This window comes from Prosopis cineraria, unplaced genomic scaffold (genome assembly GCF_029017545.1).
Source record: "Prosopis cineraria cultivar Desert tree isolate PC_DT_omini unplaced genomic scaffold, ASM2901754v1 PC13, whole genome shotgun sequence".
Lineage (NCBI taxonomy): Eukaryota > Viridiplantae > Streptophyta > Magnoliopsida > Fabales > Fabaceae > Prosopis > Prosopis cineraria.
Genome location: NW_026555344.1, coordinates 30,936,155 through 31,008,243, shown reverse-complemented (window position 1 = coordinate 31,008,243; position 72,089 = coordinate 30,936,155). Strand labels below are relative to the sequence as shown.

The 72,089-nt window shown below is 30.0% G+C and overlaps 3 protein-coding genes, 1 long non-coding RNA gene and 2 pseudogenes across 5 annotated transcripts in view; all 6 read right to left on the bottom strand.

Moving 5' to 3' along the window:
* Nucleotides 1–37,388: 37,388 nt before the first annotated feature.
* On the bottom strand, nt 37,389–39,089 carry LOC129290009 (cytochrome P450 71A9-like; annotated as a pseudogene).
* Nucleotides 39,090–43,440: 4,351 nt separating this feature from the next.
* LOC129291766 (cytosolic sulfotransferase 12-like) lies at nt 43,441–45,283 on the bottom strand. Its single transcript, XM_054929294.1, has 2 exons — nt 44,104–45,283; nt 43,441–43,812 (listed from the first exon to the last, which is right to left on the bottom strand). Exon 1 carries the CDS (start codon nt 45,271–45,273, stop codon nt 44,134–44,136), a length of 1,140 nt encoding a protein of 379 aa, XP_054785269.1. The 5' UTR covers nt 45,274–45,283; the 3' UTR covers nt 43,441–43,812; nt 44,104–44,133.
* Nucleotides 45,284–51,278: 5,995 nt separating this feature from the next.
* Nucleotides 51,279–55,146, bottom strand: LOC129290438 (uncharacterized). The gene is made up of 3 exons (XM_054927206.1): nt 54,962–55,146; nt 54,682–54,849; nt 51,279–51,833 (listed from the first exon to the last, which is right to left on the bottom strand). The coding sequence occupies exons 2-3, from the start codon at nt 54,721–54,723 to the stop codon at nt 51,426–51,428; spliced, it is 450 nt and encodes a 149-aa protein (XP_054783181.1). The 5' UTR covers nt 54,724–54,849; nt 54,962–55,146; the 3' UTR covers nt 51,279–51,425.
* A 5,659-nt stretch (nt 55,147–60,805) lies between these two features.
* On the bottom strand, nt 60,806–61,297 carry LOC129290008 (cytosolic sulfotransferase 12-like). Its single transcript, XM_054926735.1, has one exon. It carries the CDS (start codon nt 61,295–61,297, stop codon nt 60,806–60,808), a length of 492 nt encoding a protein of 163 aa, XP_054782710.1.
* Nucleotides 61,298–63,703: 2,406 nt separating this feature from the next.
* LOC129290484 (cytosolic sulfotransferase 12-like) lies at nt 63,704–65,234 on the bottom strand (annotated as a pseudogene).
* Nucleotides 65,235–66,776: 1,542 nt separating this feature from the next.
* The window catches only part of LOC129291009 (uncharacterized), a 6,478-nt gene continuing 1,165 nt past the window's right edge, over nt 66,777–72,089 (bottom strand). Inside the window, exon 3 of one of the 2 annotated variants that reach the window (XR_008588607.1) lies at nt 66,777–71,408. This is a non-coding gene — a long non-coding RNA (uncharacterized LOC129291009). The remainder of the gene's footprint in view (nt 71,409–72,089) is intronic. The other variant, XR_008588608.1, reaches the window with a different exon arrangement.

The following is a 72,089-nucleotide window of genomic DNA, read 5'->3' as shown; positions in this document are numbered from 1 at the left end:
AAGTTCTTTGTTTTTTAAAATAAATACCAGTTCTAGAAGGTAGCTTAAGCACGGTTTTTTAGGGCCTAAATGTGCTAGGCTCTGAAACTCTTTTATACTAAAAAATCTTAATTTTTAAAGCCTGAGCTCAAAAAGAAAATTGGTTTAAACGGGTAGTCCAAATTTACGGCTCTCGGTGGAGTGATATGATTGATTAATTATTTTCTGATAATGCTATGTAAGAATCGTGTTCCTTATTGCTACATCCGCTCCATTTTATAAAATGTTTTTTTTTTTGGAGTGATTTGATATCTCATGATTTAAGATACTTTGGGAAAAATAATGATTCGCCAATGAAACTTATTCTAAAATTATCCTTCATTATTTTTCAATTCTTAAATATATTTCTTTTCCTATTTCTCATATTAAATGAAGGGTATTTTTAAAATTTTATAAAGAATTTAAGTTTACAAATTATATTTAATTTTTTTGTCCACAACAAACTGTAATTAATGACTTCATTGGAATTTGCAATTTTATCAAAAATAAATAAAATTGTTTTATAAAATGAGGCAAGGAGTATGATGGTGTTGTGAGGTCGTTGATCAAAGTTTGTGAATATTACTATCGAGAAATATAACGAGGGATGGTTGCCTTATGAAAATAATAGAAGCGTTAGTTGTGTCATTAATAAATTACAAAAGCGACCATCACCAGAGTTTTCATATTATATTTGGTCTATATTATAAGATACCTTTAACTATCTCACTAGAACTAATGAAATGTGGTTAAGTTATTAATTTTGTCTAAAAATGGGATAAACTTTCAATTTCACCCCTATTTAAATTGAAAAAATTTAAATTTGCATTACATTCTCTCTCATAGTTGATGAATTTAAATAGGGTTAATATTGAAAAAGACGTAATTCATAGCTTATCAAGTGCCTTATCTTAATGATCAAAGAATTTTTCTAGAAGGCATCTTACAGTAGAGACAGGATGGAGCATAGGCTAATAGGCACCTAACGCTCAGGGAAAATTTCAGTTAGTGCCCTTTAATCCAACATAATTTCAGTCAACCACTAAAACTCTAAAATTTCACTAAACATTTGGGCAACTGAAATGAAATTAAAGAGCTAACTCAAATGACCTTATTGTCTCTAGTGGAATTAGGCTTATGAACAATTTGTGCAGGGAAAATGAGTAATTTATGTATGAAAAATGAATAATTGACGTAGGTGGAATAAGAGTTGAAAATTTATAGTGTTGTCATGATGTTAATGAGAGTTCAAAATTTCACCTACGTCATTAGAAAATTCAAGAATTTCAAAATATTGAATATATAATTTCATTTTAGTATCACAAGAGGAGTTGGTGTAAATTTGAAAAATTTATGGTAAAATAATTAATTTTCTCGTTTTTTGACTTAAATTATAATAACCCGGAAGTTTTAGTAAAATTAAAATTCTTGAGATAGTATTTCGTTTTTATTTTCACTAATTTTAAGATAGATGCAACAAGCGAAAATGGTGGTCTAGACTGTGCTGGTAATTTATCCACTAGGTCCTCAGTTTGAATTTTCTTTTCACTTTAGTCTTTAGTGAAAATCTTCCATTTTCTTTCGGGATTGATTTATACTGCTGAGGCACAGAGGGATAGAGAGCCGAAACCCTTCCTCTTCTTCATTCCTTCTATTTGATCACATTTGTGATTGAGAGAGTGAAAGCCAATTGATTCCCTTTGTCGTCTGTTCTTCCTCCACTCCTTGTGCACGTCGCACCATCACCGATGGGGATCCAGGGAGCTTGTTCATTGATTTAGAGGATTTGAGTCGCTGATTATTCCCTTTTGCTTCATCGCCGACGCCTTCTTCTTCCTTATTCTTCAATAGATTCTTCATTCATTCTGGCATGATATTCCCATGCCATAATTGAAACAGTGATAGCTAATACATTGGCACTAGAAGAGGTGCTCACATTTACAGTGTCTGATCATGCTTCAAACAACATTACATCCAATAGGATGATACTTATAAGCAATAAGAAAAGCTATATCCTCATATTTTATCTTTTCTTCTTTCATTTGATTTTTTTTTTTGCACAATATAAAAAAGAGTCTATTATGCATCAAAATCTCGTCTTATCTTATAACTGAAAGATAAGAGAAAAATATATAAAAATTAGTTAAATAAGTATAAAATATTTATAAATATAATCAAATATAACCAAAGTCTATACCTATACTTATCTGTAAAATATGAAGTTATCAAATTCCTCCATACTTAGCTGGTTGCCCATGCTCAAGCATCTAATCTGAAATTATCATACTTATCTTTTCAGAATTCTACTTGTGATGCCACTTAAAGAATTGAAGAACACTTACAAAAAAATCAAACAGAAACCATTCAAAAAATAAAAAACTCTGAGTATACTAAAATAAATTAGTTTTTGTTTTTAATTTTTTATTTATACTTTTCAATTGTTAAAACATCCACGTGGATAGCATGGAGAATAGATCTAGTTATTATAAACATATGCATTCATTTCACAAAAGAAAAGAAAGAAAAGAAAATATACGCATTCAAACTGTTTGTCTGTTCACCATTTAAAGTGGCCACATTTGCCTTATCCAAAATGAGAAGGGTTAGTTCATTAATGAATTACGGGAGCAACCCAAACGAGATCTTTCATAGAAGAATGCCTACCATCGTCGCGCTCGACCAACTTTAGTAGCTAGGTCCCGTTTGTTTATTAGAAGAATGGAATGGAGTGATTTAAAAAAAATAAACATAAAAATAAGATGATAAAAAGTTATAGGCAAGCACATTTATAAGGAGAAGGGATAATTTAGTTCATGAGCTTGAGAATCATAATTCATGAGATTTTTAGAGAGTGTGATAATTCTCATATTTATAGTATATATTAATGAGTTTATCATGCTTATCATGGGAGGAAGGATAATTTAATTCATTTTTGTCTTGATTTTTTCAATTCATTTTATTTCATTCTTTTCTAATAACCAAACAAGACCTTAGTGAATTAGTTTTCTCCACAGCATTTTCACTCAACTACAAAACTAAATCATTCAGATTAAATTTTACCGATACACATTAATCTGTACTTTTAATAATTCTCAAATTTAAATCATCAAATTCAATTTTTTGGCCAGTCATGAAATTCAATTTAATGGTCTAGATGTACAGTGTTTTTCCACTGTAGTGGAGAAAATATAATCCAACTCTGTTAGTTAGGGGGCCAACTTTTAGAAAACTAATATGTATTTTTGTGGCCAAATATATATATATATATATATATATACATACATACATATCCTTACTTTTAATTTTTTAACATTTATCTTACTATTTTAAAAAAATGTATAATTTTATAATTTAGAAATATTATATAATAAATTATGTATAACTATATTCACCTTAATTTGTTTGAGAAAACATGCAAGTAAAATCACATATATGCATATATCTACTCCCTCCAGCCTCCACACTAAAAGGTACTTTCCGAAAAAAAAGGGGGGGGTCCAAATTACAAGATGCATATTCAAACTTTCAAATGATGCTTCATTTTTACCCTATAATTTTAATATTTTTCTTGTAATTTAAGCAAGCTTTCTCTTTAATTAATAGAGATATAAATAAGACATTAAAATATTTTTTTAAAAAAAGTAATTTAATACATTTTTTAATCTGTATGAAAAGTATCAGGGAGCATGTATGAGGGAGAATCTCATTAAAAGCCCTCAAAACCAAGATGGTCATCAAAAGGGCCCAATAGAATATGAAATTATTCTGTAGGTTCAAAGGTCTCAATTACAATTTAAATTCTTAGTGAAATGACACAAATGACCCTTAATATTTGTTTTTAAACAGGGTCACTATCATTGGTCATCGGAGCCACTGCATCGGTGCTTGAAGTTCTATCACAAGCAATGATATTACCACCGCTGGTGGTTGAACTGCCACTACCAGCCATCGGATCTTCGGTGGTTAAACCTTGTCAAATGTGCCAAGGGGCCAAGGGGAGACATGAATCCTTGACCTCTTAGTTGTTCAAAATGAATGTTACCACTAAAACCACTAATTAAATCTCTTTGAGAGAGAGAGAGAGAGAGAGAGAGAGAGAGAGAGAGAGAGAGAGAGAGAGAGAGAGAGAGAGAGAGTGTGTGTGTGTGTGTGTGTGTGTGTGTGTGTGAGTATTATAACTTATTTTCAAACATTTAAGCAACTTGTTGTTAATCATGGACACATTGATGTTTGATCGTATTCGAACAATCACTTGTAAATATTTAAATATGATTTGTTCATTTATAAAAAAATGTTATCAATTTTTAAAACCCAACTTGTTCAATTTCTTTTAATGACTTGTTCATTCAATATTGACAAGTTATTAATGTTAAGGTAAATAAAAAATATGTTACTTATTTATTTTTCAAGCATTTTTATGGGCTATGCTTAATCATGGATGCGTTGTTATTTATATATGAACAATCATTTATAAGTATCTGAATAAGGCTTGTTCATACATAAGAAAAGTTGCCAATTTTTAAAATCTAACTTATTTAATTTTTTGACAACTTTTTCCTTCAATATTGACAAATTATCAATATTATGCTAAATAAAAAAATATGTTCTAAATTTATTTTCAAGCATTTTCATGAGCTTTGCTTAATTATGGATGTGTTATTATTCATATCAAACAATAACTTATAAATATTCGAACATGATTTATTCATGTATAAAAAAATTTCAATTTTAAAATCCAATTTATTTAATTTTTTTAATAACTTGTTCCTTCAATATTGACATTTTATCATTATTATATTAAATAAAATATATATATCATAAATTTTTTAAGCATTTTCATGGGCTTTGCTTAATTATAGATGTGTAGTTGTTTATATATGAAAAATCACTTAATACCTGAATTTGACTGGTTCATACAAAAAAGAAAAAAAAGTTGTTAATATTTAAAACTCAACCTAGTGTATCGGAGAATTTGACAACTCAAAAATTATATTTGTAAAAAAAATCACATTCACTCTTAAATCACAGATACATTAATTAAGTTGTGACTTTTGGAGAAAATTGTAATATCAAAAGTTGACTTGTAAATTGTGGGTGAAGATTTGTGAACAATAATATTTAAATTATCATATATTAAATTATTAATATTTTAATAAGCTTTAGACCTATTATTTTTTCTTTTACATAGGAAAATAATAATTTTTGTCTCTTGGTACTTATTAGTAATTTCTTGGTATTTTCTATAATTTTTAGTGCTTTGCTATAATTTTCATAATTTTTTATGTAATTTTTGAAAATATTTTCTATAATTTTCTGATTAATGTTAATGTTAGTAATAATATTACACCGTTTTAAAATTTTGAATGGGAATATTGCGCGAAAAAAAATTTAAAATTTTAGATTTTTTTGAACGTAAATTTATCATTTAACCTTATAATAAATATTCTCCCATCGGTCCAAGACATAAGATACTTTTAACTACTTCTACAAGGATTAATAAAAGTAGTTTAAAATAATTTGTATCATTCGATATCATTACTTCCAAGACTATTTTCAAATTAAAATCAATCGTCTGTTTTCATAACATTTACTTTCTATTTTATAAAATCTCTCTTTACAATACAATTAATAAGAATATTTGTTGAAAACAAGAAATTAATACCATTGTCTTTTTACAAAGCGCCCTACATTTCAGACCAACAATTAGCTGGTAGAAAATGTCCAATATTTCAGATATGAAGGAATAAAAGAAACACAAAAATGTAGGAACTAACATTATAGACAAAAAATTGTGGAGACCTGAAACAAAAAAAAAAACAAAAAGGTATAGGAACTTAAACAAATAATTAAGAAAAATACAAAGATTAAAAGTAGTGTTTTTTTTCTCTAGAATTTACTTATATTTAAAAACAAAGGGGGTATATTGTTAAGTACAGCATTAAAGGTAGCTTGATATCATAAGCCAATGGCTAAGTGCCTGTTTGTTTTGCGTACAAAATCGATTTTTGGGTGTTTAATCATTTTTAAAACAAAATTAGCGAAACAGCATATAATTGCCATGATCGATTAAAAATGCTAAAATCGATTTTTTTTTGAAGCTATTCATACCTGCTTTTGGTTCTCATTCTGCCATATTAATTTGTCAATAATTTTTCAATAATTCATAATTGTGTTAAATAAAATTAAAAAATTTAATAATATTATATATAAATTTATCAATAATTTAATTTTGTATGATAATTAATTATTGGGTCAGAATCAAGTTTTGAAATAAGCTATGGGAGGTTGCTTATAGATTCAATTTTATTATTAAATAATATATTTTGCTTCTTAAATAAAGTTTAACAAATTTATTAATATTAAATACAATTTTATCAATAATTTAATTTTAAAAAGTAATGTCTTTTATGGTAATTTGTACAGTTAAAATCAATTTTAATATCCAAACAGATTGCGTTATAACATAATTAATTATGATTAAAATCTACTATTTAATCAATTATTTTCATTATCTATTATACCCAACTGAAATCCAAACGGGCACTAACAAAAATCCCAAACCTTGGTTAGCTAGCCCTAGCTATCAAAATCCCCCCCCAGGTTCTTTACTTAACACAAAATCTTCTTTTTCTTCTACTTCTTCTTTTTTTGAAAAAAAAAGTTTAAGTAACTTGGGTGTTAAGAAAATAATTTTTTTTTTTGAGTGTGTGTATATAATGTTCTAAAACATTTTTCTAAAAAAAAAAGAAAATTTATTAGCTATTGTCCATATATCTAACATTTTTACTCGATTTTATGGAAGTCTGGATAAAATATGAGGGGAGATATTCCAATAATTTTTAAAATTTCATCTACCCAATGTAATTATTACCACGTCATCATTTGGGAACTTGTCTCAGAATTGAATGATGGGGTTAACGATTTAAGAAGAAAAAGATCACACATTACGATTGTTTTTGGGCAAAACTATTACGATCTTGCTAAGCTTTATGTCACACGTCACCAAATTATTGAGAGATGCAATGAGGATCTATAAGATGCATTTAAGAAAAAAAGACATAGAAAAATGAGATATGAAGAATTATATACACACACACATTGTGAGAAAAATGAGTCCTTTAAATATAAAAATAAATAGCCATTTAATCAAAATTAACAGAAGGTGCTCTATGCCACGTTTTGTTAGTTCATAATTTATCTCACCTCATTTCATAATATAGGTTATGAGATGTTATTCAAAAAATAATTGGTGACTAAATTTGCACCTTTATCCTATTTAAATTTTCAATAAAACTCTTTCACATATCAAAACACTCTTTTTTAAATTTAGAGGCAAATTTAGAAACTGATTTATTTTTAAGATAATTTTTTATTCTAACTTAAACTCACCTTAGTTTTGATGAGTTAGTTAAAAATGACCTGTAAAAAGGAATGGAGAGAGTAATTGTTAGGATTAACTAATTTCTTTAAATGATGTGAGTTGATTGAAATTCTCTTATATTTGAGAGTGGAGAGATATTTTAAAGAAGGGAGAATCACATATAAGACAATATGATATAATATTGTAGAGTACTCCTTCCATTTTTATATATAAGAGAAAATAATTGTATCGTATAGTTTAAGAAAATCAACTAATTATAATAATTATATTTGAAAATAAAAAAATTAAACTAAAATACCTTTGTATTTAATCAAAATAAGACTACATTAATTGTTTCTCATAAATAAAAATTATTAGTTTATGAGGAATAATAATAAATGCTTATTAAAATAAGTGATGTTATTTATAATAAAACAAATAATAAGTGATAGTTGCTCTTGTACATAGAAAGGAAGGGAGCAATGATTAAATATGTAGAAATATTTTTAAAAATTTATAATTTTATTTTAAAAAAATATATTTGTAAAGTAACGTTATTAAAATTTATTAATATATTTAATTTTATATTAAATTATTTTATAATTTAAAATGAAGAGAGTGAATTTTAGAAGAGCTTTTATATATAGGTACCTAATAGTAGCTCTATAGCCATTATTGTAGCGCCAGGTTGAGTTGATAAGGGTGCTGTTAATTTTGGTTTTTCTTGTCTTCATTTCTGTTTCTTTTGTCCTTTTCCTGTATACATATTTACTCCCTCCTAGTCATACTCTTACCGTGATGCTCATCCTGAAAGGAGTCTTTAATTCTTAATAATATAAGATATCTTGTGTAGGATATTAATTATTTCCTCGATGCTTTTTATAATTGTTTTTACTAATTTTATCAATATTAATCTAAAAAATAAAAGGAATAAAAATGTTTAAAATTTTAAATATATCATTATATAACAAATTTAAAAAGTAATATCATCTTACTTTTTTTTTCAAAAAAGATAATTTTAAAAATATTTTTTAAATATTATTTAAAAGGTCACACCATGAATTATAAATGAGACCAAATAAACTTTTTAGAACATGCTTTATAAATGAAATAAGAGGGGGTATATTTTTTCAATGTTACCCCTATTCAGACTCCTTAATCATGAGAGACAATGTAATCCAACATTAAAATTTATTCATTTAAATAAGAGTAAAATTAAAAATTTATTCTTTTTTTAGACAAAATTAATAACTTACTATACCTCTTCTTAACTCTGGTGAAATAGTTAAATGTATCTTATAATAGAGAATGAAAAGAGTATTCTCTTCATCCCTATATAAAATATTTTTAACTCAATCTCACATATCAATTAAAAATTTAAATTTTAATTAATACGGCATCAAGTATTTTATACTATAGACTATCAATTATATACCCCCTCCACCTTCAAACTTACATATAGCACCGGACGCATGGCCACAATCGTTTCCGGTGCCGGAATAACTCAAATTGGGCCCCAATTGTCTAGCCCTCTCATGCTGGGCCGAATATTAATTTAAGCTCGAAATAATCATGATCATGGGTGAAACATAGTATTAATTTAAGATTACATAACTATACAACTCGCTTTTAAAGCTTATATTTGAAAAGTATATTATAAAGTACAACATTAAAAGCAGCTTGATATCACTGGTTAACCCTTCTTTAATTTTAACAGTCAATAATATTCCGGTAAAGGTAGAAATAATCCTCATCTCCACTAATTGAGATTACATAATTATACAACTAGCTTTTGAAGCTTAACAAATGGGCGCGGGTTCTTACCAACAAGGCAAAGATGATTTTTCTTGTGAGTAAACAAGTCCAGTTACTACCTGAAAGTCTATATCTTCCCTTTTAGATCCTTCTTGCATTTCCCAGTCATATGAATATAAACAAGATTAGCGAGTGCGAGCTCCAACGTGTGGCAACTCCCATAATTAAACCTGGGCATATTCTTTTACCTGTTCCAAATGGAATTAACTCCATATCTTGTCCCTTAAAATCTATGACATTGTCCAAGAATCTCTCAGGATAGAACACTTCTGTGCCATCCCAAGCCTCAGGATCTCTGTGAATAGCGCATGCATTCACGTACACTGTTGTCTTGGCTGGGATTTCAAACCCTTGTATAATGCAACTTTTAGCTGTTTCTCTTGGTGCAAGTAATTGTGCTTGTGGCTGGAATCTTAGTGTTTCTTTTACAATAGCTTTTAGATAAGTGAGTTTTTTAATGTCCCCTTCTATGAAATCTTTCTGACCGTACAGATTTCTAACCTCCTCTTGTACTTTTTGCATCACTCCTGGATTCTTCATTAGCTGCGTCATAGCCCAAAGTATTACTTCTGCTGCTGTTTTTGTTCCTGCTGCAAGCATGTCCTGCATATATACATACATGTGTCAATTTTAAACCCACTTTCGTTTGTTCAAAGAAAAATATCTTTACTTTAAACCCACTATCATTGTAGGGTTAATGCTTATTTTTGCCCTTGAAATTTTGTTTGTAGGTGTACCTAGTGTCTAAAATTTTTTTTCATAGCGATTTAAAGTAATTAAATCATAGCAATATTACCCCTAATGTTAAATGGTCAAACATTGACGATTAAGTTTACTAACTTAGACTTAATGTTAAGGGTAACATTGCTACAATTTAATTATTCCAAGGAAACATTGTTACAATTTAAATTACTTTAAGGGCAATATTACTATTATTTGAGTCAAACTTATTTTCAAGTCAGCAAAATTAATCATCAATGTTTGCCCATTTAATATTAGGGGCAACATTGCTACTAGTTAATTATTTCAAAGGTAACATTGCTACAATAAATAGTTTAAAATACTAGATACTCATACAAAAATAGTTCAAAGGTGAAAATAGACCTTCACTCTTCATTTTATTTTATAACAAAGTGGAATCAAAATGACTAACTTTAAATTCTTGCTTTATTGCCTACTCTCCAATTTTGGTTATATATAGAGCTCAATTAACTTCACCGAATTATATTGAGAGATGCAATGAGGATCTAAACGATTTTTTCAAAAGATTGCAATTTCGTTGTCAAAGTAGCCACATTTTGTGTGAGGGGCAAAGCTAGGATTTCATTGTGTGAGGGGTCGAGATTAAATAAGTATATGTATTATAGGATTTGTATAAATTTTGGGGCTGAAAATACATAGTACATTTATATAATACTAAGGAAAAAAATAGATTTTAATTTTCATGATATATAGAAACACATTCTAAAATAAAATAAATTATTTATATCTTTCATATGCATGCCATAAAAAATTTTAAAATAGAACAAGTTGTTATTTAAAAATAAATAAAATAAAAAATTCTAAGTAGATATATAAAATAATTTTTTATATTTATATTTCTAATTTATTTTTACTTTTTAAATACCACTAAATGAGCATGGCATGGAGTCTAGTTATTATAAGCACATGCATTCAAACTGTTTGTCTGATAATCATTTATATAAAGACAGATGGTGAGTTGCATCATTAATGAAATAGGGGAGCACATTAACAGAGCTTTCACTAGAGACACCTAACAGCCAGGGCAGAACCAGCCTCAATTGGGGCACATTTTTTTGAAAACAAATATGGAAAAATTACATATAAGTTCCTTGAAACTTGAATGTAATTTAAAATTAAAGTACATAGGCAATAATGCCCCAATTAAAAATATATGACATCAATCAAATAATTTACAACTATCATTTTAACTTTTTATAGCTATAACTTTAATTTTTTTACATCAAATATTCAAACATTTTAATTATTAGATATGTGAAGTTACAGTTGTAAAAAGCTGAAATAATAATTGTAAATTAGTGATGAAGTAATTGTAAATAATTAGTGTTAAACTTTGTTAGTAATGCATTGGTTTAACTATTAGATATGAAAAGTTATAGATAGTTGTAGATTATTAATAAAATAGTTGTAAACAATTAGTGCTAAACTTTTTAATAATGCATAATTAGTTTAACTATTAGATATGTGAAGTTACTGTTATAAAAAGTTAAAGTAATAGTTATAAATTACTGATGAAGTAGTTGTAAATTATTTAATGTATGTAATGTATTTTTAACAAGGGCATTATTTTCTTTCGACCCAAATTTTAAATTACACTTAGGTCCCAAGAGACCTCGCTGTGGTTTCTAAATTTTATGAAACTTATTTGTAAATAAGTTTGCTTCACGGGTCTTATATATAATTTTTTCAACAAATATACTCGTTAATTTAAATTTTTTAAAAAGTATCATACTATTTTTTGAAAAATAATTTTATAATTTGAAATTATTAGATAATAAATTATGCATAACTATATATACTTTAATTTTTTAAAAAAATATGCAAAGTAAATTTCATATAACATACATGTACTCCCTCTCACCCATTATACTATAAGGCACTTTCTAGAAATAAAATTGAATCCAAATTACAAGATGTATAGTCAAAATATCAAATGATGCTTCATTTTGATTCCTATAATTTTAATTGTTTCCTAGTAATTTAAGCATGGTTACCCTATAATTAACAAGAGTATAAGTAAAATATTGAATTAATTGTTTAAAAATAAAGTAATCAATTTAACAAAAAAATTTAATCTGCATAAAAATTGCAAGGAAGTACATATAATATAAGGGACTAGAAAGAGCATGGGCCCTGTACCGCATAATATTATTTTCATAAGTTACAATATTAAAAAAATTGCATTATTTTAGATATTGATTACTTTAAAAAATTTACACCAACATTATAAAAACTTACAAAATAGATTCCTTTTGAGTTATTGCAAACTCTATAAACTCATCTATGCCATTATGATGGATACAGACTGGAGTTAAGAGAAATGTGCCATAACAAATTGATCTTGCATGTAGATGCACATTATAAAACATAGAGTACTAAAATTATCAGCTTAGTATTTTAAAGCATCAATAAGGCCATCAACGAGTTAACAGACATCTTGGCTGAAACATTAATTTAATAATGAAAGCTGAAACCAAGAATGTTTAGTGCCTACAATTGAGAAAGCCTATATACAGTAGTAGTAAATCTGTACTACATTGAGATTTGAGATTTCATCTACTCATATAAACAGAAACTCATGGGAAACTCCAGTAAATAATGTAACGTGAATACTGTAACATGATCATCATGTGATGAGAAGAATTCATGAATGGGACCTTTTTCATCCAAATTCAGAGAATGCATTTGAATTAAAGATTTGTAGCCCCCAGGAAATCGACAAGGAATCAAACTCTCGAAAGTTCAGAAAAGAAAATGAATTAAAGCAGAAAAGCGACGGTCAGTTATTGCTCGATTGATTGGTTTGGTGCCTTCCCGTTGCGAAGAACAAAGCAGTTCATTGACACTTGGGAAGAATAGAACAAGCCACACAATTGTTTGAATCATTTAAAAACCTAGTGAAATAGAAGTTCTCCCTTTGACAGCTGAAACAATGATGGCAACCGGAACTCAAACACGACCAATACTACTGCAACTTGAAGATTTGGGAGATGAAGTTAATAATGAGGTTAGATTAAAGACAAAATCTGCTATATTAAGATAGTATGAAATAATAGTTTGGTAAAATAGGTACATTTTTAAAAAAGTAAATACAAAATTAGAACCCTTCTAATTATTATTATTTTGTAATTTTGCTATTAACTTTTTAGAGAGAAATAATCATTCCTCACCAATTCCTCACTAATTAGAAAGGATCATATTTCCTCACTAATTTCCTCGTAATTTAAACTTTTAAAGAGGGCTACAGTATTCCTCCCTAATTGTCCTCGCTAATTAGGCACATTAGAGAGAGAAACATGTTATTCATTGCTAACGTTCCTTGCTAAATAATTTCTTGGAGACAATTAAATTTTCTTGCAAAATTCCTCGCTAATACAACCATTTAGAGAGGAATACATAAGTCCTCAATAAATTTCTTGGCAAATCTAACTTTTTCTAGTAGTGAAAGGAGTATATTGTTAAGTATCACATTAATTCCTTTTTGTATGTTTGTGTCAACATTAATTATTTATTTGGATGAGGAGAAAAATAGAGCAAGGAAAATTAAGAGGGAAAAACTCCTAAAAATAATAATAAAATTTTTATTTTTGGAAACTTTTCCTTCTATTTTTCTCTCCATATCTTCTTCCCACTTTTCTGTTTATCCAAACCAAGCCTTAAAGTAGCTTGATATTATAGGTTAGCCCTTCTTTTAACATACAGTCAATATTCTAAGAGGTAGAAAAAAATCCTCACACTACTGCAAAAAAAATACTATATTGAACAATTGTTTTTGCCTATATTGAACTATCCAATATGCTTTCATCATATATTAAAAAAATAAATATTGAATGGTTGAAAGAACCATCCAATATTTGGAGCCCAATATTAGATAGCTTATAAAAAGCATTTAATATATGGTTTAGCATATCATGTCATGGGAGAGGAAGATATATTTAATCAAAATCGTCCAATATATATCATTATATTGGATGGTTATATCTATAACCATCCAACTTATGTGATGTAGTGGATGGTTATAGCTACAACTGTTCAATATAAATTCTGTATTGGATGGTTATAGTCTATAAATGTCCAATATGAAGTATTTTATTTTTATATAATAGGAGGTTACAACTGCAACAGTACAATTCAAATATACAAAAACTAGTTCAGTCCATTTCAATTTACAATTATACTAAACTAACAACAATTATAATAAACTAATAATTTTATTAAAACTATAAAAACCAAAAGTATTTGCTATTCAATTTCTTAAAACCATTCTAACTTTAAAACCTAAATGAGAAAAACTATATAAAAATTATAAATAAATTATGAGGGTTTAAGAGCTAGCTTGACTCGAAGCTCATTTTTGCAAGGTTTATAAGGGCAGTACTTAGAGGCCCTTTCATGCCAAAATCCTGTATTTTTTCAAGCTCAACTTCCTAAAAAGTACAAGGCTTAAAAGGATAATTTATTAGGGCCAACTCTTATTGATAGCTCTACTTAGTAATACAAAAATTTTACCTCTCTTAGTTTGGAAATCAAAGCTAGTAGGTTTAAAGTTGAAAAAGCTTTTCACCACGTCTAAGAGTTTTTCAGACTAGATTTGAGTTGAAGCTACTGGGTACTCCGGGGTCATTTGGCTTTTTTGGAACTCCTTTGAGGACGCTGCCCCAGATGGACTTGGATGAAGAAAATGGTTGCGAAGAATGGAGGTGGCTTCGCTACAGATCATAGAGGAGGACGGACTAGATTGAACTCAAAGATAAGAGGAAGGAGATGGAGGAAACGCAAATGATGATTAAACTCATCAAACAAACACTAGAAAAAGAGATGCACTGAAACTTTTTTTGAGGTGTCGAGGAGGGTTCATGAGGATATAGTTTCAGTGTTAAAATTGGAAAGTTAAAACTACTCTAACAATAATAATGACCTCGGACATTTTAATCGATTCTCTAAAGCAGTTGAGATTAACTTCCTTCACAATGAAGTTTTTTAGCCAAACACAATTAATGAAAAATCCAATTGTTAAGTCTAAATGTTGTGCATAGCAGGAGAGAAAAGTACAAGAAAGGGAAAAGTGAGGAGAAAAAGACATTTTCTTTTGTTTGACTAAAGAGAAAAAATGAGAAAGAGAGAAAAATAACATGTAAGATATGCATGTTTTTATCTCTAACTTTTGTTTTTAAATATGGAGAAATTTTACATATGAAACTTAATTTTTAAATTTATCCGTGAATCTTTTATTTCTTGCATGTTTTCTCTCTTCATTTTCATCCTAATTTTTCCTTTAATTTAGAATTTAGATTATCATATATTAATAATTTAAGAAATAAAAATTAAAATTGGACGACATTTTTTTTCTATCGAAAGAACTTACAATTATATTTGGTAAAACACTACATTTATTTCCTATATTTGTTTAAATTTTGTTATATGTCCCTGTATTTTTTTTAATAATCCAAGTCCTTATACTCTTTTCTTTTTATAACGTTGGTCATTATAGTTTCAAAGGGATGTTGATGTGGCATAAACAGAATTAAGATTGTTGATGTGTCAATGGACAAACTTAATGGTGTTAGTGGACACATCAACAAGCTTAACACATTTGTGCCACATTAACATCTCTCTAAAACTATAGGAACTAATGTTATAGACAAAAAAAATATAAGGACCTAAAGCAATAGAAAAAAGTTCAAGGACCTATAAAAAAACTCAAGCAAAGTATAAATATCAACTGTAATATTTTTCCTCTATATTTTTATTTAATCACAAATATATAATAAATATATATATAATATGTTAAAATATTAAATTTTATTATTTATAAATATTTTTTTACAAATAATAATGTTATTATTGTTCATATAAAATTAATAATTTTTTTCCTTTCATTTTCTCTCTCTCATTTAAATACAAGGAAAAAATTACATCTCTTCCCTTTTCTCCTCACCATTTTGTCTCCTCACATATTCTTTTTCTTCTTATTTTGCCTTGTGAGCCAAGCGCATGTGATTAAATGACATAGGAACACATTGATCATAATTACATTTCCTATTCTTATTATACCTATATTTATTATAAGATATCTTTAACTATCTTATCAAAATTAAGAAAATATAGTTAAATTATTAAATTTGTGTGAAAATAAAAAAACATTTAATTTTATCTCTATTTAAATAAAAAGTTTCAAATATACATTAGATTCTCTATTATAGTCAATGAATTTAAATAACCATAACATTAAAAAAATACACACTTTCTATTAAAAATGTAAGACATTTTAATCAAATCTCATTCAAATAAAATAATTAATTATCTTTAAATTAATATTATTTTTTATATTTACTTTTATTTAAGAAGGCTTTCACTTAAAAAAATATAAAATAATTTATTGATTATAAAAAATTTAAAAAATATAATAATTATATATTAAAATATTAAAAATATCTTACATTCTTAGTTATCAGTATCTTATCTATTTGCTTTATCCTAAAAATTAAAGAATTCTTCTAATGAACGTGGCAGCAGGAGAGGCAACATTCATCATTGACAACGATTGTTGTAATCTGACTCTTGTGACGCGGACTTTACCTTCATCCTCCTCCCACTTTTTCCTCTTAATTTATACCTTCCTCTCACTTCCTATTGAGTTTAAACCTAAACATTTCAAATTAAATATATTTATATATTTAAAAAAATATTAAAATTTTAATAAATATATTTTATTATTAATTTAGACAGTTCAAATTTAATATTACTATTAAAATCATAAAAAATTAATATTAAATTTAAACTATCTATATTAAATTTGTATAGTTTAGATTAGTAATTAGATTTAATAATTTTTTAATTTTTATAAGTTGATTATTTAAATATAATTTGATCTAATTTAGAATCACTCATATTAAATCTAAACTATTCATATTGCTTATCAGATTTAGTAAAAAAATTATATTTTTATTTTCATAAATATAAAAATAAAAATATTTAACTTAAATCATTTAATACAAACAATTCATATTTAATAAAAAATGGGAGAAGAGGGGGAAAAGGAAGCCAAGCCCGAGTGGTGGGATGAGAAGGCGTTGTGATTTGTCAAGTGACGTGTGATACGAAACGATGGTGACGTCATTTGTACGGATTACCACGGTCAAAAAAGTTGGACAAAAATTTAGCTTCCCAAATCACAGAAGTAACTGCTTTTTATTGGTTATTGAAAAAAGTAACTGGTGTATTGGCCGTTTTGCCCTCGTTGCCCGAGCACATTGTTGACTCGTTTTTTAGCTTTGAATCGTTTGAAGAATTGAACCGAGTTGAGCGGTTCAATTTTTTTTTTTAAATTACAAAACTATGATAAAATCGTATAAAGAAACTAAAATCTAATCATATTTAAAATTATAAAATTTTTATAATCATGTAGTAGTTCATCAAAAGCCATAATATTCAAGGTATCATGTAGAGGTTGGTGAGCTAAGAGATCAGCACATCTGTTAGCTTCTTTATGAACATGGTCAAATGTGACTATCCAATCTCTCATAATAAGATCTCTAATCTTTCTGATAGTTTCAAAATAAGGATAACTCTCAAAGTAGGTACAGTTAATGAGTGACAATGCCTCTATCGAATCAGAGTGAATATTGATTCTTGGTAGTTTTGCATTCCAGCAAAGTTTAAATCCCTCGAATATTCCCATGAGTTCTGCTGTTGCACTACGTTGATATCGAAAAAATTTGGAAAATCCTTTATCTAATTACCCTTATCATCTCTGATGATGCCTCCACAAGTTGTAGCATTGTTAGCGTTAACAGAAACGTCAGTGTTGAGTCTAAGCCATCCGAGTTTAGGTGGGCTTCATTTTTCTTCATCTGTAGAGTTGCTTTTGCCCAAGCAGTTGATCTTGGATAGAAGCTTCAAATCATTATTTATCTATTGAGTGTTGGAGAAGGCAATATCACTATTAGAGATGTCATCTATTGAGTATAATTTTTTGCATCTAGCTTTTCACATATTCCAGCAAGCTTGTGCAAAAAGTTTTTGCCATGGCGTTCTTCTTGTTTTTAAGCTGCCTGCTTCATTCTTCGCATTCTAGATTATCCAATCCTGCACATTCACTACTAGAAAAGTGCAAATTAGTGAGAAAATTTAGCGAGGGATCGTTTATTCCTCTCTAAAATATCACATTAGCAAGGAAATTAGTGAGGGATGTTGATTTTGTAGCTTGATTTAAAATTGGTGAGGAAATTAGTGAGGAACTGTCAATCCTTCTCTAAAATAAGAGAATTAGCGAGGAAAATAGCGAGAAACTATCAATCCCTCTTTAAAATAAGAGAATTAGCGAGGAAAATAACGAAGGATTGTCAATCCCTCTCTAAAATAAGAGAATTAGTGAGAAAAATAGTGAGGGATTGCCAATCCCTCTCTAAAATAAGACAATTAGCGAGGGATTCTATCTCTAGCTAATTACTACAAAAAAAATTAACTTTTGACAATGACTTTTAATTATACATTTAATTATTTTCATTTAAAAATAATAATTAAATTTAAAAATTAACTAAAATATTCATAATAAAATTATTTAATATTTTCTTTATTTTAAGTTGATTTTCATTAATAAAATAATATTTTATTAAAAATATAATATAAAGAATAATTTAAATAAAATATAATTATTTTTAACATATTAATAATTGAAAATAAAATTTAATATGTATATGTGTGTATTTTTATAATATATTATTTGACATATTTATGTAGTTGAATAATATATATACATATTTAATTTCTCATATAATGATTGCAAGTGCCTTTCAGTTCAACTGGCAAAGAAGGAAAGCATAAAGCTTGGAAGGTATGAGGTTAAGGGTTCAAACCTTGACTTTGACATAAACATAATGAATATATAATATGCTAAGAAGCAAGTAACATGGCATATGATGGACAATGACGTGTCATAAGTTGTCGCACATGTGGTGGGTGATAGGGCGCGAGATGGTAGATGACATGGTGGTTGAAAAAGCATGATGTTATTGATGACATGTCACAAGTTAACATCACACATGGTGGGTGATATGGCATAGTTATTTTTAAATATAAGCATATTTAGCGAGGAATTAGCGAGGGACTAATTCCTCGCTAAAATTATCAAATTTTAAATAGTATTAAAGAGGGATTAGCGAGAAATTTAGTCACTAGCTAATTTTAGCGAGAGATTAAATTTCTCACTAAATCCCTCGTTAATTAGCTAGGGAAATACAATTCTTTGCTAAATTTAGTGAGCTCTTTTTTAGCTACGAATTTAACGAGGGACAAAATTCCTTGCTAAAATGTAATTTAGTTACGAAAAATGACATTTAGCGAGGGATTCGTCCCTTGCTAAATTCCATTTTTCTAGTAGTGATTAAAGGAGAAGAAGCTGTTAAGTCTTGTAAGTTTAACTAATTTTTTCCAAACTTCTTTGGCTTCTTCACATCGTGTAAAACATGAATTGAAGAATTAGGAGAGTGACAACCAAATGGACAGAGACGTTGATGGGGAGCATGCCCAAATGTTTGCATGTGATTGGTCTGAAGATGATTTGAGGCAGCTTTTCATAGAAAGTATTTTATTTTTTATATGTTTGCATGTGATTGATCAGAGTGGTGCTGATCCTTCTAGAAATCCATGGCTTTGTAAGCAGATTTAATGGAAAGTTTTCATCAGAAGAGGGTCTCCAAATGAGAACATCTTCTTTGTCTCATTGGTTAGGAGGTTGCACAAGTAATATTTATTTAATTATATCGGAGTGGAGGTAATGGTTTAGAAGATCAATGTTCCATCCTCCTATAATACAGCAAAAAATCAAGCGGTTCAAAATTAAAACTGGCTTTGGAGCGAGAAATTAGATTTGAGTTGGAAACGGGAGCCAGTTGAAGGAAACCGAACAGCCAAAAAAGAAGAGGGAAAAGGGAGAAGAGAAGGAAAACCGGACACAAAGGAGTAAATGGAAAGGAGAGAAACATGTATATACTTTCTCTTTTTATTTATATGCCATTTCTAATATTTTTATTAAAATTTTAAAAAAATAAATCTTATTAACTTTGTTTAAAAATTCAATAAATTTTTAATTTCACCCCTATTAATTGCTAGTTTGAATTTCAATTGGATATAATTGATTATAAAAATAATTTATTAATATGATTGATTTTAATGATATTTGATTATGTTATAACACAATTTGTTTGAATACTGAAATTAATTTAGTTATATAAATTATTATAAAGGACATTGCTTTTTAAAATTAAATTATTGATAAAGTTGTATTTAATATTATTAAACTTGTTAAACTTTATTTAAGAAGTAAAATATATTATTTAACAATAAAATTAAATCTATAAGCAACCTTCCAGAGTTTGTTTCAAAACGTGATTTTAAGTCAATAATCAATTATAAAAAAATTGATTGTTTGGGTAATTTTTTCAAAAATCAATTATTTATCCCAAAAATTTATTATACTTTCAATCTAGATAGGCTGTAAATATACCTACTTTAAAATGAAATATTCTAATATTTAATTAGCTTCTCAATATTTAATAGGGATAAAATAATAAAGATAAATATAATAATTATTGATGTATTTTATAAATAAGACAAAAGAAATATTTTTTTTCTAGGGAAAATAGTAATCAAGGACCTCTATATAAAATTTATATCAGTCAAAGATCAGTTATTATCAAAATCTAAATGAAAAATAAATTTAAATAGAGTGTTGTTAATTTAGAATAAATTGTTGTTAAAATTCGAATGAATACTTGTTGATAAAAAATTAATTCGAATCAATAAGTATCCATTTAAATTGTGACAATAACTAATCTTTAACTAATATAAATTTTACATAAGAGTTCTTAATTTTTATTTTTTTTATTCTATAAATAAGATTAAAAGAGTATCTTTTGAAATTTTTTTTGGTCAAGAAAAGAGTATATTTTAATAAAGAAAAATAACTTACTATCAAGCTATGATGAGAATAGGGCGACGTTGAACGAAGAACGAAGCTAACTATTAAATACTCCACCCGTGTTTATATATAAAATATTTTTAATTAAATTACGTAATTAATAAAATTTAGTTATCTAATTAAAAACACAATAATATTTTAATTTTTTCTCTAATTATTATAAATAAAAAAAGAATCTCTTTTTTTTAAAGTGAATTAATGAGAATACTTATATTTTTCTCTTTCTAATTTAATAAGGGTATAATGATCCATTCATTAAAAAATGCTAACCACCCCTTATATTTAGAGATAAAAAACATATTCTAGAAGACTTCTCATATATAAGGATGGAGAGAGTATGTATGTAATATTATTTTATATTTAATAATTATGTTATCGTTTCGACCGTCGATCTAATCAGTTGAATCATAACAACTGTAATCCACTAACATTTTTTGTTCAATGTCCAGTCTGACTTTTAAAACATTAATAATGAGTATAGGATGTTTGGCATAATTAACAAATATACTCCCTCCATTAAAAAATATAAGACATTTTTGGAAGAGTTGGATGTTTAAAAATGTAAGGCATTTTTAGTCTTTTAAGGTGTAATCATTGTTTTTTTTTTTTCTAAAAGTGTCCCTATTGATAGTGACTTTATATTTATTGTAACGTATTTAATAGGGATAAATATGGAAAGATAAGGTTAGCTTGGTAACTACTTTATTAGGGGGTAAAATTCAGTTAAAAACCCTACATTTTTGAATGAAAGGAGTAACTTTTTTGATGTGAAAAATGAAAAATGTATGTCTAATTTATTTTAAAATTAAGAATTTGATATTTAAAAAATTTAGTAAGTAAATTAAAAACAAGGGAAAATGAAACCAAAGTTAATGGAGGGAGCTATTTTTATAAACAGAGAAAGAAATAAATTTAAATAAAGAATAAAATCTTCTTGAAACATCATAGTACTCCCTCCCATTTGAATATAAAAAAAAAAATTATATTGTCTAACATAAGGAAAAGTGATTGTTTTTTTTTAATATACTTCATTTGTTTCACCCTTTAATAAAGTAGTTATCTTCTTTTTAACTAACTTTATCTTTTCATATTTACCCTTATTAAACATCATACAATAAATATTAAGTCATTATTAATAGTAGCACTTTTGAAAAAATGACAATAATTACACTTCAAAAGACTAAAAATATTTTATATTTTTTAACATTTAACTCTTTAAAAAATATCTTACATTTTTTAACAGAAGGAGTATTATTAGTTTTTTTTACAAGTATCTCAAATTTAATGTTTTTATTCTTAAATTATATTTAAGTATTTTTAATTATTACTCTTAATCTAATGAAAGGAATCATTAAAATTATGTAATTTATATGCTAGATTTAAGCTTTATATATAATTTGGATTAAAATAAATGGAAGAATCACATTAAAAAACTTGTAAAAAATATTATTCGCAGATGATAATCAATAATTAATCATCATTAAAAAAAAAATTCATATTCTCATTTTTATAATAATTTATTTTATATTGATTTTTACATGTGAATAATATTTTTTACACGTCTCAGCATGTGATTTTTTTCAAAATATAAAATTTACAAGAATTTACTTTTATACAAAAAGTTAGAAATACTTCATGATTTGAATTCGGGGCAAGGCTGCTGCAATAAATTCTCCTGGCAATGACTACTAGTCTATTTGTGGGTGATGACAGATTACTTTCTTTACCTTTTTTTTTTAAATAAATAAAGCAAAGTAATTAATTAAAATTGGTGCCATCAATGAAGGTTTGGCTCGTTAGATTAATTTCTTTACCTTTTTTTTAATGAAGAAAAGTAATTAATAAAAGTTGGTCCAATCAATGAAGGTTTGGCTCGTTACTTATAGGATTATGTGATCAAATTTCACGAGTAAATAATATTCACTTAATTTTTTTTAAAAAAAGCAAAGCAGCTTTGAGCAACGAGGCAAATCTTTTTTTCCTTTGAATTTTTTTTTTTCTTTTCTTCGCCACCAAAGAAGCTTCAAACGAGAATCACCCGATGAGATCTGATCTAAATTTAAAATTTTTATTATATATTTATTAAAATAAAAATTATGAAAATTTTAATAAATTTGCTTTATTATTTACTATCCAAATTTAATTTAGATAGTTTAAATTTAATAACTTTTATAAATTGATTACTTAAATTTATTTTGAAGTGTTCAAATTTAAAAATTTTAACTTATACATTTTTTAAAAAATATTTTTTGGAAACTATTAGGAGATTTTTTTTATTTTAAATATTGTATTTACCTAAATAAAATTACTAAAAAATAATATCAAATACGAATTGTCCATGATATATCTGAATATTCAATTTTTAAAAATTATAAAATTTTTAATATTAAATTAAATCATTCAAATTAAATATACACTGTTTAAATTAATAATAAAACATAGTTATTTAAAAAATTTAATTTTAGTTAATATAAAATAAAAGATTTAAATTTGAAATCTAGACAGTCCAAATCTTATTACTCTAATAAGCGCCATCATTAGAGTGATGAGCAGAGAAGAAGAACAGTTTCAACTTTCAAACACGTTTAAGCTAATCACAAGCATAATGCAAATGTAATTATTTTCCTCGGTATTTTCTTATTTTCTTCATCAACAGAGAAGAACAATATAATTATACAGGTTATAAGATTATTAAATTTAATTAATCACCTGAACTCCCAAAAAAAAATCACTCTAATAAATTCCACCTTATCTCATAATCTAATTAAGAATCAACCTTGTCAATCTTAGAGAAGATGATCTGCTGCTTTCTTTCAGCTCTAGCTCTCGCAGGTAGAAATTTAAGGAAGATAAAAAAAATGATGAAAACATATTTTATTTATTTATTTGAATTAAATGAACAAATGCTTTGTCTCAAAAGTAAGGTGCAAACGCATATAGATCATGAAACCGTTCAATCGAATTTCAATGATTAAAATCACTATCAAATTAATTATAAATAAAACATTTCATTAAACGACTCGTTTTTAAATTCATCAAGTCAAAAAGTGACCCAAGGCAAATATACTGACTTCATATTTTTTCAAACATGAATCACAGATAACACCAGAAATAGATCTCATCATTTTCCCAGCAAACATATATAACCCACAGATCATCAACAAGAGAACAGAACTGACCAGGAAAAGATCAGAGCCGAGAGAGCCACAGATGAACTGAACCATTGCATATAACTTCATTCCACAAACAACATAAAAGCACAGATCAACAGTAAAAAACCTCAAAACCAGAAAAACACAAAACACCAAAAAGTTTCATAAATACAAAATGATATCGAACATTCTAGATCTTGATGATCCCCGAAACTGATTTTGGCGCTCAGCAGCTTGCTGAGCACCGTGGTGCTCATCGTCCAGCAAGATCTGGACCATTCAAATTTTAATTTGAATGGTCCAGATTTTTTTAATTTCAATTTCAATTTCAATTTTATATTTTATAAAAATAAAATTTATAATTTTTTATAAATATATACATCATCAATTTGAATAGTACTGATTTAATTTAAATGGTTCAATTTAATGTCATAATTTTTATAAATTAACTATCTAAATGTATTCTGGACAATCTAAATTCAATATTAAATTTTTATCTGTAAGGTCTAGATTTAAAGTTTTATTTTTATTTTTATTTTACATTTATTAAAATAAAAATTATTAAAAATTATTAAAAAATTTAATATTAAATCTGTCTTGTCCAGAGTACATTTAGATAATCAGTTTATGAAAATTATAATATTAAATTAAATTACTCTGAATTTAAAATTGAATCAATACTATTCAGATTGATGATTAATATATTTATTAAAAAAATTTATAAATTTTATTTTTATAAAATATAAAATTAAAATTAAATTAAAATTGAAAAAATTTGAATGGTCCAGATTTTGCTGGATGATGAGCATCACTCAGCACCGAAACCGGTTCCATGATCCCCGGCTATCGGCCACGCAAGGCCCGAAAGTAGCCTGCTGGGTTAGCTTCAAAGACGGGTCTTAGTATGAAGCGGCCCGCCTGACCCGGTGCCTTCATGAGCTTCCCAACCGGAGCACGAAAACATCTGAATATGAATTGAAGTGCCCGACCAATTGCTATGACAAGAGCACGAAAACATGCAAATATAAATCGTATCGTCACGGTAATTGCTGTGATAATTATAGGTCCGCAAAAACAAACACACATGATGAGGATAACAAGAACAAGAATTACTCCTACTCCAACAAGTATATCTCTAAATATCCCTTTGGCATTTAGTTCCTCAAACCATTTCTTGATGATCTCAAACCAGTTGTAATGGCGATGATGCTCTCGGACCAATTCACGTCTTTAGCACCCTCAAACCGATTCATTTTTCTGCTAGAGGCAACCCAATAATTGTTTTTAAACCTCAATTCCTTCATTCCCAATAATATATCCTTCCTCTTTTCCTTCACTCTCACCACTGGCCAACCTTTTCCTCCCTCACCACACTCTCTCTTTCATGTTGACTACCGTGAATGTCTTCTTCTTTTTTGTTCACCTCCCTTGGTACTCCGAAGGGCCCGCACACCTTTAACGTGAATCGGACATCGTTTATATCCTTGAAAAATTAATTGCACTGTCCTTGAAATGATAATATGTCAGTATCATGTATTTTTTTAGTAAAATATTTTTAACTTAATTTTATTCATAATTATAATAAAATAATTAATTATTTTTAAATTAATATAATTTTTTTATATTTATCCTTATTTAATAAAATATTTCGCTTTAAAATAAATATAAAATAATTTATTTATTACAAATACTTTAAAAAATATATTAATTATATATTAAAATATTAAAATTATATTATATTTTTAAATATTCAATTCTTAAAAAAAAATATGTTATATTTTTGAATCAAATATTTTTTTAGTGGATTTTTTTTGACACATTTTCCTAGCGGAAATGACATTCTTGCTTGCAAGCATTATGGCACTTTGGAAAGAAATCCCAATTCCCACGAATCAAGGGATAGCATTTTAGTTTAAAGTTACTTTAACTTTTACTTTGACTTGATAATTTTAATAATTGTCTTAAAGTTATCAAGCAAGGCCTTATCATGAACATTAATTATGTTTATTGTAAACAATTTCTTCTATTTTTTTAGTTTTTAAATAAAATATGAATAGTAAAATATACTAACCGTGAACACCGTATTTTATCCAGATATTTTTTTAAATAATAATAAATAATCAAAAAAATAAAAATACAAAAAATGAAATTTAATCCTTTTTTAGGATTATATTTTCAAAAAAAAAATAATCTAACAAAATTAACAAAAAAAATATAACCTTGCTTAAAATCTCTTTGAAATTATCCTAACCATTCAAGATATTAGGAACTAATTTTGAGAGTCAACTTTTGAATTTCTTCCTTTAAATTTTGTTATCTTCCAAAAAAAAAATAATATGTTTGCTTAATTCAAAATCAAATTTTTTTTGTCTTTTTTTTTAACTTCTAAATTAACAAACAGGATTTAAAAAAAAGAAAGAATTATAGTTTTTTTTAAAAAAATAATACACAAACCGATGGGTTAAATCTTACCCCATCAGTTCCAAACTTGGTCTTTCGGTCAGATGCCATACACACAGAGATAAAGAAGACTAGAAGCACACACACAGAGTCAGAAACAGCAAGACCAGAGACGTGCACGGCAGAAGAGAAAAGTGAAAGAACACGTACACACACTTTCGGCCAGCAGAAGAAAAGAGATAGAAACGAGACGCATGCATGCATGCAGCAGACGAAAACACGTGAAAAGCTTCACTTTGCAGAGAAGAGATGCACGTTATAGACTGCAGAAAAAGAAAAAACAGAGCAGAGGGAGCGAGTCTGAGAGAGCATAAAAGAGAATGAAAAAACAGACAAGAGAGGAGACAGGGAAGGGAAGAGAGAAAAACTGGAAGAAAAAAAAACAGAGGAAGAAGAGAGAGTCTAAGAGAGGATGGAGAATGAGAAGTAGATGGAGAGTAAGAGATGAGAAGGAAACAGAAAAATAGAACACGAAGAAAAACGCATAAGAGAGGACGAAAAACCAAGAGGAAGAGAGCCAGAGATGTAGGAAGGAGAAGAGGCTGAGAGGAAGAGTAAGAAAAGAAGAAAAAGAGAGAGCCAAAAGCAATAAACAGAGCGAGTTTGAGAGAGGAGGAAAAGGAAAGAGGACAAAAGAAAAAAACAAAGCACCAAGACGTGATCGCAGATGCAGAAAACCAGACGGAGAAAAAAAACTGGAGCACAGAGAGCACGAGAAACAGGAGGGAGACTGAAAAAAAGAGAGCTGGAGACGTACACATGAGATGATAGTAGAAAAGGAGAGAGGAGAAAAATTGAAGGAAAAACAGAGCATCGGAGGCGAGAATGAATGAGAATGAGGCGAAGGTAGAAAATAAAGAGAAAACACCAGCGAAGAAGAAGTAGAACAAAGAAAATGCAGAAAACTAGACGAAGGATCGAAACTGGAGGAGGAAGAGAGCACGAGGCACAGAAGGAAAACTGAAAAAAAAAATAGAGCATAAAAGAGACCGAGGAAGAGAAGAGAGGTACTGAGAAAGAGAGCCAAAAATGAGATCGAGAGAAAGAAGAGACTGAGATCAGAGGGAGAGAACTTTGAAAGAGTCTTCTGACGGACACCCATAAGAGCTGTTAGTTGATGGGTCCATGAGGAAAAGACGAGGGAAAATAATTTCAGATTGACTGGGAGATGTAGAAGGGAAGAGACCGAGAGAATGGGAAAGAGATTGAAGGGGCTGGATAATCCGAAGAGATTTAGGAGAGCTTAGAGAGAGAGAGATTGTGAAACATTTCTAGGATAGAACATGAGAGAACCAGAGAGGGCATCAAAGAATTTTGTGAAACTATTTCCCTGGGTCTGCCTCTCCTCTTCCTGATAAGCACCTGGTAACGTGTTTTCTATCTTTACTTATGATTCTAGAATTATTCGGTTTTATTTTATGCCTTGTCAAGCTACGTGAGTTATGATTAATGTTCACAAATTGCAAAATGAAAACATTAAAGTGTCTAGTTGCCTTATGTGTGATCCACCTTGCTTCCCTTTAAGTTTATGTGATTGTTGTTTTAAAGGAAGAATGTTGCTGCTTCATTTATTTATTTTTCTTCCTTTTGAATATCTTTGAAACATTAAGCCAAATATCTAAGATTATGTGGCCAAAATAAAAAAAAAAAGAGCCTGTGAAAATATTGATAATTTGTGAGGTTGATTGGGGTTTGGAGCCATATTTGTCGTGGTTATGATCTTGCTAAAAGTTTATGCCAAATCTAATTTTTTTTAGAATATATCCTCAAGTCGAAAGAATAATAAATTATCAAATTAATTTATTCTTTCCATTGCCTTTATTGCATAAATTGTTTAGCCAACTATAATATTATGCACCGATTGCAAATACAAATATTTTGGTTATCTATTTGTCGTGTGAGATTTTAAGAATCTCCGTAGGCATTAGAATAATTTTATATCATGTAAATCAATAAGATTTCGTAGGCATGAGGATCAATCTTATAATAAATATTTAAGTCTCATGTGAGATTTTAAGAATCTTTATAGAGACTTAAATTAATCACATTATTATGTGGGATAATATATTCCCGTAGATATCGTGATTCTCAATTTGTATATATTACATAAACAAATTTTTGTAAATAAAATAATAAATATTTTTTATGATTTTAATTAATTAAATTAATAAATTTGAATTATAATCACATTTTCTAATTAGATCTTTTGGTCATGTGAGGTTTTTAAAACTCTGTACACCTTTAAGATCATCGTATTATCGTATGAGTCAATAAGACTCTGCAGATATAACTATTAAGTTTTTAAAATATATATATATATATACACATATATATTATATAATTAATTAAATCAATTAATTAAATTTAATTTTTTTATTGTGTGAGATTTTGAAATTTTCGTAGATATTAGGGATAATCATATTACCGTACAAGCTAATAAGGCTTTGTAAGTATGATGATTAAAGTTTCTTTGAAACATGTATATACACAATTAAAATATATTTTTAACACTTAAAATATACATAAGAATATAAATAAATAAATTAAATTGCTAAATTTTTTTATTATGTGAGATTTCAGAATCTCTGCAGATACTTAGAATAATTGCATTACCGTATGAACCAATAAGGCTCTGCAGGTATAGCAGTTAAAATTCTCAATCATAAAATATAAAAGAAAAATAATTTTAAACTCTTTTCTTTCTTTATTCCAAAAATTTAAAAATTGAGAAAATAATTGAAATTAAATTACTTTTTACAATTTAAAACACACATATCAAAATTTTAGAGATTGTTTTATTTGCAAAATGGTGAGTTATTTTTAATTAATTTCTTCACCAACAAACTTTTAAGCCCGAACTACGTGGACTTTGATCCTTATCACAGGGTACGTAGGCCTCAGAGTCAGATTTTGAGTCAAGTCCGTCCTCCCTCGTAAATAAATAAATATTTCTCATCTAATTCTTATCATTTTTATCAAACATATGAATATAAAAGGAATAATTAAAATAATTATAAAACCATATTAATAAAGCACAGCAAACTTCAGGTAACCGTTCTAACAAACGGGTGTTGTGGGGTGCCTAACACCTTCCCCACACTCAATCGACTCCCGAACCTATTCTTTGATTACGCAGATCACCCTTATCCTCCATTAATCGGTTTCCCAAGATTTCCCTCAAAATCTTGGTGGCGACTCCTCATTCGATTCGATTCCTGCCGTGAAGGCGAGGACTTCCGCTCGCGCGCCGTCCGCGTCGCATTTTTTCGAGTGTGACACTAACTAACCACTCTTCTATTATATTTTAATTATACAAATTTTTTTCTATTTTAAAAATTCTTATAAACCTCCCTTAAAATTAAAACAAATGTTACATAAACTTATGTTTATATATTTGAGATTCAATTTCCATCAATCTAATGGTTTGGTGACTATTAAGTTTGGCTTTTTTTTGGGACAATATTAAGTTTGACTTTTAAACTTTTAATTTAACCAAAATATCCTTCTTTAATATAAGAATTATCTAAAATTCTATATTTACCAAATAATTTTTTTGTAAGACTAAAAATATAATAAAGACATTTTAAAATTTTATTTAATTATAAAATTTTATCATATTATAAAATTTTATAATTTTAATTTTTGTCAAATTTATTGAAAATTATTTATTTATATTTTTAAAATTGTTAAAAACATATTTCAAACATATTTTTTATTCATCACATAACATAAAATGATATAAGTTCAAGAGATTGTCTAAATAATTTAAATTTAAGACTTAAAATTAGTAAACATGTTTTTTACAATGAAATCATGCAACTATTAAAAAAATATAATTTAGGATTTATTAAGGTCAAGGGTAAATTCGTAAATAAAATTTGTTGTAATATAAATTTTAATTTAAAAATAAGTTTTAAAAATCTTTTTAGAATATTCTGAATGGAGTTAATGAATTAGACTAAATTGTATATTTTCAAAACAGAGGATAGATATGTGTAATTAAAGTAAAATAGAAGGATAGTGAGAGTATTTTACTCAGATATGAATGTATTGACAATCACAATATTGTAAGAATTAGACCAAACTAGACGATTAGATTGGTTGGATTGGACCAATTTTATAATTGAATCAGGTTGCCATTGAGTTACACTAGTATAGAATTTGTCTTTTACATAAGACTTTTTCTATCGGTTCAAAGGCACCCACTAATAAAAGTAGAGGCAGTTAAAAAAAAAAGGACAAGTCTAAGCATGATATACAAAATGGGCAAATTTTTTTAAAAAAATAATAAAAATTTAAAAATCAGGCCTTACTAAAAGTCATCTTCAATTTTGAACCTTTTACATGTATAGAACATGATTTTAGACCATTTTCCTAGAAAGATGTTGATAGCTATAAGTGTCACTACAGATAGTACTAATTAAACTTATTCATACCTAATTTAACAAAAATTCACCTATATTCAACAAGTTATAAAATTATAATTTATAATATTATTGATTTATGTTCATGTTGTGTTCTTTTATTAAGAATTAAATATATGGTGGGTTTAGTTATTTCTTCTATATATATATATATAAAACATGCACGTAATATAATTTTTTATTTAATTATTATATTATCACTTCAATTGGAAGTTTACCTGGTTAAATTATAAAAACTAAGACCCACTAACATTCCTAGTTTCACATCCGGTTTAATTTTTAAAACATTAGAAAATCCTCAAGAATTTGGGTGGGTCGTAGATATGATTGTGGCGAGGATGAGAAGTGGCTGGTGGATCTAGGTGGACTGACTTTAATAGAGTCTTTGCATATGGATAAGCTAGAATGCTAAGAATGAAGCAGGTAGTTGGATTATAAGAAGAATCCCCTGGTAGAGACTTTTTGCCCAAACATGTTGGAATATATGAAAAGCCAGATGCAGGAAGATCTACTCTGAAGATAAATTTCTAGAAAGTGACATTGCCTTTTCTAGCATGCAGCAGATTGTGAATGACCCAAAGTTACAATCCAAAATCAATCAATTAAGCAAGAATAATGACATATATGAAGCTAAATGAAATCCTCCTGAACCTGGTTGGGTCAGACTTGATGTTGATGGCTCTGTTACTATTAATAGTGCTGTTGCCTGTGAAGGCATTATTAGAGACAACAAAGGAAATTGAATTAAGGGTTTCTCTAAAAATCTTGATTGCTATCCAAACACAGTAGCTAAACTCCTAGAAATTTTAGAAGGACTCAATCTTTGTTGGAATGAGAATCTTGTCAAAATTAATGTCTACTTTGACTCTTTGGAAGCCTTATCGCTCATTAACAATAGCTGCTGTGATACATATCCATTTTATGTGATTATCAAGAACATTAGAGAGCTCACCATGAGAGACTGGGAAGTAAACCTTGACCATGTCTACAGCGAAGCAAACAAATGCGTTGATCTTCTTACCCACAAAACATCCTACAGTGATTTTAATATTTTCATCTTTGACAACTAGCCCCTTGATTGTATAAGCCTCTTGGCTTTAAACATGACTAGACTTTAGTCTTCCTTGCATGGTTCCTCCGTGGCCTTGTATTAAAAAAAAAAAAATAGAGTCTTTGCATGATAAGAGTAAAATAGGTTTTATTTATTCATGTTTTTCAATTCAATAGAACAATCCAAAATTTTTCGAAGTTAACTTTAGAATTCATTTCTTGGAATATTGTTATTTGAGTTTGGTTCAGACCTTACACTATGCTCTCTGCAAAGATAGGGAGTTTTATTCATTTTGATTCATTCCCTTATTTCACCCTTGTGTCTATATATGTGTGTGTGAGAGAGATTAATCTCCTTCATCACACATATATGTGAAAGTCTTTTGACCAGAGTTGAACTATACCTTTACAAGCATGGTCAATTGGTCAGTATCTTATACTCCGTTTTGGTACCTTCAAAATAGATTAGACGATTTGCATATAATTAGAATAAAACAATTTCTTACCAATCATCAAGATACTCCAAATTCTCAGTAGTTATAATTACCTTAAGTCTAAAATAATTTTTAATGATGTAGAATGTTACACTCGATCGATCTAACCCCAATCCACCCCCTGGTTCTTGCAGCAACAAGAGACAAAACCTCGCATATGGTTCATTCAATTTAAAGTTGCAAACAAGAAAAATACACAACCAAAATAATCATGATTATGGGTGAAACATAGTATTTATTTGAGATTACATAATTATACAACAAGCTTTTAAAGCTTAACAATTAGACGCATACTAATATCATTAAATTTGAAAAAAAAAAGGATTAATCACAAGTACTCCATTTTAGTTAGTTCACAATTTTCATCTTCGGACAAAATTATTAGGTTTAGCAAATTTTCTTAAATTGTGTGAGTTGATTAAAATTTAGGAAAAACACTGGTTTTAATCCTTGTACTTTGCTTATATTTTGATACAGATTCCTACATTTTTTTTTCAATATTCACAATCCGTGCACTTTTTTCCATTTGCAACATTAGCACTTACATTTTCAAAAAGATGTTGGCGTGACACAAACAGAATTAATAATGCTGATATATCAATTAACACCAATAATTTTGTGCTCACGTGTCAAATTAATGTTGATATGGATTTTTAAATAAGAAATAAAAAAGTCCACATCAGATGAAATATTTTTTTTTTTTCAAAAAACCTTTTGTTGATCATTTAAGAGTCTAGGTCAGACTTTTTTATTTAATCTAATGTAGGCTTTTTTTCTCATTAAAAAATCCATATTAACATCAATTTGACACTTAAGAACAAAATTAATAATGTTAATTGACATATCAACATTGTTAACATCGTTTGTACTATGTCAACGTCTATATAAAAATGTAGGAATTGACATTATAGACAGAATAAAGTGTGGGGACTTGAAACAAAAAAAAGTATAGAAAGCTAAACAAAAAATTAAGCAAAATACAAGAATTAAAAGTAATATTTTTCTTAAAATTTACTTATTTTTGATAACAGAGGGAGCACATTGTTAAGTACAGCATTAAAAGTAGCTTGATATCATAGGCCAATGGCCAACAAAAATCCCAACCTTGGTTAGCTGGCCCTAGCTATCAAAATTGCCTTTTTTATTTTTCCAACTGTTTGGTTCTTTACTTTGCACTAAACCTTCCTTCAAAAAACAGTGTTTTTTTAGTGAGCGTGTGTATGTATATAATGTTATAAAACATTTTTCTAAAAAAAAAAGAAAAATTATTAGCTATTGTCCATATGTCTAACATTTTTAGTCGATTTTATGGAAGTCTGGATAAAATATGAGGGGAGATATTCCAATAATTTTTAAAATTTCATCTACCCAATTAAATTATTACCACGTCATCATTCGGGAACATTTCTCAGAATTGAATAATGGGGTCAACGGCTTAATTAAGATGCAAAAGAACACACATTACGATTGTTTTTTGGGCAAAACTATTACGATTTTGCTAAGCTTTTCATCACATGTCGCCAAATTATTGAGACATTCAATGAGGAACTATAAGATGCATTTAAAAAAAAACAGAGAAACATGGGATATGAAGAATTATATATATATATATACACACACACACACACACACGCCATGAGAAAAATGGGTCCCTTAAATATAAAAATAAATTGTTGTTTGATCAAAATTAATTGGAGGCACTTTATGCTACATTTGGTTAGTTCATAATTTATTTTACATCATTTCATAGTATCTATTACTAGATGCTATTTAAAAAATAATTAATGATTAAATTTGCACATTTATCCTATTTAAATTCCTAAAAAAAAACTCTTTCCCATATCAAAAAACTCTTTCTTAAAATTTAGAGCCATATTTGAAAACTGATTTATTTTTAAGATAATTTTATTAGTCTAATTGAACTCACTTTAGTTTTGATGAGTTTGTTAAAAATGACTTTTACAAAGGACTGGAGGGAGTAATTGTTAGGATTAACTAATTTTCTTATAAAAAGAGTTGATTTGATTGAAATTTTTTTATATTTGAGAACGGAGAGATATTTTAAATAAGGGAGAATCACATGTAAGATAATATGATATGATATTGTAGAGTTCTCCTTTCATTTTTATATATAAGAGAAAATAATTATATCATAAAATTTAAAAAAAATCAGTTAACTATAATAATTATATTTGAAAATAAAAAAATTAAACTAAAATACTTTTTTATTTAATCAAAATAATTGTTTCTCATAAATGAAAATTATGAGTTCATGAGGGGTAGTTTAAAAGAATTGTAATAAATATTTATTGAGATATGTGATTTTGCTTATAAAAAAGTAACAAGTATTAGTTTTTCTTATACATAGAAAGGAAGGGAATAATGATTAAGTATGTAGAAATATTTTAAAAAAATGATAATAAAATTTCTTTGAATTATGTAGATGACATTTTGATCCCTCAAAATGCTATAATTCCCTTGAAGTCTTGAAAAACTTTTCTATTACTAAGAAATTAATATAAATAATCAAATTGCCTTTAATTCAAATATCAATTGCTATTTACAAGTTTTATTATAAAATTCACAACTTTTTTCTTCTTAAAATCATAAGAATACAACAACAATTTATAAGTTCGTATTTGAAATCCTGATATTTTTCAAATGTTGTAAATATTAATTACTATTTATAAGTTTTATTCTAAGACTCACAACTTTTTTTTTTTAAATTGTAAGAATTCAACAACGATTCATAAATTTAAATTAAAGGTAATTTGATCATTTATATTAATTTTTTAATGATAGAAAAGTTCATAAAGACTTCAGAAAAATTATAATATTTTGAGGAACTAAAATATCATTTATCTAAATTTTATTATCATTTTCTCAAATATTTTTGAAAGTTTTAGTTTTTTTTTGAAAAATAAGTTTGTAAAGTATTATTATTAAATTTTATTAGTATCTGTAATTTTATATCAAATTGTCTCATAGTTTGAGATGAAGAAAGCATCTTCTATATTTTAATGACTAATAAAAATTTACAATTTTTTTCTTATATATTATTTAATTATATGTAATTTGTTTTTTAATGATTATTAGAGTTATAAAATTATATAAAAAATTAATAAAAATAAAAAATGTAAGTAATTATTATAAACACATGTTGACCTAGGGATGGTTGCTTCATCGACATGGAGAAGGGTCAGTCGCGTCATTAATGAGTCTCTGGAGCCAACTCAGGAAGAGCTTTCACATAGGCTACTACTGTAGTAGCTCTATAGCCATTATTGTAGCGCCAGGTTGTGTTGATAAGGATGCTCTTAATTTTGGTTTTCCTTGTCTTGATTTCTGTTTCTTTTGTCCTTTTCATATATGCATATTTACTCCCTCCTAACCTTACCGCGAAGCTCAATCTGAAACGAGTCTTTAATTCTTAATAATATAAGATATCTCGTAGGATATTAATTACTTTTTCAATTCTCTTTATGAATATTTTTATTAATTTTATTGATATCAATATAAAAAAATAAAAAAATATAAAATTTTAAATATATCATTATGTAACAAATTTAAAAAGTGATGTCATGTTATTTTTCCTTTCTCATGAAGGATAATTTTAAAAATACATTTTAAATATTATCTAAAAAGTCACACCATGATTTATAAATAGAACCAAATAGACCTTTTAGAACGTGTATTATGAATGAAATTGGAGGGAGTATATTTTTTAAATATTAGCTCTATTTAGACTTCTTAATCATGAGAGACAATGTAATTCAATATTAAAATTTATTCATTTAAATAAGGGTGAAATTAGAAATTTATTCTCTTTTTAGACAAGGTTAACGACTTAGTACACTTCTTTATTAGAATATAAAAGAAGAGCCACATTTAAAGATTAGAAGATAGATTATAAATATATAAAATAAGAAAGTATCTAATCAAATGATTTAAGCTATTTTGATAAAATATACTATCTTTAAGTATAATTAATATAAGAAATCTAACACTTTTCTTGATTACGGTGAATTAATTAAATGTGGCTTATAGTAGAGAATGGAAAGAGTATTCCCTTCATCCTTATATAAGGTATTTTTAATTGAGATCATGTTTGCTTACTAAAATAAAATGAAATAGAATGAAATAAAAAAATAAAGGTAAAAATAAGATGATCAAAGTGGGGATGTGAGCATATTCATAAGGGAGATGGGTAATTTAGTTTATAGAATTGGAAATCGTGATTTATAAAATTTTTGAAAGGTGTGATGATTCTCATATTTATAATATATATTAATGAATTTTATCATGTTTAATATAGAAAAAAAATAATTTAATTTATTTTTGTCTTAACTTTTTTAATTCATTCTATTCCATTCCTTTTTACCAAGGGGACCTAATCTTACATACCAGTTAAAAATTTAAATTTTAATTAATACGGCATCAAGTAGTTTATATTATAGACTATCAATTACTATATCCTCCGCCTTCGAAAGTACATATGGCACCGGACGCATGGCCTCAATCGTTTCCGATGCCGGACACAACTCAAATTGGGCCCCAATTATCTACCCCTCTCATGCTGGCCCGAATATTCCCCCGCACAAAGTCACAATTCACGAATTTTGGTCCCATTTTTAGACCCATCCTAGCACAAAACACGTCAAGTCCACAATAGATTATAAGAGAGACTTTCTTAAGAGGGAGGATTGCACAAAAGCCCTCCAAAGTATTCCCATGTGTAGAACTATCAATTAAGGTCAAGCTCATCAGGCCAGCCTTTAAGCTTGAAGTAATCATGATCATGTGTGAAACGTAGTATTATTTTAAGATTACATAATTATACAACTAGCTTTTAAAGCTTATGTTTGAAAAGTATAGTGTTAAGTACAACATTAAAAGTTGCTTGATATCATTGGTTAACCCTTCTTTAATTTTAACAGTCAATAATATTCTGGTAAAGGTAGAAATAATCCTCATCTCCACTAATGGAGATTACATAATCATACGACTAGCTTTTGAAGCTTAACAAATGGGCGCGGGTTCTTGGCAACAAGGCAAAGATGATTTTTCTTGTGAGTAAGCAAGTCCATTTACTACCTCAAAGCCTATATCTTCCCCTTTAGATCCTTCTGGCATTTCCCAGTCATATGAACAAACAAGATTATTAGCGAGTTTTTTAGCCTGGGCATATTCTTCGACCTGCTCCAAATGGAATTAACTCCATATCTTGTCCCTTAAAATCTATGACATTGTCCAAGAATCTCTCAGGATAGAACACTTCTGTGTCGTCCCAAGCCTCAGGATCTTTGTGAATAGCCCATGCATTCACGTACACTGTTGTCTTGGCTGGGATTTCAAACCCTTATATGATGCAAATGCAACTTTTAGTTGTTTCTCTTGGTGCAAGTAATGGTGCTGGTGGGTGTAATCTTAGTGTTTCCTTTACAATAGCTTTTAGATAAGTGAGTTTTTTAACGTCCCCTTCTTCTATGAAATCTTTCTGACCGTACAGATTTCTAACCTTCTCTTGTACTTTTTGCATCACTCTTGGATTCTTCATTAGCTGGGTCATAGCCCAAAGTATTACTTCTGCTGCTGCATTCGTTCCTGCTGCAAGCATGTCCTGCATATATACATATATACATGTGTCAATTTTAAACCCACTTTCGTTTTGTCAAAGAAAAATATCTTTATTTTAAACCCACTATCATTTTAGGGTTATTGTTTATTTTTGCTTTTGAATTATGTTTGTAAGAGCAGCTAGTGTCTAGAATTTTTTTTTCACAGCATTTAAAGTAATTAAATCATAATAATATCGCCCCTGATATTAAATGGTCAAACATTAATAATTAACTATATTGACTCAAACTTAATATTAAGCGGTAACATTGCCACAATTTAATTATTTTAAGGAAAACATTGTTATGATTTAAATTACTTCAAGGGTAAGATTACTATTATTTGAGTCACACTTATTTTGAGTCAATAAAATTAATCATCAATATTTGGCCACTTAATATTAGGGGCAATATTGTTATGATAAATAGTTTAAGAAACTATATACTCATGTGAAAATAGTTTTAGGGGCAAAAATAAAACTTAACTCTTCATTTTATTTTATAACAAAGTGGAATCAAAATGACTAACATTAAATTCTTGCTTTATTGCCTACTCTCCAATTTTGGTTATATATAGAGCTCATTTAATTTCACCGAATTATATTGAGAGATGCAATGAGGATCTAAACGATTTTTCAAAAAAAAAAAACAGAGAAGAGAAGTTAAGAATTATATATATACCATAAGTAAAGACTTAAGGTGATCAAAAGTGAGGTGAATGGAAAACCATGGCTGATTCTTGAGGCGAAGGAAGACATCAACTATATCTTCTTCTTGTGGTTTAATTAGGCAATTGAGGACGAAGGTGTTCATCGATCACTTGTTGGTAAAATGCATCCATGTCCTTGAAAATCCTCTCAAGACGACCACTCAATCCTGTGAGTCTATCAATCCACCCTGTGAAATGAAAATAATCTGAATGAAGAGGCGCCCACAACGCCATCATCTCATTCACCATCCCACGAAATATACTCCACGAAATATACTCTCATTTTACAACTATAACTTCATATATCTAATAGTTAAACAATCATGTATTACTAACAAAGTTTAACATTAATTGTTTATAATTACTTCATTATTGCATATATGAAATTACAATTATAAAACGTTAAAGTTATAGATGTAAATTACTGATGAAATAGTTGTAAATTATTTAATTGATATATGTTTAATAGAGACATTATTGTCTTTTTCTTCAAATTTCAAATTATACTCAAATCTCAAGGGACATAGTTATGGTTTCTAAATTTCACAGGACTAGTTTGTGAATAAATTAATTCTACGAGACCTATATGAAATTTTTCCTTTTAATTACCTAAATTTTATGGGCCTTTTAGTAATCGCCCTGTCACGCCCCAAAAATAGAGGGTAATCGGCATGGGATGTGAATCACATAACACATCTCCGCAAGCCTCTAACCTTAAACTCATTTTATTTCTAAAATGTAATCAAATTTATATTGAAATTTTAACATTTTTTTATATTGGTCATTAAAATAAAGTTTTAAAAGAATTTTGTAAAAATATCGACAAAAACCTTACTTGTAAATAGGATCATCCAAAACTCTACAATACAAAAATATTCACAGGATACCATGTCAATTAGGAGCTTAGCTCTTCTAATGAACAAACAGCATATATACCAAAATAGAAGCCCTGGATGTAGCATATGTGGAGCACCTAACTAGATCCCTCTAAAATAAAATACATAAGCATTAATAGTTACATAAAAAGGAAAATTTTGATCAGTTCTTTACCCAACACATCTATGAGTTCTAATGGAGCAACGGGGGATCGGCATCAACTAGGGTATTTGAGACCAAAATAATTTTCTAATGAATAACGTCCCAACAATAAATCATTGAACATAAAAAAAAATAATTATGTAAGTAAAGAGACAATGATCTTTATAAAATTTAATAAACTTCAAAATAAAACGATTCTATAAAATTGTAAATAAAATCTCGAACCATTAAGATCTCATAATAAATAATATTATCATTTGATTGCAAGGAAGCAAATAACAAAATCAATAATTATAAATAATTTACTATTTAAAACCAATGGGATGTAAAGTTACCAAATAATTAAATTCATATAATAGGGACTTATCAGAACAATTAACAAATGTGGACACATAGTCCACGAGGGCAAATAACCAAATGCGGCTCTTGCCACGAAAACAAACGTGGAACATAGTCCATGAGGGTAAGTAACCAAATGCAGCCGAAGTTATGAAACAAATGTGGACACACACAGTCCACGAGGGTAATGCTAACCAAACGCGACTCAAAACCACGAAATCAAACGTGAGTACAATGCTCACAAATAACTATTCCTCCGTTCCACGTGCGTTGGCCATCGTACGGAGCTAGTACCTCCTATAAGCACCCTGCTAACGAGGTGTACCATGGCGCGCCAAGGGCTAACAGAACTACCGTTAGCAACCAGTGTTCTGTATAAAGTCCCCTTGAAATTCACTTTCAAACCAATTTCAAACATGCGAGAATATAATCACTATCAAATAAATTTTTCATTTCCAATGTCGAACTCGTATGAATCATTTTTTTGTAGCAATTCAATAATTTCTAGAATGAAAATCCAATAATTAAAATCCAAACTCGTATTTACTGATAAAATAAAATTATCAAATATGATAAAGATAACTTTAAAAAATAAAGTACTTTAATCAACAAAATATCTAATAATCATATTGTTGCTGTAAAAAGGATTTATATAAAATATAATATTTCAGTAAAAAATTTTATTAGACATCAGTTGGGACGGTATCCACTTACCTGTATAGTTCCCAAGTGTATAATTTACTTCCAAACTAGTCTCCTATGTGAAAATGCTTTGTCTTTAAATTCCTAATATTCAAATAATATCATTGTTATTTTCTCAAATATACTTTACCATTCAAAAATCTTTAATCCCAAACAACACAGAAAATAAAGAAACAAAACCTTTACTTTTATCTTTATCAACATTGCATCAAACATAATATATAAATAGCAATTTAATTCTTAAATCACCAACTCAAATGTCTCTCCCAAAAATCTCAAATTTCTATTTTAACTTTTATTGCAAAATACATAAGCCTTACAGGATTATTTAATCAATGATGACATACCTATCATTTTTTTTTTGCCACATAAAGACCAAAATTTTCTTTTTTAAACATTCGTCAAGCATTCTTTACAAAGGTTGTCCTATATACTAATCAACTCCCATTTTTCATTAAAGCAAATTATCTACTAATAACTATTTAATTAACAACAACATAATTATCACATGTATCTTGTCATCATATGACAAGTTCTCCTAATAGGCATTTCATCAACCTCAAAAACATTAATCCTAAATCTACGATTCCAACCTATTTTTCCTTCAATTTCATTCCAACAGCTCCCAATATATGTTTTGAAAAAAAAAATGTCATTTGAACCTATTTCCTCTTACAATAACCAAATACTTATACAAATCCTCAAGGTTTAGTTTGATTAAATTTCCCATACTCCCTCTTATTCTCCTAACAGCCTCAGCACAGGAAGATCAAGGCTTCATTTCTAGCCAACATCTTATAATACACGTGCAAAATGAAAAAGAGGAAGGGAGAAAAATTATAGCTCACCTAATCAGTTGAACAGTAAAGAACAGAGTTTAAAATTCCCTCAGTCCACATCGACGACTATCACCAAGAAGAAAGAGATGCTACTCAGATCAACAATGACTGAAGTTGGAAGGAGAGTTGACTATGCTTGCAAGGAAGAAGAAACTGAAGCTCACAGTTGAACAGGGGAGGAATGGACTCGCAATTTGCAACCCCCACGTAGTGGTTCTCGACGGACGCTACAGCAGCGGCGAGCAAAGTTCCTGCTCTCACCGACGGCAAGTTAAATGGCGGAGAACAGAGGTGACTGGATCGGGAGTTCAGAGCTTTTGATCACAAATTTCTCTTGCTCTCACATGGACCAAAGACTAACCAGAGCAGGAACGAGGAAGAACGCTACAGTCATCCAAATCGGTTTCACTGGAGGAGCAAGAAGACGGAGAGGGCAGATCGAAGAAGGAGTAGAGGCTACTATTAGATTCTCACTCTCCTATTCACTGAGAGGAGCCACTGTCGGTGGAGAAGAAAAAAAAAAAAGTCAAAAATGCTCTCTGTTTTTTCGCACAGTGGAAGATAAAAATCTAATTAAAGAAAATTTGGAAAATTACATGAAAGAGCACAAGGAAAAATTACCAGAAACGACACAAGGAAAATTATAAGAAAGGACACAAAATTTTCTTATAATTCAAGACAAAAATAAAACCGAACTTTTACTTAATAGGATTTGGACTTTGAACCTTCAAGAAAATTGCTAGAGAAATTCCAATAATTTACTTCTTCCCACTTGCTATAAAACTAATCTAAAATTTAGGATCATTATAATTTCTGTTTTTTTTTTCCCTTTGTTTTTGAATAATAGTCCTAGCAAGCCCAAAAATTTAAAGATTCAAAATACAAACACTAGCTCACCACAAAAGTGGTCGGGCGTTCATCTAGAAAAAACATTAAAACAAGGGAGAATGACAAGTAAAGATTTTGTAAAAACATTAATGTTAAATTAAGAATTTTAATATTGAAACATGGTAGAAGGAGTACTCAAAATTTGGGAAAGTCATGTTTTCTTAATTTGACATTATTGTTCTTATTAGGTCCTTACTTGTCATTCTCCCTTAAAACAATCCACTGACATAGTGGGGACAATCTGAATATCAAAACCTCCTCCACTCGCATTCCTAGCATGTTGGTTCACACACTTAATACCCTCACGATACATATGAGCAATGTATATTGGGTAAATCAATCCAAATTTGTCTCATCTCCTGTATAACAGCCTCCAACTGATGATAAGAGTATCCTTCATGAATCATCAGATTGAGTGCATTCAATGAATCAATAAAAATAGTCACTTTTTGGCAAATTCCTCTCTTGGATAATTTTCAATGCATTGTGCACCACAGCCAATTCAATAGCAGTTGGGTTTAATTCACCAAGATTTTGTTTGAAGCCAAGTAGCCAATCTTTATGCCAATTCCTTAACATCTCCACCGGCCAGATGTCCTGCTGGATTAACAAATCCATCCACGTCAAACCGGAGTTCATCTTCTTCTTGGGGAGTCCAGTGAGTGTCCTCCCTGCATTTGGCATTGAGAATGATTTTACAACCTCCCCTAGGAATGCTTTCCTCCATGAGTTGATGCAAAGTTGAATTAGAATTTAAGTTTAACAAATCTACTTCATGTTGTAACATCCATTGATAAGGATCAAAGGGAATAATATTCATTGTAATAATTTAACAAGTAAACAGAGACATGCATCTATCTCAACGTTCGAAGAAAAGCTTCACAATAGGATTCTCACACTTGGAACTTCACAACACTTCATCTTTCAAACATATAGCTCTTATACGTCACTATCAGAGAATAACCAATTATCAAATGCTATCGCTATGCTTCTTCTTCATGTTCAGTTTGGCACCTCGTGAAGAATATTCCTTCCTGAAGATATGCTTAATTAAGATATGAAGTCAGCTAAGACTTCAAAGTTCAGAAACATACATGCTCTGCAGGTATACTACAGTCATTTATTGCAGAAAACATTGATAATCGATAAGAAATTCAAGTATTCACCTGCATCATGAAATGAAAAAAATTAGGTCAAGAGAGACCGTGGATAAAAGAAAAGCTATACAACTTTGCATATACATGTATGTTTTTAAAATTATTGATCTGACTAACATATTTTAAATACTAGTTATAAAATGTGTATTTTAACAGCTTAACAGGAAGAATGAAATAAACTAGAATAGAGTTTTAAAAAAAAACTTATATAGATGAAAAAACTAAAAAATCTCTTACCCCAATACTTAGATGTAAAAAAGTGATAGAAACTGCACTTTTAAATTAAAGTTTTTCGCATACCTCATTATTTTTGGTCGAGTGGGTTCTCAATCAAGATTTGTGGATCTGAAAGTTCAACCCATGTTTCCCCAGCTTCTCTTGAGTAATAACATTTAGTTTTTCAATCATGTCAGAGGTGAGAAAATTCTCCCCTTCCCCAACATCTCCACGCCTAAAGTAGATGTTGTTCTCTTCCCCAGTCAACAATTTTCCAGTCTTATTCACTTCCAAGTTGCTCAAATTCTCAAAACTACAAAGCTTTAGTATATCATTAATAACATTACCACTCTCTTCCTCCTTAGTAAATCCATGCCCCATAAATTCAGCTAAGTCCTTCAAAACCCTTGTTGGCTCGCTCTTCAATTCCTCATACGTCAAAAACATTACTTTATATGGCCTCTCCAAACTCTGCTTGTAGTATCCCAAAATGTGATCCCAAAATGGGCCAGAAGGATTCCTTCCTTCGCAAAATCTCTCAAATGATTCCTCAACTGACCAGTTAGTGGGCTCTTGGGCTTGTGGCACTAACTTTCTGATGAAGTGCCACATCGATGTGAACATATCCTTAGGATTTCTACACAAGTACACGATTTTACACTTTGATAGCTTCACAGATTCTGGCAAAGAAATGTATGACATATGGCTTGCAAAGAGCCTTGGTGATGGGAACGATCTCAGATCAGGGATGTTTTCATGGATGTAGATATTGATCTCTAAAAAGGGTACAAGATCATGAGGGTTAGCAGTGACGAGAGGGTGAGGGTAAGATTGGTTCTTATCAAGATTTGGATTTGGGTAATGAATCATGCGATTGATCATCGCATAGGTTAGGGCTTTGAGCCAAGTGGTGCCAGATTTTGGTAAGGTGACAAGAAGAATGTCAGAGTCATGAGCGTTGAAGTGTTTTTGGCTATTGAGGATTCCTTGCAACTGTTTTGTGGTGTGCCAGAAACCGTCATATTGATGGATGGTAATTGGTCTCCAAAATGTATCGCTAGGTAAGTTGGCAATGAGGTCCTTGTTTTCTTGGGTTAATTCAACTTTCTGAAGGTACTTGGGAGTATCGGAGGGTTCAGAATTTTTTGCCGCCATATGTGTGTTTGTATGGTGGCTGGGAAAGTTTAGTGTGAGAACACTTGTGCAATGATGAAGAGGTTTATATGCGATCCCCTCTACAAGGGCAAAATCCATGGTAAAGGAGAGCCGGAGAGATGGTATTTTAAATTAAGTAGTATCGTGTAAGACAAGTTACAATGCACTCCAATTATAATTAAGCTTTAATTTACACCAATAATGATGAAAGCAACAACAAAGATCATGGTGCACCGCATGGGAATCTCAATTGACACCGACAATGATGACTTTATTAATATATTAATTAGGTTGTCTAACTTTATTTCAAGTTAATTATTACTCTCTTCTATTTTTTTATAAAAAATATTTTACTCCATCTGTCCTTTTTCATAAAACAATTTTTAATAAAATTATACATGCCAATAAAGTTCAGTAAATATATTTTATAATCTTTTTTTAAACACAAAATATAATAATATAAATTTTTAAAAATATCCTTCATTCAATACTCCCTCAATCCCAATTTATAATTATAAAAAATTTATTGTATCAAAATATGAGACACTTTGATAAAAATAAAATTTTATATTTAATTATACTTGTCTAATATTACCTTTCGCTCCTTCTTATATTTATTGAGGTGGCTTTAGTTAGTGGAGTAATCAATTGATGAGATTCTATGAGATTAATCGCTGCGATTAATTATTATTATTTTAATACAGAAAGATCTTCTAGTGATTCACATGGCCTCCTTCACATATAAATAATTTTCTAAACTTTAGATATGTCCTTACCTATCACCTTCCTAAATTTTTAAAATATAAAATTAACTTCCTCACTTTTCAATTTTTTAGTATAAAGTATAAACCCCTTGCGGGCAGGATTATTGTTAATAACCTGTTGACAAAGTTTTCCCACGTCACACAAATTATAGTATTTGGTATTTGATGTGTATTAAGGATATTTTATTGATTTCATCCTATTAGAAAACAATGTGATTTTGATGAGGGCTAAATTAGTCATTTTTCTTCTTCATAGGGTTCCATCTTCTTGAAAAATGAGGGCGTTAGATTTGTTAATTAACTTTGAGTTGGTTGATGCACACACTGAATCGCTACGATAGAAATAGTTCAAATCACATATCTTGAAATTAAAGATGATATAACTCTTGAACGAATAACTGAACACAGGTTAAAGGGTAAACTTGCCATAAAATTTTTCACCCAGTGCAATTGATATCCTTAATTTTTGATAGATTGATACAATGCTATTCTAGAAGTTTTAGAAAAGGTGCAATATTTCCCTATTGTAATGTTTGATTAACGTTAATCATTAATTAGTTGAATAATTTTGAGGATTAAAGAGTAATTATGTCCTAAAAGATTGTTTGATGGAGCAAATGGTATTCCAAACTTTCAGTTAGAGAAATTTTTTCCTTTGTAGTTGATGAGTGGTAAGGGATGCCTTAAGGAAATTCCCATAGAATGGCAAGTAAAATCTTTTGATGATGGTAAAGGGGCCTTCCTACTATACAATCCACAAATATTTAGTTCAAGTGGATCACTTGGATTCATCCCTCTCACTTTGGGCCAGTCTATGTTGCCTATGGATAGGACTAATCAAGTTTGTATTTTCTCATGGTTAAGCTTGCGCAAGCTCAAACCTGCTCATGAACACATATCCAAACTTGTTCATGTATAAGATAACCACAAGGCCATGGAGTGCTTGAGTAGAGTTGATTTTGCAGTTAGTCAATCTCAAAGCAAATGACTTTTTGACATTGACAAGGGGTTATTACATTCCTTTTATAATTTCAACATTGCAGTTATAGAAGGTTTAGGATAGTAATTGCTTGTTCAAAAAATCTTTCAAGGCAAAATTGCCCTTCAACCTTTGCTAGAATTGTTCAACTAACAATCAACATTGATCAAATATTAATATATATAGGATAACATTGTATCATTTTTAAACTTCTGGGATAACATTGCAATAATTAAAATTAAAAATACTAGTTGCACCTAGCAGAAAACTTCCAAAATTAAAATTTAAGTTCTTTGCAATAAGTAAAATTTGCCCATTAGCCAAAATTTAGTCAGAACTTAATTTAGAATTTGTAGGGAGATCAGATGATGCAAAAAAACTAACATAGGTGGATCTGTTCGATATTGGCATTATTCAAATAAGAAAAAGGATAATGGGAATTTTTCTATAAGGTGACACATCTTGAGGCTTTATGATTTCAGCTATTTCAATGGTAGCTAGTTATTTTGTATTAGTAGTATCATTGGATCCTAAAGTTTTCTTAAATCATAAATAAAATATCCTAAATACACGTCAGATGCCCAGTACTATAATTTGTCTAACATGGCAAACTTTGTCAACATGTCAACATGATAATTTTAAATTAAAAAAAAAAGGTATAGGAAGGTGATGTGCAACAACATATCTAAAGTTTAGAAAAATTAGCCGCCCCATTCCACAAACCTTACCTCATTTATTGGGAAGAAAATTGCTAATTTGTCCCTAATCAATGTCAGGTTTTTCTCAATATAATGAGATTAATAAAAAGAAAAAATCCTTCATACATGACTGATGTCAATTATTATAATTTGTCTGGAATGGCAAATTTTGTTCATAAATTGAAAGTGATTTTAACGGCAAAGGGTTCATATTCAAAATTTGAAAACCAGGAGTTTGTTTTAAACTAGATTTGGGGTGCCTACTGTCCTCTCCACCGCCTTTAATGCCTTAAATTTTTGCCTTTCATTTCAGCCAATGGTAAGATAAATTTAATCCAATTCTCCAAAATTAAGGGGGTTAGTTTTAAATAGGATTTGATGCATCTACTACTCTTTCTACTACCCCCTCTAATGCCTAAAATCTCAACCCTTTATTTCAGTTAATGGTTAGAAAATTTTTATTTAATTCCTCAAATATATGCAAAGCTGAGGGGCCTTTAAAAAAATTATTTTTGGTAGCGACATGCCTAAAGTTTGATCAGCGGAGTTATTTATATTTAGTCTAATATATGTATATTAACTTATCTATAATTATTATTATGATTTAATATTCAACCCGTAATTATGGTTTTACTATAATGAAGATTATTCTTAATATTATATGAGAGTGATATTAATTTCGTATCAACACTCAACACAGAAGCAAGTTTTATTTTATTTTATAATATCATTATAACATAAATATATATACATGGTCTAAAGAAAAATTCAAAAAATTGAGCGCCATGAGGACATTAGGGTCTATCAGTCCAAATTGCTGCTAAACAGCCCCCCCCCCCCCCAACGGGGGGAACTTGTTAGACATCGTATTGAATGATGGAAACATTGTTATGACCATGACAAATTTGGACATGAACAATTCACTATCCACTATTCATACACCACAATTTTTTTAAGTTACAGATTTCAAAGATTTAAAAAATGCACAGTAAAATGATAGTATGTTTGGATCCAGTGTTTATGTTAATATATTGATGATTTTTCTTGTTACCATATACGCAAGTTTATTGTGAATCAGGAAAAAAAAAAGATGCAAGTTTATATCTATTCACTGTTCAAATACCTCTCGTCTCAAGCATTATATAAACCCATGAAAATATCCTTACCTTCACTTCATGAATCTAATTTTTCTCTCTACACTTCCCTCCTTAATAGTTGTCCAATGGGGTGAAAAATAAGAGGTGGAGAAGTCGGAGATTCAAAGAATTTTCTCACGCCTGACATGATCAAACAACTTGATGATATTACTGAAGAGAAGTTGGGAAGACATGGCTTGAAGTTTTAAATCCATTTAGAGATTCTTTGGAGTATTTGTTCTACTATAAGAATGATAAGGTTTGAATAAAAACTTCTGACTTTTTTAATTCAAACCTTATCATTCCTATAAAAATTTGTATGTATTTATTATCACGTTGTATATAAATATTTAATATTTTTAGATCAAATTAGCAACAAATAAAATTGTAAGGAACGCACCTTAATTGATACTTCCTTTCTTAACATATGTCTTTTAAAATCAGGTTTATGTGAATTTTCTTCTTCGTTGATCAATTATGAATGAGAAGTCAAAAAAAGTTTCTTTAATTGAAGTATTAGCTGAATTCATGTTATTAATCTTTTGGATTTAATGGCAAATAACCCCTAAATTATAGGTCTAAAAGCATTTGGGATTCTAAACTTGTTTTTAGTAGAAATGTTTCTATTCAACATTTCAAAACGATGCATCATAGTCTTCATTAATAAATATTAACTTTGATCATTAGTTAACCAAAAAATGATAAAAAATAACAAAAAGTTACAGAAAAAGATCAAGAAAATTTTATTAGTCCTCTTTTGTAATTGGTCAGTCCTTTATGTTATTTTTTAGGTACTTTTATATTATTTTCTAGTCAACTAATGATTATCAAAGTTAACTAATTTGTTAATTATAGGGATGACATTGCACCATTTTCAAAATTTGGAAGGGAACATTGCACTAATAATAAGTTTAGGGTTCCAAATACTGTTGAATCTGTAGTTAAAGTGTCAATTTTCCATTTAATCCTAATTTTTCCTTCACCAGGTATTAGAACTGAAGATGAAGAAGCAGCGGCAAACTTAAAATCTCCTTATGATAGAGTGTCTCATGATGGAAATTTTTTTTAGTGTTGATAAAAAAATTAAAAGATATGTGAAACTCTTCAAAAGTTGGGTTGTGGGTGAATCATTTTAACTAGGGAAAACATAATCTTTAGTTTGATTTAGGGTGATATGTAAAAATATAATCTACAGAAAAATCATATCAATAAATTTTATATTGCATACTGATATTGTTCCACATTAAATACTTGGATCATTGCAAGAAGTTGATTGTGGGGGAGGGGAGGGAAGAGGGATGGGGGAAACATCTATATTTGGAGAAAACAATGTGATGAACCAAGATTTAAATCTCAGTACAAAGAGATGCCCAACATCATTTAGTGTGAAATTGTGCCTTAAATAAGGGTATTAGAGGTTACATATAAGTTATAAAAAAGAGGAGCAAAATTAGGTTTAACCAAGAGAAATCCATTCACAACATGGTAAGGGCATAAGACAGATACCTTACAATTTTTTTTAATTTCTTCTTTTTTTGTATGTGTACATATGTCTCAACTACCCACATTTTATATGTATTAATTGTTCTAAGCAATTGATAACATTAGCTGCCACAAACTTTTTAAATTTCTCTCTCCATATGTATATAATATTTCAACTGCTCCCATTTTATATATATATATATATTAGTTGCGTCATTTAGTTGATGATATTAGTTTATTTTTATAATTTTAATGACCCACTTGGAAAACATTACATATCTTTATTTTTATAATTTTGTCATTTTGTGATTCAAAGATTCTTGTGATTTGCTTCTAACATTCATTTCATTCAAAGGCCAGGATGTGGAATGTGGGCCACGTGCTTTTTGTTTTCTTTCATTATTTTATTTTATTTATTTGTCTTACTATAATAATTTATTTAGATTTTGATTAAATGAAATTTGGTTCTTTAGGCTATATCTACAATGAAAGAAAATTCTAAAAAAAGAAAAAAAGGCATTTCAACTACAATCTTTATCTTAATCTACAATCTTATTAATCTCGTGAAGTTTTAATATAGATTCTTATAATAAAAAATGAAGGGAGAGAATCCATTCTAATAATTTCGCAGGAAATACACAGACGTCTATCTCAACATTCGAAGAAAAGGTTCACAAGAGGATTCTCACACTCAGAACTTCACCAGAGGATTCTTATAATAACTAAGCGTAAGGGCATATAACTATCGCAATTCGCAATGCTTCTTCTCAATATTCACACTTTGACACCTCGTGAAGGATCCGCCATGAGGATATAAGTTTAACATATGAAGTCAGTTAAGACTTCACAAACATACATATACGGCACTGCAGACAATTGCCGTTTATTGAAGAATGTGATAATCGATAAGAAATTCAAGTATACATATGGGAAAAATTATAATTTGGTCAAAAGAGAGACCCTAGATAAAAGAAAAGCTATACAAGTTTTTTTTCTCCAAAAAAGAGTCAATTTTATTAATAACCAAAAAAATTATTAACACACACTAATAGCCGAAGCCAAAAGAAAAAAACACTCAAAAAAACCTACAAGTATAAGTTAACACACAAACTCACCATAAAAAAAAAAAAAAAAGAAAAAGAAAAAATTGGAACAGAGGCTTAAACATTCAACAATTAGTCAAAAGCAACAATCAACCAATACCCTTCCTACAGAAAAACACGCCAGGCACACCAAGAGCTTGAGCCAAATCCCTTTTCAAAACCCGTGCAAGAGAGGTTGGGGGCCTTTCAACCCAATCCACAGGACACAACCTCTTTGAGCTATTTACTGCTAACCAATTAGCAGACTCATTCATTGACCTTGAAATCAATGAAACCACAACATTTGATAGGGATTTTAGAGCCACAAGCACGTCCTCAATAACCACTTGACACCTCCAATCACAACTACCTGTAGAACCACTAACCAAGCAATTATACAACATTGCACAATCAGTTTCAATTATACACTTACCAATCTGAAGATTCCTTATCAGATCCAGAGCTTTCCTAAAAGCCATAGCCTCTGACATAAAAAGCTGAAGATGAGCTGATCTGACCTGCAAAACCACCAATCACAACCCCACTATCATCCCTACAAACCACCCCAATACCTACACTACCAGTTTTATACTGATACGAGCCATCAACATTAACCTTGACAGTGTTTACCAATGGAAGTTCCCAACCCTTTTGCACTTTACATTTCTGTTTAACAAACCCCTCCCCCATCCATCCATTAGCCCTCCAATAATCATCAACCAAATCAACCGCATCATTCAAAACTCTAGTAGGATCAATATTCTGATCTTGAAATACTGCATTACACCTCATTTTCCAAATCATCCAGCAAACAGAAGCCAAAATAGCCTTTTGGTAATCAGTTACCCAACCATTCTTCCCAATCATATTCCAAACCCACTGGTCAAATCTAGAAAGATTATCTTCTGATACATGAACATTAATAGGAGATCCATACCAGACCCTATGCACCCACTCTGTCACAACCTGATACTAAGGGTATGATCGGCATGAAATATGAAGAGAATTCATATTCCATAAGCCTTAATAACCAAAAATTTTGCTAAAATATTGACATACGTAAGTTATATATAATAATGAAGTTCGTAAAGTCTTAAGTGTTTTGTAGAATTTTCAACAGAGTTTCCTCTATAACTCAGACCTCCCAAAATTTTCACAACAAGAACAAAACCTGTCAACTAGACCAACAAGAAACTAGCTCTATTCCAGCAATTTACATAATAACAAAATAAGAATAGGACCTAACTATGGCATATGTGGAGCACTAAGTTATGATTACAAAATACAATACATCATTTTACCAAAACAAGAATCGCAATATGCCTCTCTTTTCCAAAAAGGCAAAAAGCCTCTCAATGAGCTGCTAAAAATGTAGAGTTAGCTACACTATTTGAGACCAAAGAAATTTTCGGTGAGTAGCGTTCCAATTATATATATGTATATAAATACATGAAGACCTTAATGAATAAATTTAATTTAAAAATTTTGAAATAATGAACCATGAACTTAAATTAATAACAATAAACAACAAGTTTTTTTTTTCAATGATGCAATCGTGAATTTGAAAAATGTTAATAGAACAAAACAATTTATCAAAATTTATGATGTTCATAGAATATAAAATTTTCAAGAAATGATATGACTAGGTAGAATGCTTTTAAAGAAATAATATAAAAATAATAAAATTTAAGTTTAAATCTAGGAGGGCTTTATCAGAATGAATAGCAAGCATGAACACACAGTCCATGAAGGTAACTAACTAAGCGTGGATACACAGTTCATGAGGGTAAGTAACCAATAAAGCGTGGCTGAAAGCCACGAAACAAGCACGGCTAGAGCCATGAGTCAAGCACAGGTATGAGGCCTATGAACAAGCGTGAGTACAATGCTCACGAATAATCATCCCTCCGTTCCACGTGTGTTGGCTTGTGCACGGGGCTAGCACCTCCTATAAATACCATACTAGCTAGGTGTACCATGATGCACCAAGTGCTAACAGAACTGCCGTTAGCATCCAGCGTTCTAAACTCAGTTCCCCTTATTAAAATCAAGTGTATATGGAGAAAGAAAAATAGTTTCAAAATTCTCACTTTCAAATGTTATTCAACTATCATTTTCCATTGCCTAAAATCTTCATCATTTCCTCCATACACAAATCATTGCAATACAAATTTTATATCAACGTAGAATTAAATAATTAAACTGCTTATGAGAAATAATACCATTAACATAGAAATAAGATTAACAAGAATATGTAAACAATTTATAAAGCAATAATAATAATATTTAAATGAAGAAATCTTTATAAACACTTTTCTAAAAAAATATTCGGAACGCCACCCACTTACCTGAAAGTTTTCAAAAATTCTACAGCTCGCTTCTCTTAACTTTTCACTTAATTCTAATGAGGCCCTTAATTTCTTGACAAAAATAACAATCCTAAAGTCATTTATCAAGTAATTTTCCAACACTTGATAAACATTTAAATCTGATTCCCAAACAACACCACAACTTAAAGTATACTATCAATAATTTCATTATCAATTAACTAACTTATTAATAACCCAAGTAATATAAGAAAAAGTATTTTCACCTCTTTTTGTATCTTCTAAATGCTTAATGAAATACCCCAACCACCATTTACTGTAACATAATTTATCTTAAGTACTTTAGGATTTCAATTTAATGATTCAATTCACTACTTATGCATGTTCCTTCAAAACTACTACTATGGAAATTGAATAACCTCCATTCTATCAAGTTCTTCTCTTATACATCTCAAGCTTAACACCACATTACCTATAGACGCAAATAATCACACATATACTTCACTAACCTCTATATAGAAATTAACCATTTTAATTCAACAAAATTACTCTTTTAAGCTTTTTAACAATCCGAATATACTTGAGTTCAACAAGCTATTCAAGACATCTAAAATCAATAAATTCATTATCAATTATTCTTATGGTTTCTTTAACCTCAATAAAGTATTATACAAACAATCTATATAATCCTTACTCCTGATTTTAGTATTTTCAAAGTCCGACCATTAGCTCAAGCCACTACTCACATAAATTCCTTCAAGTTACATTATACCAATTTAGTAACATTCTTTTAGGCATTTTCACAAACACTTTATATGCATCCGAATTCTATTCACAATGATCATTCAACAATTTAATCAACTTTCAACATTAATCTATCATCAGTACTCAGCTCATTACCAATTCAAAATAATACACAGCATTAACCAAAATATAGTTTAATTTCCTCAAAATTATGACAGAAACTTTGAAGAGCATGGACGCATTCTTTGGCCAGGGAAGAAGAGAATAATTCGTATTGCTATAACCAGTGATTTACCTTAAACAATAATGCAATAGCTTCAGACACACCCCAGCTCATGAATGACACCAAAGGAGAGGACGATGCCTTCGACCCAGCTATTCGAACAAGAAGAAAACAGAGAACAAACCACCAGCCAGAAAAAGGAAAGACTTGTGCTTCCCACACACTCTCGACGTTCCAAAGCTAAGGAGGAAAGGAGAATGAAAGTTACTTACTCAGCTGCACAGCACGTTGATGGCAGAACGAAGAAGAATCAGAAAATAGAGACAGAGGAAGAAATCAAACGACTGCGCACTTAGCAACAGAGATGCGACAGTGAAGACAATATTCAGGTTGACGGCAAACGGAAAAACTAGTGACGGGAGCTCGAGGGAGCTGGGACGACGGTGAAGAATCAGAGGGTCTAAAGTCGGTGGAGAATGGATGTTATCTCACCGCCTTTCATTGCTCTGTTTTCTAATTCGAATGATCGGGAAGAAGAATATAAAATCTGAACATTAAGAAAATTGGGAAATTACAAGAGATGGCACAAAATTTTTCTGTTATTACATGGAAGACAAAGGCGCTTTAATAACTTCTTTTCATAATTTAAAACAAATAAAACCAAACATTTTTTCAGTAGAATTCAAACTTTGAACCTTTAGGTAAGCTACTAACATAGATTTTACTAAACCACTACTCCCAATTTGTTTTAAACCTAAAATAAATAAATTAAATACCACTTTGGACAAAATTTATTTAATTTAAAATTTTAGAGTCATTACACACTCACATAGCAATAAGCAATGTTCCACTGTTTCTTCATTTCTTCTACAAATACTACAAATAGGGTCAGTACCATACTTTCTATGCACAAGCGCCTCTTTTGTAGCCAAACTACTAGTCACAGCATGCCATATAAAATGTCTCACTTTAGGAACCACTTTAAGCCCCTAAATTACTTGTCACAAACCATTAGGGACTCTATAAGAAGAATCAACTTTCAATTTCACAGCTTGAGGCTGTTTACTTCTAATGATGGCATACCCAATCTTAACCTCATACAAACCATGGCTACTTCTAACCCACCTTATCACATCCTCACTTCCCGAAACAGAAATAAGAATTTGATAGATTTTCTTCAAAACTTCATCATCTACCACCCCCTCCAAACCATTCAGCATTCACTGACCATCTCTAATAAGATCAGACACCTTCACCTCCAAATTTAAACCCTTACCCTCTACAAATCTCCCCAAATCAACATCTGGAATCCATCTATCCCTCCAAATATTCACCTGACTACCATTTCCAATTCTCCATAGTAAATCAGGTTTTAAAAAATCTTTGCCATCTAATATGCTTGACCACCCCTATGATGACCTACCACCTTTCTTAGCACTTAAAAAATCACCCTTAGGAAAATATAAACCCTTCAAGATCCTTACCCACAGGGCATTAGGATTTTGCAAAACCCTCCAAGCTGTCTTGGCCAACAAAGCCAAATTAAAATCCTCAAAATCCTTAAACCCCATACCACCATTAGATTTCAACTCAGTCATCTCCCTCCAGGCCTTCCAATGGATCCCATCCCCTTTCAGCCCCTTTCCGCACCAAAACTTTGAAATCAATCTATCAAAATCCTTGCATGTCTTCTTAGGAAATTTAAAACAAGCCATAAGATAAACAGGCATAGCATTTGCAAGAGCCTTAATTAAAATTTCCTTACCTACTTGAGTAAGATAACGCTGTCTCCAATTTTGAATCTTCCTCAGCAATTTTTCACTAACAAAAGCCAACAATTCAGCCTTTGACTTACCCCATAAAATAGGTAAACCTAGAACTTTTTAGGCTCTTTGGTCTCCTTAATATCCAACCACTGACATATCTCATCCCTCCTTACATCATCAGTATTTTTAGAGAAATACAAACCAGATTTCTCTAAATTAGCCTGCTGTCCCGATGCCTCACTAGAAATGGTAAAAATCTTTTTCAACATTTGACAATTTGACTTAGTTGCTTTCATGAAAAATAGAGCATCATCCGCAAAAAAATAATGAGACAGCACAGGGCAATCTCTAGTCATCTTAATACCAACCAAGTCACCATTTGAAACATGTTTTCTAATCATACTAGATAATACATTAGCCACAATTATAAAAAGATAAGGCAAAAGAGGATCTCCTTGCCTCACCCCCTACTAGGAACCACATCTACCACTCTCTTTCCAGAAAGCATAATAGAATACTTCACTGACCTCACAATCCCATTACGCATGCTACCTATTTCTAGTGAAAGCCTAGCTTCAACAAGACAGCCTCAAGAAAGTCCCATTCCACTCTATCATAAGCTTTACTCATGTCCATTTTAAGTGCAAATTCCTTCTTTCTCACCCCCTTCTGCCTCTTCAACTAATGATACCCCTCGTGTGCCAAAATAATATTGTCATGTATCATTCTACCTTCAATAAAGGCACATTTATTTTCAGACACAATCCTTGGCATCAAACTCTTCATTCTATTTGTAATAACTTTAGCAATTACCTTATAACAGAAATTGCATAGACTGATTGGTCTATATTGAGTGACCAATTCAGGTTTCTCTACCTTCGATATCATCACTAAATCAATAGCATTAATTGGACTTATCATTTCCCCATCATCAAAATACCTTCTCACAACTTCATACATTTCCATGCCTACCTCAACCCATGCAGCATGATATAATCTACCAGTAAATCCATCCGGCCCTGGAGCTTTCTACCCTTCCATTTGAAAACACGCTTTCTTCACCTCCTCCATAGAAACTTTACTCAAGAGCCATTTATTATCATCATCAGTGACTAGCTTGTCAACATAACTCAAAGTTGCTGACATATCACACCCCTACAACTCAGAAATAGACTCTTGTAATAACTAGAAAATTCATTAGCAATCACTTTTTCATCTTCAATCTAGACCTCATTCCCCACTTTCAACCTTAATATTTTATTTCTTGCCCTTCTCTGAATTGTTGTAAGGTGAAAAAACTTAGTATTACAATCACCAGCCCTTAACTACTAAACCCTTGATTTTTGTTGCCAATTTTGCTCTTCCCATTTCCACACCTCCTCCATCTCCTTAAAGATTCTTTCCTTTTCCAGTTTCTTTTCTTCATTCAGAACACCAACACTAGAATTATGCAATTGATTCATAAACACCTCAATTCTCTTCCTATTATTAGGAAACACCAATGTACTCCATTTACAAAGAGAAGATCTACAAGAGTTCAATCTTCTAACAATCTCCTTAGATTTAACCTCTTCCTTCCTTATATCCATATGCCAACTATCCTTTACCACCCCTATAAAATCTTTATGCTCTGTCCAAAAACCTTGAAAATGAAAAGGTTTTAGACTTCTTTCTTATTGAAAATAGAGATCCACAGCAAGGAGATGATGATCTGAACCAACTGGTTTCCAATGGAACACTAAAGCCTTTGGAAAAGCTTCTCGTAATTCAACATTACTAAAGACCCTATCAATTCTCTCCTTAATATGAGCCCTATTCCATCTACCATTATCCCAAGTATACCTTGACCCCTTAAATTCCAAGTCTATAAAACCACAGTTATCCAGCATTTTTTAAATCTCAATTTTCCTGCTAGCTCTCAGATTACCGCCAGACTTCTCACTTTGGCTTAAAATATCATTAAAATCCCCTACACATAACCAGAACCCATTAACAGATGCAACAGTACGAGCCAATCTACCCTATACCTAACTTCTCTTATCCTCCTTTAGAGGTCCATAAACTAAAGTAAGAAAGTTGGGAACATCATCTATATTACAATCAATTCGAGCATGTATAATATTCCTACTCATAATAATAGGATTCAAACTCAATTCATCCTTTCGCCAGATTGCCAGTCCCCCACTTCTACCTCTGGGATCAACATACAAACCATTATTAAAACCAAACTGCTTATGCTTTCTCTCCAATCTCCTTTGGTGCTGTTTAGTTTCCATAAGAAACACTAAAGATGGCTTATGTATCTTGCAAGCCTCCTTTAGGTTCTTTACTGTCAGAGGCACACCAAACCCTTGACAGTTCCAAGAAATAAACCTCATTACTTTTCGATGGCTGTTAAGGGCCAACCATTTAAGCCACTATCACACTCAGCCTTCACATCACCTTTCTTTACTCTAAAGACGAACCTAGAGCCTTTGCCTCTCATCAAATCACATAAAGGCAAATCTTCATCCACAATACCCTCTTCCTCTTCAATCTTTTCTACCTTCACTTTTCTTTTTTCTCCAGAATTTCTTTTTTTTTCTTCTTATTTATCTTGTTTTTCAACTTCTGGTTAGAACCAGCATCCTTTATATTATCACTACTAGCCTCGTCATTACACTTAAACTTCTTTTTCTGTTCAAAACTAATCTGTTCTTTAGCTCCCCTCTTCAATTTTATACGTCTCACTCCCTCTAAAACTTCAGAAATCTATGGATTTTGAACCACCACCAAGGATAATTCCTTTTTTTCCTCATCATCATCATTTAAAGGAACCTCCACAATATATGGAGCTTTTGCCACCTGTATCTTTGCGTGAACATCCTCTTCCTCCAACTCCAACACCTGCACACCATCTCCACTAGCTGCCTTTCTCTCATCCTTGCCCAGTAAATCCTGATCATTTTGCTGTAATTTCGAAGACAAACTCTCTAGGTCAATCTTCACCCTTCTATCATCCGGCCTCTCAATCCGTATATCTTCCTCCATGAGGCCTAAACCAATTTCATCATCATTTAATCGAGAGCCCATGTTTGTCGATTCAGCCCAATTCTCTTTAGAAAAACCATGTGCCTCATGCTGATTGTCACGTGATCTGGCCTAAAAACTATCATCATACACTACATCAGGTTTACGCCTTCCTCGACCTTCATAGCCTTCGCACCAAATATTCTTATTTTTAAAAGAGCTTCTCAAACTACTGCCAACAACATCTTCTGGCCAATCACTTTTACAAACCACCATTGCCTCCTCCCAACTTTTAACCGAAGAAACACATAAGTTTGGACCATAGCACGGAATAGACGGATCATTGACTGCCATTAATCTATTTAATCTGCACGATCTAGAATCATGACCAATGATTCCACAATTATAACAGAAACCGTGAAGCCGCTCATACTTCACCTCAACCCAAACAGGATCTCTCTCTGGTCTTGGCAACCAAAAACTAGATTTCAAAGTCGTCTCAAGTCTACCACCACTCTACCTCTAGCAAAACTCCTCAAAATCATCTCATCAACAATCAGAATCTTGATCAGAGCTACCTTACCAACAGCCTCTGCCATGCTTCTAATAATATCCTCTGTCATCGCTTCCAATGGAATATTATGAAATTGTACCTAAAATAAACATGAATTAAAATCAATTTCCGATATCACAGAAAATTGACTCCATTCTTGAATATTCAACAAATATCCATTAATTGACCACGGACGATTGCGTAAGATTCTTTTCTTCTCTGATTCCTCCTTGAAATTAAATATGAAAGTATTAGATTTAATCTCTTGGATCTCAACATCTTCATCCAGGTTCCATCCTTTCTTCACCTTTGGACTAACATTATTCCGATTCATAGGATGCTCAGTCATTATTTTGCCAACTAAAATCTTCTTTCCAATCCTCCGATCACCATCCCGACACCAATTCGAAGCCACCGTATCACCATCATAATGATGTCGATCACTATCATCCATCTCAACCTCCATCTCCATTACACTGTACTACTACAAAACTAGCCCCTCGATACACTCGAGGAAAAAAACTCAAAGAGAGAAAGAGAAATGGACACTTCTCACTCAGAGAAAACCTATACAAGTTTGACGGCTTGTTTTTTAGGCAAACAGTTTGATATGAAAGATGAAATATAATAAAATAAAAATTAGAATAAAGTAAAAAAATAACTTCTGTAGATGAAAAAACTAAAAATTTTCTTATCCCCTTGCTTCAAAAATTATTAAAAAGCGATAGAAACTGCCCATGTTGAAAATTAAGGTCTTACCCAAACCTCATCATTTTTTATCATAAGGTTTCCAATCAAGATTTGTGGATCTGAAAGTTCACGCCATGTTTTCCTAGCTTCTCTTGAATAACAACATTAAGCTTTTCAATCATGTCAGAGGTAAGAAATTCTCCCCATCCCCAACATCTCCACGTCTAAAGAAAACATTATTATCTACCCCACTCAACAATTTGCCAGTCTTGTTCACTTGCATGCTGCTCAAATTCTCAAAACTGCAAAGCTTCATAATATCATTGATAACATTACCATTCTCTTCCTCCTCAGTAAATCCACGTCCCATAAATTCAGCTAAGTCCTTCAAAACCCTTGCTGGCTCACCCTTCAACTCCTCATACGTAAAAAACATTACCTTATTTGGCATTTGCTGACTCTGCTTGTAATATCCAAAAATGTGATCCCAAAATGGGCCATAAGGATTCCTTCCTTCGCAAAAGCTCTCCAATGATTCCTTAAATGACCTAGGCTCTTCGACTTGTGGTGCAAACTTTTTGATGAAGTACCACAATGATGTGAACATGTCCTTAGGGTTTCTACACAAGTACACAATCATACACTTTGATAGCTTCACTGATTCTGACATTCGAATGTATGGCACATGGCTTGGTAAAAGTGTTTTTTATAAAAAATAATTAAAAAATGAAAAATAATTTTTGTAATTACTTTTAGTGGCACAATTTTTATAAAAATAATTAAAAATTTTAAAATAATTTATATAATTACTCTTAGTGGCGACACTTCATTGCCACCAAAAGTATTTTTATAAAAAATAATTTAAAAAATAAAAAATTATTTATGTAATTACTTTTACGGGTAACATTTTGTGGTTGCCAAAAGTATTTTTACAAAAAATAATTTATATAATTACTTTTTGGGGCAACATTTGTTGCCACTAAAGGTTTTTTCTTGAAAAAATTAAATATAATTTAAATTATATCAAATAATTTATAAAATTATAATGAAGATAAATTATACCTAAATACTTACATATATTTACATAAATGACATCAGAATGTTAAAGTTGTATAAATATTGTAAGATATAAATGTCATTACAAACTACTTAATACATTGCACACTTGATGCTTGGATTAGCATACACATTGTGTCCACTCCATCTACTGAGCTCTAATGATTCTTTAACAAAGATGTCTTGTGATTTTGTCTAGTGTTTAGGTTTCTATTGTAGTGAAAAAAGAAGTCACCAATACAATTTGTATAACAGATTATTACTAAGAAGAATGTGAAAAATCATTCAAAGATGCTTTACTGTTATGAGGTAGAGAATAATTAGAAGTTAGCTAAATCAATCACACATGAGATCCTTGTAATTATTTTGTATTGTAAAAGTTATTAATATTTATTAAAAATTCAAAATTGTTAAAAATGACTATTCAAAATTTTACATGGTTAAAAGAGATTTATTTGTTAACATATTTTTTAAGATAATTGAAAAATTGTAGATAAAATTTATATTTAATAAAAGAAAGGGCAGCATTTAACTTGGGAAAAGATAAAAATTTAATCATTTATTTATTGACTTTTGAGAAAAATATGTAGAAGATAAAAGTAGAAGATATTTAACATAAGATAATATAATAAATATTTATAAAAAAATTATATACTTAATTATTTAATTTGAAAAATAAAAATAAAATTTATAAATTTGTTAAAATGTTTAACATCGATATTTCACGCACGATACCTTTGAAAATAAGGAATCTAATTCATGCCCAAAAAAAAACAGGAAAAAAAGCAGGGGTTTTAATGAGTCAATAGTTTCCTTTTAAAAGCTACTACATGTTTTCGTGATTTTAGCTAAAATTAAATAAAAAAGGATGTTAATAATCATTAGTTTGTGCACATTGTTATTTTCGTCTGGTAATTAATAATAATGCTACATAGATAGCAGAACAACCTGGATTTGTGTTTATCCAAATCCAATGTTATATAATTTTAACTTGGAAAATTTGCCTTGGAAAAAAGGATTAACTTATAATTAATTTTTGGTGGCAAACAAATAAATTTAGTTCATTAAGCAAATAGAGCAGAGATTAATTCATTAATTATTAGAAGAGAATAATTAGAAGTTAACTATATGAAAAATTATCCAAATTTTCCTGGTTGTTATGAGGTAGAGAATAATGGAAGTCAGCTAGATCAATCAATATCCTTGCAATTATTTTTCATTATAAAAGTTATTAATATTCATTAAAAATTTAAAATTATTAAAAATGACTATTAACAAAATTTATATTATTTAAAATAAGATAAAATATATATGTATTTTTTTGTAATAATAAATTTTTTGATATATGTGTATGTAGTTAGATAATATATATTCAATTTTACATATAATAATCACAGATACATTCCAGTCTAACTAGCAAATAAAGAAATTTAAGGCTTGAGCAGTGGAGGTTAAGGGCTAAAATCTTGGATTGGGTATATTTTACAATGAATATGTGATGCGACGTGTGGTGATGATGTGGCATGAGGAGCCACACACGTGACGGGGTGATGTGGCATGAAGAGTCACACACGTGGCTGAGTGCCTTGGAGTAAAGTGTCAGGTGACGTGGCATGAGGAGGTGCAGACAAGGTAGGTTAACGTGGCACGGGATGGCTCTTTATTTATTTATTCTTGTGAAAAAAAAAGAACATTTGGTGGTAACAAAAGGTTGACACTAAAGATTTTTAGTGGTGACTTTTTACTGTTAAAAGGTTGTCACCAAAAGTCTGATCTCTATTAGTTTTGGACAATGACAAACTTTGTCATTGTCAAAAATATACTGTCATATGCAAAAATAAACCGTTAGCGCTGAAAACATTTTGGCAGTGACAGTTGTTGCCGCTAAAAATATACTTTTGCTAGCAATGATTTTGGATTTAATTAAATAACTGACAAAAATCTTTTTTTTTTTTAGTATTGTCACTTAGAACTTCATAACAATCATAGCTTTTACATATCACTATGAGAAAATAATCAATTATTAAACGCTTTCGAGATGCTTCTTCAAAGTCAGCTAAGACTTGCAAAGTTCATGAACAAACATATACCCAGCAGGCATATAGACTAAGGTCATTTATTGCAGAAAACAGTGATGATCGATAAGAAATTCACCTGCATTAAGATAAAAATAATTAGGTCAAAAAAGAGACCCTAGATAAAAGAAAGCTACACAACTTTGCTCTATTGCTTACATGATTTTTTAATTATTGATCTGATTAACATATTTTAAAAAGTGGTTATAAACGAAGCAAAAGCTACTTAAATAGGTTAAAATGAAATACGAAAGAACATAAAAAAAATAACCGTAACAAATTGAAAAGAAAAAAAAAGTTCCACATCCCCCTAAATTAAAAAAAATATATATTAAAAAGTGGTAGAAGCTGCCCTTTGCAATTGAAGTTTTACCCATACCTCATCATTTTCGGCCGATCAGGATTTCAATCAAGATTTGTGGAACTAGAAGTTCACGCCATGCATTCCGAGCTTCTCTTGCGTAATAACGTTAAGCCTTTCAATCATGTCAGAGGTGAGAAAATTATCCCCTTCCCCAACATCTCCACATCTAAAGTAGATGTTATTCTCTTCCCCAGTCAACAATTTTCCAGTCTTATTCACTTCCAAGTTGCTCAAATTCTCAAAACTACAAAGCTTCATTATATCATTAATAACATTACCATTTTCTTCCTCCTCAGTAAATCCATGCCCTATAAATTCAGCTAAGTCCTTCAAAATCCGAAATGGCTCGTTCTTCAACTCCTCATACGTCAAAAACATTACCTTGTTTGGCCTCTCCAAACTCTGCTTGTGGTATCCCAAGATGTGATCCGAAAACGGGCCACAAGCACTCTTTCCTTCGCAAAATCTCTCAAATGATTCCTCAACTGACCTGGGCTCTCGGGCTTGTGGTAGTAATTTTCTGATGAAGTGCCACAGCGATGTGAACATATCCTTTGGATTTCTACACAAGTACACTATCTTACACATTGACTACAGATTCTGGCAATGAAATGTATGGCATATGGCTTGCAAAGAGCCTTGGTGATGGGAAGGAGCTCAGATCGGGGATGTTTTGATGGATGTAGAGATTGATCTCTAAAAAGGGTACAAGATCATGAGGGTTTGCAGTGAAGAGAGGGTGAGGGCGATATTGGTTCTTATCAAGATTTGGATTTGGGTGATGGATCTTACGATTGAGAATGGCATAGGCTAGGGCTTTGAGCCAAGTGGTGCCAGATTTTGGTAGAGAAACAAGAATTATGTCAGAGTCACGAGCTTTGAAGTGTTTTTGGCTATTAAGGATCCCTTGCATTTGTTTTGTGGTGTGCCAAAAACCATTATATTGATGGATGGTAAGTGGTTGCCAAAATGTATCGCAAGGTAAGGTGGCAATGAGGTGCTTGTTTTCTTGGGTTAATTCGACTTTCTGTAGATACTTGGGAACATTGGAGTGTTCAGAGTTTTCTGCCGCCATGGTTATAGTGAGAACACTTGAAATCAATGATGAAGTCATGAAGGTTTATATATATATATAGATATATATATGAAAAAAAATCAAAGGCATGGATATGTTCTACAAAGGCAACAACAAAGGTGATGGAGAGGTACTGGTGGCGTGGAGCTTAGCCTTAGCGCCGCCTCTATCCGTCTATCGTGTCTTTATTAATATTGACAACCACGTGGCCGATAGATATTAGATATTCCGAAAGGATATAACTCTTTCTTCAACATTGAAAGAAGATATGGATTAGATCTAGAATTTTAAATTGAATATAATCATGTAAGAACAAAAGTTGCATAAATGGTCCGCTAGACATGGTCACCACGTCGGAATCGCAATTTCTGGCAATAATGAAAAATGATGACTTTAATATTTCAATTTCAATTTTACATTAAAGGTGCGTGTAGTTTTACTCCTCCATTATGTAATGCTACCTCGTGCTAATATTAAAAAATACATATTCTCTTTTATCCCTGTTACAAGGCAGTTTTAATTATTTCACCAGAATTAATGAAATGTAGTTAAGTCATTAACTTTGTTTGAAAAAAAAATAAAATTATAAATTTACTCATATTTAAATAAAAAAATTTAAATTTACATTACATTTTATTTTATAGTTAATGAATTTGACTGGGAATAATATTAAAAAAAATTAATTAATACTCGACCAAGTGCCTTGTATTAAAGGTGCGCGCTCATCAATTTCAACTATAAATGCGCCATAATAAAGACTGGAGGACTACAGACTAAGAAAGTATCAAAATTAATCTATTATGTATAAATTAATTTTTCGTTTTACTGTCTATATAACTTTCTACATAATATCAAAATATTTTAACTCTCTACTGCCTGAAAACAAGTATTATAATTATAATTATACCTAAATGGTGCCACGCCCTAAAAAATTATAGTTGCATGTTGGTAAGTTTATAGGTACGTATGAGTTAGGTAATTATCTTTAGAATAAATCAAAGAGAATTTAAGGACCAATTAAGCTTAGAAGAAGACCATCGATTTAAAATGATAAGTTATAGGGACTAGAATGACAAGAAAAGTTTTGGGACTAAAGTGCAAAATATTTTGTAGTGAAATTTTACTTTTCACTCTAATGTGAATTATTAGGCAATTTAACTAGACAAAAAATGATTTAAAAATTCCTTAAATAGATGACCATAAGATCTATTGGAATATATATTTGGATTGTACAATTACATTAAGAAAAAAAGATAAAAATCAGAGAAAGAATTTAGGAACTTGTCTATCATTAATTTTACCATAGAAGTTACCTAGGGTCCTTAGCAGACACTTTGTTTATAGCTAGGTAAAACTTCAATTAACCCCATTTTCTATCCCATTTAGTTTAGCAATGTCAATATTATTAGTTATGTATAGTTATTAGATTAATAAAGTTCATTTAAGTATTAATTAGGTTGTATTACTATCTTAATTGTCCTTGTAGTGTTATTGGTCTATCATTTCTTTTTTTTTTCTTTTTTTGGAATAGTTGTCAAGGCAAGCCCAAAGATTTGAAGATTCAAAATACAAACACCAGTTCATCACAAAAGTGGTCGGGTGTTCATATGGAAAAAACAAGGAAAAATAATAAGTAAGGACTATATAAAAACATTATTGTCAACTTAGAAACTTTAATACTAAAACATGTTACAAGAAGTACTCAAGTTTTGGGAATGCCATGTTTCAGTACTAAAATTCTTAATTTAACAATAATATTCTTACTAGGTCCTTACTTGTCATTCTCCCTTAAATAATCCACCGACACAGTGGGGATGATCTGAATATCAAAACCTCCGCTCACATACCTAGCATGTTGGTTCACACACTTAATACCCTCACAATACATATGAGCAATGTATATAGGGTAAATCAATCCAAATTTGTCTGATCTGCTGTATAACAGCCTCCAACTGATGATAAAAGTATCCTTCACGAATCATCAGATTGAGTGCATTCAATGAATCAATAAAAATAGTCACTTTTTTGCAAATTCCTCTCTTGGATAATTTTCAATGCATTTTGCACCACAGCCAATTCAACAGCAGTTGGGTTTAATTCACCAAGATTTTGTTTCAAGCCAAGTGCCCAATCTTTATGCCAATTCCTTAACACTCCTCCACCAGCCACATGTCCTTCTAGATTAATAAATCCATCCACTTCAAACTGGAGTTCATCTTTTTCTGGGGGAGTCAAGTGAGTCTGCATTTGGCATTGAGAATGATCTTACAAGCTCCCTTAAGAACGCTTTTCTCCATGAGTTGATGCAAAGTAGAATGATAAATTTGTTGAGTGTTTGATCTGGATTGCTCAAATGCTCTTTGGCATCGATTCTTCTATAGATGCAGCAAGCTAGATTGAATGTTTTCTTCCAAGGCCATTTAGAGATCCCCTCTTAGCCAATGTCTTCCTTGATATTCCATTCAAGACAATCCTGCAAGACAAATAGTAGAATTTTTGCAAGTAATATGGGTTGATTATGATAGATGACCAAAATTCTTGAGCTAGATCGCAATCCCTTAAAATATGTAAGACAGATTCCTCATGTGAACACCCAAAAGGGCATATATCACTCACACTCGGCCCTCTTTTAGCTTTTAGGATACAAGTCAAAAGTCTCTCATGATTAACTTGCCACAAGAACATTTTCAATTTCTCTAGAACGAGGAGTTTCCAAAGAGAAGAGCAGCCACACCCCGAGTTTCCTCTAGTATTGCAGTTCACAAACTCATAAGTTGCTCTTATTGAAAAATTCCCAATTGGTCCATTCCTTTAGCATAACTTATCCATTTCTCCATTAAAGGGGGCCAAATATTTAATAGCTTATTAACAATATTAGATGGTAAAATCTTTAGGAGAATGAAAAACATCTTTTAAATAAAATATATAGAATGAAAGAAATAAAATAAATTGATTTGGGTTTTATTTAGCTCTTTTTTGTTGTTGCTATTTTTCTTTTCTTTTTTTTTCTTTCTGCACCTTTTCATTTTCTTGTCTTTTCATTTTCTTTCTTTTTTATTTTTTATTTTTTTGCTTTTTTTTTCCTTTTTTGCTCTCTCTATTTTTATTTTGCCCCATTTTTTTTCCAAAAGAACACAAATCTCTCTTCAAATGTATTCTTTCATTCAAACAAATATAATGATATGCTTTTCATCACCTAAAGTAGGGTGAGAAAAATGAAGGGAAAATAAGGTATTTTATTGGTTATATTTTCAATTGGTTGAAATTTCAAAGAAAAGGTATAGGCTTAAAGTGGCTAACAAGGGATACATTGAATTGCATAGGATAACTATTTGGCTAAGTAGGTTCAAGAAAATAATGCCTAAATCATCTTTATGCAAAGCATATGCAATTATAGTCTCAACTAAGAATTAAGACAAGTTCTAGAGTGAGAGTAGTGATAGGAAAGTACACACAAGAAGAAAATAATATTAGGCCCAAATCCTCACAAGCCAAAGACTATCACATTAATCCATTCAAACCAAATTCATTGCCACTTAACTTGAATTCCAAATACAAGATCAATTACTTATCATGCTCGAATGCATCCAAACTAAAATTGCCTTAAACTTGTAATTTCACACTTTTTTTATTTTTCAAGAAAACAAAGAAAAAAATAATAAAATGAAAATAGGAAAAAATTAAGTAAACAAGTTAAAATAGTAAAAACCTCCCCTACACTTAAAATCTATAATGTCCTCAATGTAGAACATTGTCCAAAAGATTTATGGGAAATTATGTAAATTGAAAGTGAAGAGAAGGGATACAACCTGATCGATTAAGTGTCATCTTAGAGGGCAAACTCCTCCACAATGTGTGTCTTGAATCTATAATAGAAATGCTTTATCTAGGGCCCATTATCTTTAAACTTTGTTTCAATAGACTCTGCCATAATCTCTACTCCACCATAAGAAAACACTTTAGCAACTACAAAAGGACCTTCCCATCTAGAATGAAGTTTTCCCGACATAAGTTTTAATCTAGCATTATAAAGCAGCAGTTTTTGTCCAACATTAAACTCTTTCTTAACTATCAGCTTATCATGCATCAGCTTGGTCTTTTCTTTATAGATCCTTGAATTTTCATATGCTTCCAAGTGATATTTTTCAAGCTCTTGCAATTGATTTTTTCTTTGATCTCCTACTTTGGCCAACTACATGTTGCATTGCTTCACTGCCTAATAAGCTTTCTACTCAATCTCCATAGGTAAGTGACAAGCTTTTCCGAAAGCAATCCGATAAGGAGACATGCTTGTTGGTGTCTTGTAAGCAGTTCTATATGCTCACAATGCATCCTCAAGTCTCTTACTTCAATCCTTCCTATTGGGTTTCATTGTCTTGTCAAGAATCTACTTTATCTCTTAGTTAAAAACTTTACCTTGCCTATTAGTTTGGGGATGATAAAGGGTAGCCATCTTATGCACAAATCCATACTTACCCAACAAACTTTACATGCTTCGATTACGAAAATAGGTCCTTTGGTCATTGATAACAGCCTTTGGAATACCAAACTTACAAAAGATATATGACCTAATAAAATCTACAACAACAGCAAAGCTATCAGTTCTAGTAGCTTTAGCTTCCATCCACTTAGAAACATAATCAATAGCTAGTAAAATGTAAGCAAAACTAAATGAGATAGGAAAAGGTCCCATGAAATCAAAACCACACACATCAAATATCTAACAAAAAAGTAAAGGTTGTTGAGGCATCTCATTTCTATGGGAGATATTTCCTGTATGCTGACATCTAGCACAATGCTTACAAATTACATATGCATCATGGAATAGAGTAGGCCAATACAATCCAGAATCAAACACTTTTCTAGTAGTGCGTTGTGGAACAAAGTGTCCTCTACAACCAAGTGTGTGACAAAAATGTAATACAGACTCAAACTCAGTGTTAGGAATACATCTCTTAATAATCTGGTCACTATCTATGTGCCAAAGGTATGGATCATCCTAAATGTAATATATAGCTTCCTTCTTAAACTTATCTAATTGATATTTCATTAAATGCACAAGCAATGTAAAGGAAGCTAAGTAATTAACTAAGTCGACATGCCAAGGATTAACATCATGCATAGCACTCAAGCATTCATCAAGAAAATTATCATCAATAAGAATAGAAGGAACTATGTAAGTGTCACATCTTGGCACTAAGGGTATGATTGCCATGGAATCTGAGATAAACTCACATCCCATAAGCCTTAATTATATAAAATTAAGTTAAAATATCGATAACTAATTTATATATATAATTGTAAGGTTCAAAAAAAATCTTAAATATTCTATAAAAATTTTGGTAGAATTTCCCTTGTAATTTAGACCTCCTAAAATTTTACAATAACAAAACCTGTTAGCTAATATAGTAAAAGAGCTTAGCTCCATACTAGCAGATTATAAATCATCAAAACAAAACAAAACTAGGATCTAACTATAGTATACATGGAGCACTAGATTAAAATTATATCAAAATAACTAGAATGTACTTCCACTATCTAAAAAGTGATACTGCCTCTCAACAATCAACAGATAGGGTCATCTACAACATCTGAGACCAAAGAATTTTCTAGTGAGTAGCGTCTCAATTGAGATTATAAATTATAATTAATTAAAAATAAAATGTGACAAGTAGTAACTAATAAATTTAGTTTAAACAAAATAAGAGAATAATGAAACTTACTTTAACTAACAATAAATGATGAGTTTGCTCAATAGTATAACCATGAAACCAACAATAGCATCAAAACCATATAAATTTATCAAAATTTTTCTATTAAATATATATACATATATATAAAGATTTCAAATAATGGTGCAATTAAAAAAATCCTTTAAAGAAACAAATATAAAATGATAAGTTTTAAATCTAATATAGGAAGGCTTTATCAGAATGAATAATACGTGTGGATACTCAGTCCACGAGAGTAAATAACCAATCAAGCATGGACACACAATTCACGAAGGTAAGTAACCAATCAAGCGTAGCTAAAAGCCATGAAACAAGCGCGACAGGAGCCACAAATCAAGTGCAAGCATGAGGCCTGCAAAAACAAGTATGAGTATAATACTCACGAATTACCATCCCTCCAATCCATGTGCATTAGCCTTCACACGAGACTAGCACCTTCAATAAACACCTTGCTAGCTAGGTGTACTATGGCGCGCCTCCTACAGCTAATGAAATTATCATTAGCATCCAGTGTTTTGAACTCAGTTTCCTTAATTAAAATCAAGCGTGCATGGAGTAGAAAATAATTTCAAAATTTTCACTTTCAAAATATACAATTCGGTTGTCATTTTTCATTCTCATATTCATTGTCATTTCCTCCATGCACGAGTTGTTGTGCTAAAGGTTTGCATATCAAACATAAAGGTAAACAATTGAGCTGTTTTTAAAAAGTAACACTGTTTGTCGTATATCAACTTTAATTATTATTTATCAATAGCATGAATCATTAGTAAAATCAAGATCTCATCATTAATAAAATAATTATTATAAAAGTAGAATTGACAAGAATTTTTATATAATAAATAAAGAAATAGTATTAAAATTTAAGTAAAGAAATTTTGTAAACAATTACTAAAAATTCATTCAGAATGCTACCCACTCACCTGAAAGTTTTTCAAAAGTTCTAAAATTTGCTTCTCTTACTTTACACTTTTATTCTAATGATGTCCTTAATGTCTTGACAAATAAATCAAAATTTTAATATCATTTATTAAATAATTTTCCAAGCACTTAATGGGTAATCCAACAATATTAAAGATAATACTCTAACTAATTATGTTTTAGGTATACTTGGGTTAGTTAAACCTTTGACAATTCTCAATTCATTCTCATAGCTCTTT

Coding starts and splice junctions, on each gene's coding strand:
- LOC129291766 (XM_054929294.1), bottom strand. CDS start 45,273: ATGGATTTTGCCCTTGTAGAGGGGATCGCATATAAACCTCTTCATCAT.
- LOC129290438 (XM_054927206.1), bottom strand. CDS start 54,723: ATGAGCTGGGGTGTGTCTGAAGCTATTGCATTATTGTTTAAG. Junction 51,834..54,681: donor CTATTGCATTATTGTTTAAG/GTAAATCACTGG, acceptor GTGGTTTTGCAG/GTCAGATCAGCTCATCTTCA.
- LOC129290008 (XM_054926735.1), bottom strand. CDS start 61,297: ATGTCAGAATCAGTGAAGCTATCAAAGTGTATGATTGTGTACTTGTGT.